The sequence below is a fragment of the Apium graveolens genome, chromosome 4 (genome assembly GCF_009905375.1).
Source record: "Apium graveolens cultivar Ventura chromosome 4, ASM990537v1, whole genome shotgun sequence".
Taxonomy (NCBI): Eukaryota; Viridiplantae; Streptophyta; class Magnoliopsida; order Apiales; family Apiaceae; genus Apium; species Apium graveolens.
The window spans coordinates 290,599,089-290,665,809 of record NC_133650.1 but is presented as its reverse complement, the minus strand read 5'-3'; the positions used below and the strand labels follow the sequence as shown (position 1 = coordinate 290,665,809).

Genomic DNA, 66,721 nt, shown 5'->3' with positions numbered 1-66,721 from the left:
CCCTGATATGGGAGAGGCAAGTCCATCACATTTATGTGACAGTGCTCTGCAAGGTGCACAAAGTTTTGAGGCTGGTGTACATGACAATAACCCAGTCAAATCCTCTCCAATTCCAATGGAGGTTCCTACCACATGTGGTGAACAACAAACTGTCAAAACCACAGATCTATCTGTGAGTCAAACTGTGACTTCAGTCACAGGTGGTACTGTGAACATTTCTCAACAGTCATCCACATCTCAACCCAACAAACCACATGTCATGGCACAATGGCTACAAGATATGGAAGCTCAACCTTCTACAGTTGAATACATGTTGGTAGATCAATTCTCAGGCTTGGCCAATCTTTCTCAGTAATTGCTCACTTCAGACATGGGGAACCAGGACTATCAAGCTATACTGTTATGCTTCAATGAAGAGGTTGAACAACAGAAGGAGAAGATAGTAGATGAGGCTGAAGAGGATGGAAATGTAGATGCCTGGTTGTCTGGTGATCATGTGGCAGAAATGGATGAAGTCTTGGCTAGATTCAGGAGAGAATACATAACTATCTTGGGCAGCAATGCTAAAACTCTCACTCCTCCTGAAGTCTATGATGCCATTATGGATGTGCATAAAGCTCAACTCAAGGCTTTCCATCTCTTTGGAAAGGCCCTTGAAGTAAAATTGACTGGACATGAATATAAAGTCAGGAGGTTGATCAAGGAAAAGATGGATGACATTGTGCCTTCTCAAAAGGACATCCAAAATCAATTCCAGTATTTCACTGAGCAAATGTCAAGGATGGATCTGGCCTCCATAGACAAGGAAGTGTCAAAAATGAGGAGCTCTTTCAAGGCCCTGTTTGATCAAGTTCAAGCTCATATCACAAATTCAAATGATACCAGGGTCAAGCTAGATCAAATTTATTCTGCTAGGTATGAGCCTTCATTTCTTCTCATGGAGGGTGTCAGAAAAGCTATTGATGAACACTTTGGGTCCTTTTCCACCAAAACCTCTACTTCTCAAATAAGAGAACTTCAAGATCAAATTTCCTCACTTCAAGCTTCCAACTCAGATTTATCTTCACAAGTCAGAGCTCTAACTACACTGGTTGAGAGTCAACAGCATCATATTCAGGCCCTAGTGGAGTCCCATAAGCATTTACAAATGCAGAATACAGTTGCTTTGGGAGCCATTATGGGAAAACTCAACATACCACTGCCAGCATTGCCTGAAGCTGTAAGACCTGAGATTCCTACTCCCCTACTCATGCTTGTCACCAAGACTAAGGGGGAGATAGATGCAAGGCTAGCACATTCAACACTCAAAAGTCAAGAACAAGGTCTAGAACAAGAGAGGCTCCTTATGGCTGCTCAAGGTCCAGGAATGACACAAGAGTTTGACAACTTGCTCACTGGGTTAAGGAACTCTCTCAACAACAATTTCTTCACTTACAGAAAGACCTTGGAAAAGACTATCAATTATATCAGGGTACTGCAAATCCCAGTCAAGGACCAGTTTTTGGAGAAAAGGATAGTGATCAATCTTAATGATTCTGGTGTAGACAGATGTATGCAAGTCAACTTCAATTATCTGATTTCTAGAAGAGCATCTGAAATAGACATTCTGATTAACAAAGTCAGAATACTCAACAATAAAGAGAAAATGCTACTCGCAGAGTTGAAGAAGGCTCAAGAAGTTGCATTCCCAGAAGCCTATCTACATCCAAGCAAAGGGGTGCACTATATCTGCTCTACAACCAAGCAACTGAAACATTTCCAAGTACCTAAAAACTGTATCATGGCCAACAGAAGACTGATAATGGTGCTTGAGTCCGGGCTGAAAAGTAAGAAATTGAAGGCTAGTGAAGATGAAGCTATGATCAAGATTCTGAGGAGGTACATTGATAACTCTGAAGCCAATTTGCCTAAAACTAAAATCAACACAGATGACTTGGGTGATGATGAGCAGAAGAAAGATGGTCAAAATCCTTATGGCTCAAAATCAAGTCAATCTAGTAAGGCAATTGGTGGAAAAAGTGATAGTGAGAAAGAGAAGGAGAAGAAAAGTGGATCTGAGACTCAAAGGAGGGATGGAAGGAGACAAAGACAAAAGAATGATACCTCACAATCTCTCAAAACCCTAAATATCCAAATACCAACTGCTAAAACTTCATATTCAATCTCAACAGAAACTGCTCAACCTCAAATCTCTAAACCCAAATACTTCTACAAGCTCAGTGCAAACTCTCTTCTCAAAACTCAAATCACTCACATCCATACTTCTCTGAAAAGACTCAAAACCTTACCTTCATTTCAGCCACCCCTTAAAACACACTTCAAATAGTTGGAATAGGTCCAAAAGAAGCCATGGTCAAAAGGAGATTAAGAAGACAAAGAAGAGAACAACTGATAGCTGAATCTCCCAATGATCATGGATTTGGTGAAAAGGCCATCTGGAACAGATATAATCAAGATGATTTCAAACCTCTAAATGTTGTTGATTCATATGAAGACTACTTCCAACAGCTAGCTGAAAGAATTGTCAGAATTTGGGTTGTTAACATTAGAGAAGTCAGAATCTACTACAGTGATGGGTCCTTTGAAAAGCTTGGAGATAGACTAAAGGATTCTCTCTCAATTATTGAACTGAAAAGGGTGATAAGCTTGATGAATGGTAAAGATTCAGCCACTAAGGCATGGAGAACAGTATTGGCAGTATTTGTGGTTAACAGAGAGGAGATAAGAGATAAGCATAAAGAGTTGCTAGCTGAAAGTAGGAGAAAGTGTGAGCATGATATTGATGAGTATATCAGAAGATCAGAAGAGTTGAAGGGAGCAGGCAAGAGCAGAATATCAAAGGATGGAAGATTTCCGAATATAAAAGCTGGCTCTTTGTCAAGTTATAGGATAGGGATGTTAGCTAGATATCCTAAGCCAGATTTGCTGAAACTAATAGAGGCTCTAACTGACACCCCTATCCTAGAAGAATTGGAAATACTTGTGCAAATTAAGAACATAATTGAGAAAGAATCAGACAGCTCAGTCTTTACTTAATTATTGTAAACTGTCAAATATTCATTGTACAAGTGTTGTATCAGCTTTTGTATTATTTTATTTTCATTCTTTAACTTGGGGTTAGTTTTGTTACCAGACATGAATTTGTGATAAGCAATCTTCTCACAAATTGGGGGAGATTGTTGTGCAAGACATGCCTGTATTATAACAAGACTAAGTCATACTGACAACCCTAAGATTAGTTGTATTGTAACCTTAATCTGTAATTCATACTTGTAACACTTAATGTCTGTAAAATGTAAATGGAGCAGACTGGAGCATTTTTCTCTAAACAGTGTCAAGCCTAAGAATTCTATCTGGAAGAAGATCAAGAAGATCATGCCTCAGAAGAATTATAAAGAAGCTTGGAGTTGAATAAATCTGTTTGGTGTAAAACATTCTAAGTCAAGATCTCTACAAGTCACAGAATTAATGTTATAGAGAAATCATGCGAGAACTCCAGAATGACTTATCGAGAAGTCATTTAAACTCCAGAGAGTACCGACGGATGAGAAATGTCTACCCGAAGGATGAGCAATATCTATTCGACGGATGAGCAATGTCTACCCGACGGATAAGCAATATCCACCGGGTGTAGAGAACTCATGAATTGTGTTAGGTCACACACACTGTAGAGGGGGGTGAATACAGTGTATAATACAATCAAATCGAACTTTAATATATTAAGTAACAGAAAACAAACTTTATTGAAACAATAAACTCTGTTACAGTATGGAACTGTTACCTCTCAGTGATGAACAAATATCACGAGAGCTGCTAGGGTTACAATGAATAATCTTCTCGAATATAATAACACTTTTTGTGTAAACCCTATGTCTGTGTTTATATACTACACAGTTACAAGATAATCGCTAATTGATATGGAATATAATTCTGCTTCCTAAAATATATCAATCAGATATCTTTTCTTCCAAGTATTCCATTCTTCACGGAACTCCTTCTTCATGCATATCTCTTCTTATGTTTATCTCGATCTTCTTTCCTTTAATCAGCTACTGTCCTTATCTGATCGTCCTTCAGCACTTAAGTTCTGATATCTAACTTCTGATGATTATCTCCTGATAATATAAGTACTGATATCCTTAAGTCCTGACTTCCAGTATAAGTACTGATCAACGGTTAAATACTGATTTGTCCTGTTAAGAAAGATCTGTAATATAAACATAAATCATATTAGCCATGACATTATCAAATATATCTAACAATCTCCCCCAACTTGTAAATTAGCATAATATACAAGTTTAACAGATATTTGATGATGTCAAAAATATTAAGTACAAATGCATGAGAATTAGACTAGATAACTACAACTTACAGTCCTTAAAGCTTTACCAATATTCAACTTCTGATAACAACTTCAGTCTGTACAAATATCAGAATTTAAGCAGTTGTAGATCTTCGACTTGGCTTCATCATCTGATCTCTCTGATGTCAGAAGTTGTTCTGAGATAGTTCTTCAACAAATATTTCTCAGCATATCTGAGTTCATCAATCATTCTCCTTTTGGCATCTTTAAGCTCTGCAGTGTCTTCACCAATTTGAAAGATTACAGCTCTGAGATCATTGATCTTTGCTTTTCTTATATCCTGATCCAGTCTGATCAAATAAGCTTTATCAGACTCAAGATTGAATTCAACAGCCCTGTACCCCAGAAAGGTAGTTATAATCTTAGCAGTGTTGGGCTTCATTTCAACTATATCACCATTGTGATCTCTGTACTTTGGAACGTATGTGCTGTCAGACTTAACATAATAAAGCCTTTTCTGTCTCTGAATCTGTTCTTTCAAATAGTTTGCAGCAGTTCCTGTTATTCTGTCATCCACTTGAAGTAAGAAAAGTACATGCTCCAATTCTTCAAAATACTTCAATGGAATGGCATTTTGTCTTATATGATAAACCCTACCATCTGTCATGAAATACAACATGATGTATTCTTTCAAGTAGGTATGGTAAACCATCTGTACAGATTCCAGTTGATTCAATCTTTCAGGAGTTGCTCCAATACCTGGTTCACTCAAGGAAGTTGGATCATTGGTAGTGTTATGTATTCTTCTTTCATCAGCACTTCCCAATCCAGTTTTATCTCTTGCTTCCTTTCCAGTAACTACTCTTGCTTCAAAACCACTTGCAGTAGTCTTCAAAGGTTGAGTCTGTTTTGCTTTAGTAAATCCTGGTAGGAGTGTCTTTGGTCTATCTTCTGATATCAAGTTAACTTGAGCTATGTCAGAGGTTACTTGCTTCTTCTGAATATCAGAACTTACAATTTCTTGACTCTGAACAACTTGAGCTATGTCAGAGGTTGTTTTAAGAACTTTTCTTGAAGTCAGAGCAAGATCATCTTTTTCATCAGTAATTTTTTCATCCTCAGGAGGCACATAAACCTTGATAGGTTCACCAATCTTTTCTTTACCCTTGGATCTTGGATCTATCTGCGGTTGTGATCTATCCAATGTTGCTTCAGTATGTGTCCTTTCTTTGATCATAATGCCTTTGAGTTTTGGAAGTGGTTTTTTACCAGAAGCTTCAGATTTAGATGTGACTTTCTTTGATTTAAGCCTAGCTTCTTCTTTCATTAAACTCTCCAAGTCCATTCCTGGATTTTCCTGAAGAAATAACTGTCTTGACATTTCCTCATCAAGATCTAAAAGTTCATCAGAACTTATCCTTTTACCAGTAGCAGAACTTATTCTTTTCCCAGTATCAGAACTTGTCCTGTGACTAGCTTGTCTTGATGTGAATCCTCTACCTTGACTATGACCTCTACCAATTCCAGGGTTTCCTTGATCATCTTTTTCATCATCCTTTCCTGTCAGTGTCTTGTCAGTCTTGCATTTGGACTTAATTACTTTCTCCCCCTTTTTGGCATCAGCAGGTAGTAGAAGAGAGATAAGCAATTCCATTGAGGATTGGATTTCAGTCAGTTGTGATTGCTGAGAAGCTTGATTTTTCAGAATATCATCAATCTGAGCTTGTTGATGATCTTGAGTCTTCTCAATATAAGCAATCCTGTCAATGGTAGGTTGGAAGAACTTTTTCTTATGAATTTTCCAAACTTGTTCCTGTTTGATAAAGTTTTCCTGAATCTTGTGTAGCTCTGCATGAGTAGTTGAGTGAAGACCTTGTAGATGTTTAGTACTCAATGCAGTGACTCTAAGCTGGGTTTTGAAATCATCAGAATTTAACATTTCATCAGCTTTAGTCAAGTGCTCAGCAAGATGCTTTTCAGTTGGAACACATGAAACTGAGTTCCATTCCTTAGTCCACTCCTGTCCTGCAGGAGTTTCACTCCAAGGTACTGGTGCTTCTCCGGTAACAAACTTCTTAACCAATTCAGACTTTAGAATAGTTTGTTGAGGAGCATGTCCTGAAGGACCTGATGCATCAGCATCTGCAGTTGGAGCAGCATCACCAGTATCTCCAGCATTTGCAGCATCAGAACTTAAAAAATCAGTATCTTCTGATAAGACAACAGTGTGAGTAGCAATGGAGGTTTCAGCATCCTCTAATTGCTGATCTGGTTCTAAGTTCTGATCAACAGCCAAATCCTGATGCTCACCTAAAGTCTGATCATCAGCATCATGATGCAGAGAAGATGTTGTTGATAACTCTGGAGTTTGAACAGCATCAGTAACAGGTGTTGTAGAAGGATTAGTTGTTGTTGGAGCTAAGAGAATTACTTCAGGCACAACCAAATTTTGAACATCAATATCAGCACTTGTGCCTGGATGAACAGGAGACACAGAAGGTGTGTTAGCCTTTTCAGAAACAGCTTCCTTAGATGGAGTTGATGGAGAAGAAGTGACTGGAGCAAATTCCTTGTCTTGTGAGATCAGAGATTCCTGATCCCCTTCCTTAGCTGCTTCCTCTTCATCATCTGAAACTAGCCTTTTTGCCCTCTGTTTCTTGTATCTCTGTGTTGATTTGGATTCCTTGGGAGTTTCAGGAACTGTCATTCTTCTAAGCCTTTTGAGAAGCCTAGATCCCCCAATTCCAGAATCCTTCTGAGAAGTCTTTTTCTCAGCTTCACCTATAACAGGTTCTGAAGAAGGAACCTGTTCCTCAGTATCAGATTCATCTCTCAAGGCAATCCTCCTTCTCTTTTGAGGTGTTTGAGGAACAGTCTTTGTCCTCTTTGGCTTGGAGGATGAAGGCTTCATAGTAGGTGCTGAGGATGAGGGTTGAACAGTCTATGAAGTGGAGAGATAGGATTTGAGATATGTCCTGAGGGTAGGTTGAGTAGAATGAGTGGTAGGTGCTGAGGATGAAGGTTTTTGGGTGTTTGTTGTTGGTTGGACATTAGAGTAAACAGATCTATAAGTATCAGGATCAGCATTTATTAGGATCTGTTTTACAGACTGAGGAATCTGTAATGGTCTAACCACTGATTTCATAGTGTCAGCATTTACCAGGTCATTAAAGTAGCGTTTTGCAACTTTAAAAGGTGGGGTTGAGGAACTGACTAATTGAGGTTCATCAGTACAAAAAGTATAAATAAGTTGACAGAATCTAGCAAAATAGACAACATTCCTATCCTCTGTCATCCTATCCCCAATAAAACCAATTATACCAGTTGCAAAATCAAAATGAGTTTGATTGATAATAGCATACCCGATATGCTGACTCAGAATTGGTATAGCATCAAAATTCGAACATTTGTTCCCAAAAGCTTTGGTGATGCAGTCGAAGAAGAAGCTCCATTCTCTTCTGATATGAGCCCGTTTCAACTGCCCAAGTTTTTCCAAACTCTGTTCATACCCCAAATTTGTCATTAACTCCTGAAGAGCTGATTCTTCTGGAATTGAAAAGGTACAATCTTCTGGGAGATGTAGAGCTTTGTGTATTGTACCATGAGTGACTGCATAAGAAGAATCACCCACTTCGAAAACGATACTGGGAGTGCCATGTTTAACACCATCATCATAGTGCCCAGTCCGCCAAAACGTCAGAACTTGTTGGCTCGAAAAGACTGAAGGTTGGGTCAGTGCATACCCAATCTCACTGTGTGCAAGAAGATCTTGCACAAAGTGCAATTCAGATGGAGCTTCAGCATGATCAAGAATTGCAGCATAGTTGTTTGGAACAAACTTAGCTCCATCAATGATTAAATCCTTAGGTGCCATGTGAAAAATTGAGATTCAAAAGTGCCTGTTAGGTGTTTGATAAGATGTCTGTATGAAAAACCAACGTGAGAGAAAGAGAGAGTAAAAGCAAGTAGAGAGAAAAAGTATGAAGGAAATAAAAGATTAAGGAAATCTTTTCTCTGTCGTACTTATACTCTGAAAAAAAATGTTACCGTTGGACACCTGTCAGACATGCAGTAATAACGGATAGTTACTGGGAGCGAGAAAACAGTAATTATTACTTGCCCAATTGCCTGTTTTCAAGGAAAAACTGTTCCATTTACCCAGATATTCCATTAATCAAGGTGAAACAGTTTTAATTCAAAATTGAAACCGTTCCCACTGATTTAATTATTTTTCACTGCATCATTAATATTCTGAAAAGAAATCAAGTGAAAATGACCAAGATAAATCATATGAGTAAGTACTGATAAAGGAAAGTCAGAACTTAAATTAAAACAAAATTTATATGTCATCAGAATATCAATCAGGATTTATCAATGCATTACAAAATAACTTAGAGACAAAATCTTGAAACAAAAACAAATTTCATTAATATATCAAGAGAATACATTCATGAAATGGAAATTACATCGGTACTTATACAAGATTTCCCTAAGCTACTAAACCTAACATCAACAGCCTTAGTCCTAGCTAAGAAGCCTGACAAAGCTGATGATGAAGAAAAATAGGAAGAATATGAGATTAAATCATTTCTTCTTCCAACTCTCGACAAACAGAATGGCGAGTCGGATGATTCGCTCTTGCTGGCAGAGAGCTTCCAGCCTTTCCTCCTCCAATCGCTCCAGATGGCGATGGTAGTCCATATAGAAGAACAGGAGGTGGGTCAGTACCTCCTGTGGGACAGAGTCCCATATCTCCTCAGGAACGGCCGTGACGTGCCATTCCTGCTGCCAGTCGGCACAGCTTAGCTCCATATTGAAGTTTTGGTAGTTCAAAAACATGTTGTATTTGACCATTGTGTTTTTGAAAGAAAAAGTATGAAGGTAAGTTTGTGAGAAAGAATTTGATGGGAAGGCTGATGTGAAGAGGTTGTTTATATAGGCAAGAGAATGCCAGGAGACGTAAAGGTTTTTAATGCTGATAGGTAGAATTAATTCTACCTCGTCTCCCCAGACTTGGAAAAAGAATAACATTCATTGGAAAGAGAAAACATGGTTGAATGCGCACAAGACACAAGTAAAAGTTGACTGTTCAAGTACGAGTACCATTAATCCTAACCATAATGACTATTAATCTTCCACTTCACATGTTCTAGTTTGTACCGAGACTGTTATCAAATTTTAACCACAGATAAGTCAAGTAAAGAATTTAGACTGTAATATCAGAACTTAGACTTCAGAACTTAACAGTCATCAGAACATAATTTCTTAACTCGAAAAAAAAATGCTTATCTGAGTAAATCCTCATACAAGTTCTGAGTTATACTCTTCAGAACTTACTCTTCAGAATATGCAACCAGAACTTGTCCTCAGAATTAGTGCAAGGTGACACAATGACTGTTTATCTAAAACAACATAGACCACCACAGTAATTTTTATCATTCAGATGGAGTGATTAGTGTGTGCATCAAGCTAAATAGCAGACAAAGAGTAAAGTCTGATTCACTTCAGTACATCTTAGAAATAAGGCATAACTAAAATTTTGCTAAAGAGCTGTCATTATCCTGAAACTTACTGATGAATGAGTTCATGCTTGAGTCCACCTCAACTAATTTGTGCTAATTTTATGCATCTTTTTAAATTCTATTTTACAGTGGCTCCTCAGTGTAAGTGAGTCACGACTGCTTATCAGAATTTATGCTATTATCAGAGTATTTCTCCAGTAATCATAGAGTGTGAAAAGTCACCAAGAAAATATTTTGCTTTTCTAATGCATATTTACTTAATACCAGCAATGCACTTGGGTCTTCCCTTCCACATTTTTACTCTAGATCTCAAAGGAGTACCTGATTTTATTCTTTGATCTTTTTGATTTTTCTTTTTATAAGTGAGGTTTATCAGCACTTAGTACATTCAGCAGTTTTACTAGTATCAGAACTTAACAAATGAGTAGCATTATTCTAATTTGTGACTTAGTAATAAGATAAACAAAGTAAACTCAACTAAGCTCAATTATCAGAATTTGCTTGTGTCATAAAAGTTCCACAGAAATAATTACTTCTTACATGGGATCATTTGTTTATTGAAGACTACTAGGTCAGTATCTAACACAATTATCCTCATAGGATTGAATGGTTACTTAGACAGACATATCACTTATCAGAGTTTAGAAACATGTATCAGACAACAGTCAGTACTTAAAAACATTTATCAATTAATCACGGAATATACAAAGAGATTAAATTCTATAAATACTGATCATAAAGTCTGATAATACAGAACAAGACTAAGCAGATTTAGAGAAAGAACCTGAAATCATTCCAAGTTCATTTATCAATCTTGTAAAAGTGGCTTCACATAGTGGTTTTGTGAAGATATCTGCTAGTTGTTGATCTGTTGGAACAAAGTGCAATTCCACTGTACCTTCATCCACATGTTCCCTTATGAAGTGGTACCTGATGCTGATGTGCTTTATCATAGAGTGTTGAACTGGATTACCTGTCATAGCAATAGCACTTTGATTATCACAGTAAATAGGGATTTTGAAATATGTTAACCCATAATCCAGTAACTGATTCTTCATCCAAAGAATCTGTGCACAACAGCTTCCTGCAGCAATATACTCTGCTTCTGCAGTTGATGTGGAAATTGACTTTTGTTTCTTGCTGAACCAAGAAACCAATATGCCTCCAAGGAATTGGCAGCTTCCACTTGTGCTTTTCCTATCAATTTTGCAACCTGCAAAATCTGCATCTGAGTAACCTATTAGTTTAAAATCTGATTCTCTAGGATACCACAATCCCAGATCGGCTGTTCCTTTAAGATACTTAAAAATTCTTTTCACAGCTGTTAAGTGAGGTTCTCTTGGATCTGCTTGAAATCTTGCACAAAGACATGTAGCATACATGATATCAGGTCTACTAGCAGTTAGATAGAGTAGAGAGCCAATCATACCTCTGTAATCAGTAATATCTACTGATTTACCAGTATCCTTATCCAGTTTTGTTGCAGTGGCCATGGGAGTGGATGCACTTGAACAATCTTGCATTCCAAATTTCTTCAGCAAGTTTCTGGTGTACTTAGTTTGACAAATAAAAGTGCCTTCTTCATTCTGCTTGACTTGAAGGCCCAGAAAATAGCTAAGTTTCCTCATCATACTCATCTGATATTTTGACTGCATTAGTTTGGCAAACTTCTTGCAAAGTCTGTCATTTGTAGACCCAAAAATGATATCATCAACATAAATCTGGACCAGAAGTAAGTCATTTCCATGGTTGAGGTAGAACAGTGTTTTGTCTATTGTTCCTCTGTTGAATTCACTTTCCAGAAGAAACTGAGCTAAAGTTTCATACCATGCCCTAGGAGCTTGCTTAAGTCCATAAAGTGCTTTATCAAGCTTGTAGACATAATCTGGATGTTTGGAATCTACAAAGCCTGGAGGTTGTTCAACATATACCTCCTCCTCCAATTCTCCATTGAGAAAAGCACTTTTCACATCCATTTGAAAGACAGTAAACTTTTTGTGAGCAGCATAAGCCAAAAATATCCTTATGGCTTCTAACCTAGCAACTGGTGCAAATATTTCATCATAATCAATTCCCTCTTTTTGAGAATATCCTTTTGCAACCAGCCTTGCCTTATTCCTTGTAATTATGCCATCACTGTCAGTTTTGTTTCTGAATACCCACTTTGTACCAACAACAGATCTATTCTTTGGTCTTGGCACTAGGATCTAGACTTTGTTTCTTTCAAATTCATTCAACTCTTCCTGCATTGCTTGCACCCAATCAGCATCTTGAAGAGCTTCTTCCACTTTCTTTGGCTCAGTCTGAGAGAGAAAAGAATTGTAAAGACATTCATTTGAAGTACCTGTTCTAGTTCTGACACCTGCATCAGGATTTCCAATTATCAAATCAGGTGTATGTGATTTTGTCCACTTCCTTGCAGATGGAAGGTTTTCTCTAGAACTGGATGCTCCCCCATGATCCATGCTGTCTTCATTTTCATTTTCTGATGCTCCCCCTGAAACTATGCTCTCTGAGTTGGATTCTTCAGAATTTAGATTTTCAGCACTATCAGAATTTGGCTTATCAGAACTTGACGAATCAGAACTTGAAGAGCCAGATGTATGTTCTGATGTTTCTTGAGATGTGGTAGGATCTTGAGTATGCTCCCCCTGCATAGGTGCATCTTCCTTTGACGTAGTCACCACAGTTTCAATAACATCAGAGTCTAATCCATCAGAGTTTACAATATCAGGTCTTAGACTGTCAGGATTTTCAGTATCAGAATTTGAGTCTTCATTTTCAAATCTCAGCTGATCATGGTCAATGAAATCTTCAAGACCAGTAATCTTCTTGTCATCAAAAGAGACATTGATAGATTCCATGACCACTTTTGTTCTCAAATTATAGACTCTGAAGGCTTTTGTGGAAAGTGGATATCCAACAAAGATTCCTTCATCAGCTTTTAGATCAAACTTGGATAGCTGTTCAAGATGAGTCTTGAGAACAAAACACTTGCATCCAAATACATGAAAGTATTTCAGATTTGGCTTCTTTTTCTTCACCATCTCATATGCTGTTTTTCCATGCTTGTTAATGAGTGTTGCATTTTGAGTAAAACAAGCAGTCTGCACAGCTTCAGCCCAGAAATAGGTTGAAAGCTTTGCTTCTTCAAGCATTGTACGTGCAGCTTCAATGAGAGTTCTATTCTTCCTTTCAACAACTCCATTTTGCTGTGGAGTTCCAGGAGCAGAAAATTCCTGCTTTATTCCATGGTTTTTGCAGAACTCTTCCATTATCAAATTCTTGAACTCAGTGCCATTATCACTCCTTAAAATTTTCACAGAATCTTTGACCAATTTATCCAGATGTTTGACATGATCAATCAAGATAGATGCAGTTTCACTTTTTGTGTGCAAAAAATACACCCATGTGTATCTGGTGAACTCATCCACTATGACCAACGCATACTTCTTCTTTGCAATAGACATGACATTCACCGGACCAAATAGATTAACATGTAGTAGAAGATAAGGATCAAGAATTGATGATTCAGTCTTGCTCTTAAAAGAAGATTTTCTTTGTTTGGCTTTCTGACAGGAATCACAAAGGCCATCAGGAGCAAATACTGACTTTGGCAGTCCTCTCACAAGATTTTTCTTGACCAGTTCATTTATATTGTTGAAATTTAAATGAGAGAGTTTCTTGTGCCAATTCCAGCTTTCTTCAATTGATGCTCTACTCATCAGACAGATTGCAGAACCATCAGTACTTGTTGAAAGCTTAGCTTCATAAATGTTACCATACCTGTATCCTTTCAGAACAACTTTGCCTTTAGATTTACTCACAATTTCACAGTGTTCTTCAAAGAAATCAACATGATAACCTCTGTCACAGATTTGACTTATACTCAGCAGATTGTGTTTAAGTCCAGAGACCAGAGCTACTTCTTTAATTATGACATTTCCAAGATTGATATTGCCATATCCCAATGTTTTTCCAATGTTGCCATCTCCATAAGAAACACTTGGGCCAGCTTTCTCCACAAAGTCTGATAGCAGGGCCTTATTTCCAGTCATATGTCCTGAACATCCACTGTCCAGAACTAGAATATTTTTCCTGTTGCCCTTTGTTTCAGCAGCTTCAGAACTGCTCTCAGCACTTTCTTTATCAGCATTTGCCATCAATGCATAGTTCTCCTCACTTTCATAGTCTGAGGTGTCTGTCCAGCTTTTCTGCTTTGTGACAAGAGCCTTGCCTTTGTCACCCTTTGCCTTCTTGCAATCAGGAGATATGTGGCCTTTCTCACCACAGTTATAGCATTTAACATTGGTATAATCTCCTCTGTCAGACTTTCCTCCTCTGCCTTCAGATCTTCTGAAATTCTTCTTATCAGAACTTATGCCTTTCCTGGAAAACTTCTTTCTCTTCCTGAACTTCCTGTATGCAATCTTTGTGATTCCTTTCACCATAAGAGCACACAGCTTCATCATCTCCTCATTAGCATCAGTCTCAGGCAAGCTTTCAGAATCTGAGTCATCATCACTTTCAGAACTTGATGACTCAGTATCAAACTTTATAACAAGAGCTTTACCCTTGTCTTTCCTTGAGGAAGCTGATTTGGGGGATTCTTCTTCAGCCTTAAGAGCAACTGTCCTTGACTTTCCTCCTTTCCTCTTGCTTCTTTGTTCCATCTCAAGTTCATGAGTCTTGAGCATTCCATAGATTTCATCAAGAGTTGTTTCATCAAGATTGTAGTTGTCTCTTATTGTTGTTGCCTTCAAATCCCAGCATTCAGGAAGAGCTAACAGGAATTTAAGGTTTGAATCTTCAAGATCATACTCTTTATCAACCAATGATAAATCATTCAAAAGTTTGACAAATCTATCATATAAATCATTCAATGACTCATTAGTCTTTGAGTCAAAGTGTTCATACTCTTGAGTGAGTATTGTCTTCCTGTTCTTCTTAATTGTGTCAGTTCCCTGACACCTTGTTTCTAGAGCATCCCATATCTCCTTAGCAGTCTTGCAGTTGATTACCCTGTTTGACATTACATTATCAATGGCACTATGCAGTAAGTGTCGTACCTTAGCATCCTTAGCAATTGATGCTATATCTTCAGCAGTATAATCACTCCTTTCCTTTGGTACAGTCTTTGCTGCTTCACCTGCAACTGCAACAGCAAGTTTGGTTGGTTTGTGAGGCCCTTCCTTGATTCTATCAAGGTATTCTGGATCTGTTGCTTCCAGGAACATGGTCATCCTTACCTTCCATATGGGATATTCAGATGGTCTCAGTATGGGAACTCTGATGGTCTCATACCGACTCTGAATTTGTGTCTTTGGTGGTTCCTCAGTTTTGGTAGGCTTAGTTGGAGTTTCTGTGTCAGACATGATTGTGTTTGGATCTTTAACTGTATGTGTGTTGAAAGATTAGCTCTGATACCACTTGTTAGGTCACACAAACTGTAGAGGGGGTGAATACAGTGTATAATACAATCAAATCGAACTTTAATATATTAAGTAACAGAAAACAAACTTTATTGAAACAATAAACTCTGTTACAGTATGGAACTGTTACCTCTCAGTGATGAACAAATATCACGAGAGCTGCTAGGGTTACAATGAATAATCTTCTCGAATATAATAACACTTTTTGTGTAAACCCTATGTCTGTGTTTATATACTACACAGTTACAAGATAATCGCTAATTGATATGGAATATAATTCTGCTTCCTAAAATATATCAATCAGATATCTTTTCTTCCAAGTATTCCATTCTTCACGGAACTCCTTCTTCATGCATATCTCTTCTTATGTTTATCTCGATCTTCTTTCCTTTAATCAACTACTGTCCTTATCTGATCGTCCTTCAGCACTTAAGTTCTGATATCTAACTTCTGATGATTATCTCCTGATAATATAAGTACTGATATCCTTAAGTCCTGACTTCCAGTATAAGTACCGATCAACGGTTAAGTACTGATTTGTCCTGTTAAGAAAGATCTGTAATCTAAACATAAATCATATTAGCCATGACATTATCAAATATATCTAACAAATTGCTATTGGAGATATCGATAAGTCAGATACCCATTCGAGAACTCAGAGATATCGACAAGTATACATTCATTAGAGAACTCTGAGTTATCGATAAGCCAAAGTCCATTAGAGAACTCTGAGTTATCGATAAACCAAAATTCACTAGAGAACTCAGAGTTGTCGATAAGTCAAGTTAACAATGAAGTTTCAGAGATATCGACAAGCCAACATGCCTATCGAGATGTCGAGTTCTCTACAGCTTAATTGGAGATCTCGAAGTGAAGAAATTTCTCTAAGTACAGAATTGCAGAACAGTTCAATATCCAAGGTTGCAAATCAACAAACAATTCACACAGCTGGATTGACAAGTCTACAAAAAGCAGCTTGAGAGATGTGCAAGATCAATGACAAAGATTAACTGACAGAGGAGATTAAAGTAATCACGGGATGCTAAAGATATGCTAAGCCAGAAATGGAAGATTTGTTTTTCTATAAATAGAAATGACAAGTGACAGTTTAGAAAAGCTAATAGCATGTTTATTATCCACTGTGTAAATCAGCAGTTAACTGAGTTATAAAGTTAACACTGGTCCTCTAGTTAAGTAGAACAATCAGAATAGAAAATTGTGTGTTCTCTCTCAGGAAAGAAGCTAAGTTCTAAAACAAGAACTTAGAGATTTTGTAGCAAAACACTGCTTGATTTTTAATATAAAATTAAGTGAGTTTTGAAGATCTTTGTTTTACATATTTGCACAGCTATTTATGTTTAACATCCATTCTACTTAATCATTAACAACTACCAACTGCTAAAGCCTAAGTCGATCGAAAGTCAAACATTTAAGCCAAAACACATTCACCCCCTCTGTGTTGTTTGAATATAGCAGCATCAGAATTAATCTCAACTCCATCATTCCGAGGTGGGCGTCAGTGCTCAGAATTAATCTTAACTCCATCATTCCGAGGTGGGCGTCAGTGCTCGGACATATACCCCAGAAAATTGTTAGAAGATTTATCTTGCACATTTCTTCATTGATTAAGGATCGAGTTAGATGATTCTACTATTTCTGTCACTCCATTGCTTCGTTGATTCCATACTAAGTCGTTGCGGCTTTTCCAAATCATCCAACAAATCATAATAACTAAGTTAACGTCCCCATGTTTACACTGCTGAAAAATCAGTTGTAGCCATTCACTGAAAGTTTGAAAACTGCCAGAAACACTTTGTACTACAGAAATTCGCCAGCATTCGACAACATAAGGACATGTTACCAGAATATGCAATGTCGTTTCCTCTGCCATTTAACAAACTGAACGTGTGACATTAACATCTACATGCTTCTTTCTGAGATTTTCCTTTGTTGGTAAGCTTCCTTTTAGAGCTCTCCAAGCAAAATGTTTCACCTTATATGGAATTTTTAAGTTTCCTAATTGCCTCCAAAACCCTGAGTTATATGCACCATGTCTTTGATCTTTTTCATCCCGAATGCTTTCATAAGCACTTTTGACTTGGTAGTTACCCATTTTTTCAGACTTTCAGTACCATGAATCTGTTTCTGCTTTGTTTACTGGAATCGACAGGATCAGGTTAGCATCCCTTACTTTAAAAATGTCGACTACAATTTCATAATCCCATTGATTCTCTGACATACTCATTAATGCAGAAAACTTTGCATTTAATAGAGCTTCACTTAAAGTGCGAATAAAAAGATCTGAAATATGTGGGAGCCAGGGAGCATCAAGAACCATAACATTCTCACCATTACCAATTCTACAAATGGCTCTTTGCTTAGTTAAATCTTGCCCTTCCAAAATACTATGCCAAACGTAGCTTGGATTACTTCCCATATTAGCATTTAAAAATGATCCTTCAACAAAGTATCTGGCTTTGTACACTCTGCTAACTAGCAGTTCAGGATGATTAATCAACCTCCATCCTTGTTTGTCGAGTAAAGCCACATTAAAGTCCCTGATGTTTTTAAACCTGATACCACCTGCACTTTTCTTTTTGTACATGTTCTCCCAACTATTCCAGTGAAGAGACTTATCCTTGTTTTTACTTGACCTCAACCAAAACTTACACATTATGCGCTCAATGTCTTGACATAATTCAATCGGCAAAATGAACACACGCATGGCATAATTTGGGAGGGTCTGAGCCACTATTTTGAGCAAAATTTCTTTTCCACCCTTTGACATAGGTCGCTTATCCCACCCTTCAATCTTCTCTTGTAACTTATTCTTTAGAAAGCCAAAAATCGCTGACTTTTTCGTATGCATCATACTTGGCAGGCCTAAATACATACTCTGATCTCCTGCTTCCTGGAACTGTAACTGACGAAGGAGGCTGTGTTTTATCTCCTCATTTGTGTTTCTATCGACATTAATTCTTTGACCACAAGTTTTTTCAAAGATCTTTAACATCTGAATCACGTGATCTGCGTCCTGAGATGTAGCTTTACAAAAGATGAAAGAGTCATCTACAAACAACATGTGTGAGATACTGGGAGCACCACGAGCAACTCGAATTCTTTGAATTAACTCTCTTCTCTTGTAATCATGAAGCAACGCAGTCAGCCCCTCAATGCAAATCAAGAATAAATAAGACGACAAAGGGTCGCCCTGCCTGATGCCTCTTTGGGGAATTATCAAGCCGAATTCACGATCTGCATACGTGATCTGATAGTTGGCTGTAGTAACACAGTTCATAACTAAAACAATAAATTTCTGATCAAAACCCATTTTTTTAGAACTGCTTCCGGGAAACGCCATTACACGGTTGTACGCTTTGTTTATGTCTAACTTTAAACGCCATCCACCCGTCTTTTCCCCTTGTTTATCTCTTCATAAAATGCATAACCTCATGAGCAACTAAAATGTTGTCTGTACTTAATCATCCTGGGATAAAAGCACTCTGAGTATCTGATATCACTGAGTCTAGAATTTGCTTCATCCTATTTTCCATAACTTTTGAGATGACTTTATAAACAACGTTACAAAGGGATATAGGACGCAAATCAGCCATTTTTAAGGAGTCTTTTCTTCGGAACTAACACAATATTAGTCTTTGTTAGCTGATTAGACAACACTTCATCCTCAAAGAATTGTTGAACTACCTGAACAATATCATTACCAACAATATTCCAGAATTTTTGACAAAAACCCGGACTCATTCCATCCGGACCGGGAGATTTGTCCGGGTGCATATGGAATAAAGCAGTCTTCACTTCTTCACCTTCCAACGGGGCCATCAACATCTCATTTTGCTCTTGGGATATACTACGTGAAATGCAACCTGTTACTTCACTCCACTCTGAATCAGATATCCTGAACAAATCAGAAAAATAATCCACCATCGTCTCCTCCAAACCTGCTCCCCACTGAACTTCATTCCCCATACTGTTCTTCAAAATGGATATATTATTTATTCTTCTTATGATTTTTGTGGCATTATGAAAAAACTTACTGTTTTGATCCCCTTCACGTAGCCATAATTTCTTAGATCTTTGCCGCCAAAACACCTCATGTTGAGCATAAATCTCTGCTAATTTAATTCTTTCCTCACGAACCAGTTCAATAGAAGTAAGGCATGTACGTCCCTTCAGAGTCTTCAAGATATGCTTACTCTTATTAATTCTCTTTTTAAAATTGCTAGTAATCTCCTCGCCCCAAAACGATAAAATTTCTGCACATCGAGAGATTTTGTCATACAAGAAGAACTTAGGTTACAATGCCGGGCCTCCTCAACTAGATGCTTGCACATTGGCTTCCTTAGCCAATCGTTTTCAAATCTGAATCTTTTCACTTTTTAAACGTGGTTCTATTGACAAGGCTCTAATAAAATTGGATAGTGATCAGAAGTTGTTACCTCCAAAGGATATGGTACAGATGGATGGGTGAAAGTCAGATTAGACAGAGTGCTGGTCACAGATGCTTTCTTGAATCTCTTCAAGGAAGTTTAGAAGATTAGAATAGTTGGAAATTGCTAATTAAACTACGAGATTTGTAAAGTTGCATACGAGATGCATATAGGTTGCACCATTGCGCTATTCTGTAGTTTTGGCAAAAAAAAAATTATAATTTGGGTATTTCTTAAAAAAAGCCCTAAACTATTAAGAAATAAAGCGAATCAAAAAGTACCTGTAAATTTTATATGATAATATGAATGAAATAATTCAATCTATTATATATATAATAGAGCAATTAGGGGGTTTGTGAGATATTTTATTCATATTAAAATTACTATTTTATCCTCACATTATTATATATTATTAATATTGTATTTATTGCACATGTATTAATTGTATATAATTTATATGCATGTATTAATTAGTCATTATTACATATAATCATTACAATTTCATTACTATTTCTATTAACAATTTAGTATTTTTTATTAATTGTACATTTATTATTTTGAGGGGATATATTCATTATACCGATTATATTCAAGAAAAACAACGCTATTAGAGTTAGTAAACTTGAGGATGAAAAATGTAAAATAATTTTAATGATAGAGGTAATGGAGATTATTATAGAAATATCGTTCTACCAAAACTAAATATAAACAGAGACGGACTGAAATTTTTGTAAATGACAAATTAATTATGACAATGATTGTTAATCGTAGGGTGAAAGAATTTGTCAATGAATTTAGAACGAATACACATATGAATCATTTATAAAATAATCTATGAGATTTGTCGGACATTTTATTTATGTTAGAAATTAATATATTGTCCCATATTATTATATATTAATGATATTTTATTTAATGCTTATGTATTAAACTATTATTTGTATTTTATTTTTTATAGGAATTGAATGAATTTAATATAAATGTATTAGTATTATATATAAGCATTACAATTTAATTATGGGAATTGTTATTAATTATATTTATCAGATTATATAACATAATATAATCTGAATTTATCATTTTGTGAGGATATATTCATTATACCGATTATAGTCCAGGAAAAATCGTCCTTATTGTTAGTACATTTGAGCACGAAAAATATAAAATATTTTTAATGATAACTTTACCGTAAAATATTATAAGAACATCCTTCGATCAAAACTAAACATAAACATAGTCAAAATAGAGTTTTTGTCAATGTTAGATTTACCATGATAGTGATTGTTAATCATATGTGAAGGAATTTGTTAATGAATTTATAATTACATTCTCAGAATAAACATGCAAATTAATATGAAGAGTCATTTATAAAATAGGGAATTTACCAAAAATACCATTTTTATGAAAATATTTGCAAAAAAAAAGGGACTCGGGTTGCATATGAGGTTGAAATGGTTGCATATGTGATTGTATATGAGGTTGATCCGTATTTTTACAAATATTTTTTGGAACTTAGGTATTTATACAAAAATCCCTATAAAATAATCATAATTTGCGTATCCTTTATAAGGTTTACGTTGGCTCTAAAATATAAATAGGATTCGAGACAATAAAAAAGCAGTAAATTATGAAACTGACAATATATATACATTTAATTTGTTTTTCATCTTTCATATTAAATTATTATATTTAGACCGTAAACAAAAATAAACTCATGTCAATATAATTAAAAGGATCATTAATATTACAAAACATTATTATCTCAAGAACTTATTTAACACTAACTCATTTATCTCAAATATGTAAATATATTTCATATTTTAGAAAAATTAATAATTATTAAATAACTTACCAGTGCCTTAAACAGCTAGTTACTACACTAAAAGATTGAAAAGGTTAAGGTCTGTCAAAAATACTGACAAGGGATTCCTTGAACTAAACAGACGAATGAATTTAAGTACTCCGGTCTATTTGGAGAAATAAAATAACAAACACGTGAAGGAATAAGGATTGTTTTGAGAAAAAAGCATGACTTGTAGAAACTCCAAGAATTATATTAGATATTTACATGACGCATACAAGATTACAGGTTTCATCCTATTCCTGACGGAGAGAAACTATTTTACCTATAACCTAGACTATCTAATACAATTACTCGAAACATCATAAATACCACAAATGTTTACAAAAAAAAATTTAAATTTAAATGTCCCCCAGCTCCCAACTTTTCAGTCCAACGATCAATGTGCCAACATCATTTGAAGGTTGCAACAACCTTCTTCATCTGTCAAAAAATTACCATGGAGTTTCTGTCTTTAAAAGCTAGATATTCACTTGCTTCCTCCATCTAGCCAAGGACCATTACCTGGGCCAAAAATAGGATTCTATAAGCACAACGTTAGTAATTATGCTATAAAGACTACACTGGGTGGGTTTAAATGCACAGGTCTTTAAAAAAAAAAATCTCTGCGCCCGTGTAGGGTAAGCCAACACAACTAAATTGACAATTAAAGGACAAAAAAAGTAATGTTTCTGTTACGGCAGATTTTCTAAACATGGAACTATAGAATAAAAAAGACAAGTTAAACTTGGGTGATTCAACGGAGAAGATTTACAACCCCAAGGGTTTCCCATTCGTGAAAGGAAGAAAATCTATTAATCGCAACCCATGAGGACCCCCAAGCGTTTCCTAACAGCAAAGGGACAAAAACTATGATTCGCAACACATGAAGAGAAGACTCAAAGTTATCGCCTACATCACGGGCTTCAAACTTGAAAACAGCCTTTTAAGAGGAGAAAGAGGACAAGACTGCTAACTTCATGGGCATTCAAAACCTGCTGATGCGCATAATTACAACTATACAACCAATTCTTTCAAACATACTTCATTGATGATTCACATAACGTGTGCTCAAATCATTTAATGATCTAATAGATAAGGATATTGACATAATCAGATCAGTAATAAGCACAGTGCGAATTGATTGTTCATAAGCATGTCTACTCTCTAATTATTACTTTAATAGCTGGAATCATGCCGGCCTGATCTTACTGGCCAGTGACAACAAAATTACATAAACAGTGGCAGATACTGAGAGGGATCCATACTTGCAAGTTGATTTAACAAATACACAAGATAATATTATAATTAGGGAAAAGACCTCGCATTTTCTTCAGTTTCGACCATAAAAACTAATAGGTCCCATTTTTATCCAAAAACATCCTATATGATGAATTCTTGAATGGGCTTAGAGAAGTAGGATCAATGGACCCCATTTTCCAAGTAAATTCGTCTCTATTTAGAGGTGATGAAATCTGACATGACCCGACAACCCGACATGAATTAAATCCGAGATATATGGATTTGGCTAGGGTTTAATTTGGCCCTGCTCAAAATGACAAAATCGACCCAAAAAATTCGTGTTCCTTACAAGTTGGTTTCAGATTGCCAGAAATTTACCCAAAATACCCGAAATAATTTATTTTAATAATTTGCTAATATTATTTAAATTTGATATTCATATATAATTTATATATATATATATTTAGTTAGCAAAAAACATATACATAATATATAAATTAATTATTAATATATTATTAACTAATGTTGTATGTTTCATGTCATGTTGGGTTACCCATGCCCCATGGCTATTGGATCGCGCTCGGGTTGAGTAATTTGACCTATTTAACATTTTAGGTGGGTCGAATCTACGACCCAATATAAAAACTTCCACACTTATCTCTATCTGATTCTGAATAGTTTAACTAGAAATTGATCCAGAATAATCAAATTGTTATAACTTCCAGCTTGATAAAGTACAGGAAGCATCTACCACTCTACCCACACATGTCAATATCTGTGCTTGTTACCATTCAATTCGATACAATGTAAATTAATGAAATGTTGGATAATGCACAAATATAATTACCGGCTAACATTATCCGGTTAAGTATCAAAACCTTTGGTGATGCATGTATTTTTAGTACCTACAAGTTCTAATAATAGAAAATATCCCTATAACTCTATAAGCAACAGATTTATGATTCAAAGATCGCTAAAGAAACTTTCATACCAATTGTGAGACTCTCATTGATTGCATGAACCCAAGTCCTGTGTGATTGCACAAGCAAATCTACTGAAAGTATAATGAATGTGCAATCCATCCATCTGACAATCCTTCCCTGAATAAACCTGTGAAAAAATGTAAAAGCAGTATAAAATGATAGCACTGTCCTTTAGAACAATGGACGTTGAAATTATAACATAAATTTAGTCAGTGCATGAGCTGCAACTAATGTTGAACTGATAACAGGGGGCAAAGCGTATAAAGCAAAAAAGAAACCCTTGCTTTTGTCACCAAATCCTGTCCTGACTTCAAATGAAAGCAACACTAGACCTAAAGTTGTAAGAAATTGGCCGATCTTGTGTAATTGTTTGGTTTTGTGCGGGCGTGTGTGTGAGGGAGAGAGAGAGGGAGGGGGGAAGGGAGAGGGGGGGAGGGGTTTATTCAACTCCAAACATCACCCTGAACTAGCTCGTGGCAGGGGGGGGGAATTTATTCAAATCCCTCCATTGCAGTGTATATTATACATAATCATATCTGGTATTTTATAACTACACAGGCCAAATCTGATTATGAATAATCATGTTGCCAAAATCTTATTGAGTTCTCATATGTCAATAGAAAACATAAATCATGTTTCTAGAGGGCCTCATATTGGTACTACTTACCAGAAAAAAATATATTCAAAGAGCAGTGATTATAATAATTACATATCATTAAATTGTGTTTGTAGACCAGAATAAATTCAAGAACAGGACAAGCTGTGGGCCCCATTCTCTAAATTAAATGGGATAAAACCAAAAGAAAAATATTAAATAAGTTTTTTGAGCTAAAGAAATGGGATCACTATTAAACACTCTACGATGAATTTACTGATGTTATATTCACATTTTGATGATAATAGTTTGACTGCAAAATGATCATCAATAATCCTATTGTTATTACTTACAGTTTGATTAATTAGAGCTACCATCTAACCATGTCTAAATGCACTGTATCTGCTATGTACTTTCAACTTTCATATCAAATGGAACAAGATCTAAATGTGATGTTGGACTATATTCCATTACTCAAAACCAGATCAATATCCAGGTACACCTTTCAGATCATGCATTGCACGGAGAAAAAAGAAAGAAAGAGGAACTCATCAATATGCATTTAGAGTACTACTTCGGGTTAAAATAAAGATCTCAATATGTAAGCAATTTGCAACCCAGAGATTGAGACTTCCATACCAAATGAACGATCATTGATTGCATAGACTTGAGTCCTGCATGTGTAACAAGGCACATCAATCCCTCCGTTTGACAGTTTCATGCCTGAAAAAATTGTGAAGAGTGTCAAAGGAACACGAGCAGAAACGGAAGTAGGAAGCAAAAATTTAGTGGCCATTAAATTCACAACTTATTAATAATGAAGACAAAACATGCTAATGCTTCAGTTTGCACATAGTGAGACTTAGCTGAAGAATAAAAAGAGGGGGGGGGAGTAAACCCTTTTGTCACCATATGAGGTAAAAAAAAATTATGAAGGTTACATCAAACTCAGGAATAAAGATATGCTATACAAACAGATCCTGAACTCTGCCTTGTATTCGGGATAAGGCTGAAAATTAATTTTACATCTCTTATTTCCAGGATCAATGGTAAAAAGGCCACCTATAACAATCTAAAATGAGAAACAAAGAGGGAAGAACATATATTCTATATTGACAAGAAACATATGGACACGTAAATTAAAAAATGCACAGAGAATTCATACATACAAACATATACACAGACTCCAAATAAAAAGTATAAGACGATATGAGATTAAAAGACAGAAGGAAAAAAGAAAACAAAAATCGAGAACACCCTAGACAGCCAGTGATATACGGTACATATTATGGTCAAGATAATAAAGGATCATACTTTAAGCAGGAACATTTTAAGAAAAATATGATGGCAAAAGTTAAATTCTTCTGTTTATAGATTATAAGAAAACAAATCTTCACTAGTATAATAAAGTAACAGAAATAACGAAAATTTTGTTTACATGCTATAAGTAAACAATCTTAACTTGTCCTTTAATATAACAAACATAAGGAAACGCGATGCCTCATATATGGAAGCCATGTTAGAGAAACATATTGATATTTTCCTTTGCACCATGAAAATACAGTTTAGATAACGATACTCCTTAGGATAACTCACGTTCTTTAATCAAGTGTGCTCATCATCGGAGGAGCATATCGATAGCAGTACCAAGTACGCACTTTTTAATATGCTGAAGGCATTTAGCCATTCTGAAAAATGTTACTTTAAACATAATCCAACACAATGTATTTGATATTGCACTAAGGCACAAAATGTCAGGAGTTTGTAACAATTCCACTAGATTCTTACAAAAGCCACCGTCATTCATTTCTGCAACATCTAGTCATAACTGCAAAGCAACTTTCGACGCCACCGTCTGGTGTTCAGCAACTTCAGTAAGCATGTATGCTGGGTATCAACTACTAAGATCAGGCTTCCTTTCACATAAATAGGATCGAAATAAGATTTACATCCGACTCAAAGGCATCACGATTTAGCACCTGATCTACTCGTCATGTGTCTTCCAACCAACATGTCTACAAAAGCTCGAATCTGCATATCATTAAACCCAAAAACACACGTAATCAGTAAATAACATTGCTAAAACCTAAATATATCAGATATCACAAAAACACATCTAAAGTAGTTAGTTTCTGATTCTTTGGCTTCAGCTCCCACTATGGCTAATTACATAAACAATTTTCTTTTCTTAAAGTAGTCACTTGCATCAGTTCGGGGCACGTGCAGATTTCGTACAGAACTTACATACCAGAATGACAAGGGAATAAAAACCCTCATATTTACAACATGATTTTGTATGTAATACCATGATGAATCAAAATTATTTATTTGAACCATTTCGATAAGAAAAATTAAAATCTACTCCCTCCATCCCATCCAATTGTCAACATTCGGGTGGGGCTCGGAGACTAATAAAGGTAAAGAAAAGAGAAGAAAAAGTAGGGAAGTTAGTGGGACCTACTGATATTAGTGAAGAAAAATATGTTATTTTAGGAAATGTTAACAATTGGATGGGACATCCCAAAAGGGAACGTGTTAACAATCTGTTGGGACAGAGGGAGTAGAATTATGTAATTTCACTGAAGTGTTGATTGATTGATGGCAAGGTATTAAAACTTTCAAGCATATACCAAAACTGGTAGCTACAAAGCATATACCACAGCCCAGAAATTTTATATTTGTGGCAAGTACGCTTATAGACGGACCTACAAGTATACACTACAACTGGTAGCGCCTACAAGCATATACCAGGACCCAGATTTATAATTGCATGGTAACTTCAAGTATGCCTTTTACACAAAGATAATTTCTGGATCAAATAGAGAGTCATAAGTCATGTGAAAAGTGACATATCTCGAAACTGATCATGTCAAGTTATCATCTATGTATAAAATTTTAGTCGTATTGTCAAGATCTCTTGGATATACTTTAGCAGCCTTGAGTCCTAATGATTGCACCACCATTTATGAGGCAGATTAAGTATTATGAATACTTCCATAAAAAAAAGTATTACGGATACTGTCATCATAGTTTTAGCAATACCAAAATGCATTTAGACTTAATGAAATATAACATAAAGCACAAGAAACCATTTAACAGCTCAGACACTAATCAAAACATATCTTGCTTAACGAAAGCTGAAGTCAACATCATATATTAAAATAAAAACTTAACCATATAAAGAGACATGCAAGACTGGTGACACATATTTTGAACTTGTTACCTTCTTTCTGCGCTTATGATCAAGAAATTCGACAACAGTCATTGATTTCTCTGCATAAGTGGCCTGCTCCATGACCTGAAATGTTTTTTGGAGTAGACAATTAGGTAAAGCCACAAAGTCGAAACAACAGATAAGGCAGTAGAGTTGAGAAATTCGTGCTATTGCCTTGTCAGTTTTTTAAATAGAAATGTGTAACCATCTTATTATAGCCTGTTAGGTGTTTGTTCTATCAAACTTATGCCATGCCATTTTGTTAGCAATTTAACGAAAAAAATGAAATGGAACAAGGATCAACCTTGGTTGCAGCTTTCTTCATTATTGACTTGTAACCATCCTTGTCAATCTTTTTGTCTTTGTAAACAGGCATGAGCAAAGACGCAACAAAGTCCACGACAGCTTGTTTAATTTTTTCTGGTCCTCTAGGTTGATTCTCGACCAACTCCTTACTCATGGTAACTTGGGACGCAGAGCTTTCATTGGCATGACCATCAAGATTCTTTATAGGTGGCTTCAAGTTCACATTAGAATCTCCCTCGTCCATTATTCTCATAGTGCGACTATAAAACTCAGCATCAGCGGCCGCAGCTTGTGACTGCCATCTGTCAATGGCACTTACATCCTTGATACCTTCACAGCCAGCACTGTCAACCCATGCTTTAGTGAATATACTGCTGTCCACGGCCGTGTTATCAGCAGAGTGCTCCCATAAGTTCAACTGACACGCAATTTCATTTGAGTAGCTACGCTGCGAGAGATTATCAACTGATCTTTTCGAACTTTCTATGTCAATATGAGCAGCTGAGAAATCAGCAGTCCAATCCCTAACCTTGGAATTCCTAGAATCAATTTCCATCATACGATTATCGTATTCATCCACTTGTGTATATTGCTCACGTCTAGCATATTTGTTAAATGAAGGTATCTTAGGAAGCTGCAGAGGAGTATTGCACCTGGTGCCTGATGACGCATATGCCTGCAGGTAAAGATGTAAATTATAAATACAACATGCAAAAGAGCAAGCTGTGGAGCACAAACTGAGTTGTGTGTTTTATGGAAGTAGACATGTAATTGCATTTACATGAAAATATTACGCAAGCACAAAGGAGGTGGCCTCTACAACTTCACCCAGATGATAAGCATCAATAACACTCTGGGTTGCAAATACACATTACTCAGCACCAATAACTATCAGCTTTCTAACAAATTGACTAATATAAGCCCCATTTGACTAGAATATACATATTCCGCAGACAATGCTGTACTGAGTCAATATGACAATAACCTCTCACACCTACAACCTAATGTTACATTCAGAAAATAAGTGAATATGATGGTCAAACTATATTCAAAAGTTTCAAGAATGTCCGATGGAAACAAATGTTTATAGAGCATTTAAGTTCAAGCATTCATAATTCATGAATTTCCTACTGGGCAAAGATAGTAATGCAGAATCAGCTATTCGAAAAATAAATATATATATATATAAATTAAAAAACCTTAATATCTAATCACGTATGAGATTTAACCACTATCAAAGCAAAATATCTTTAACGTGTTGCTTTTTACAGTATATAACCACTTCGACAGCTACGGATCTTGAAGTTGATAAAAACCAAACAAGTTAACATTGGTGATAGAAGAGGCCAATCTTCTCACATAAATTTTCATCAGCCTCGTGCATGTTCCACAAAATAAGCAAAGCCAAAAAAGGTAATTTCATTTTTTTTTTCTAGAGTAATAAATTAGAAAAACTATAAAGATATTATATGAATGCTTCAATCATGAGAAACCAACCTTGGCAGCTGCAATTTCTGCAGCACGTGCTGCTTCTTCAGCAGCAAAGATAGCTTGTTCTTCTTCTGACATGGCATATTCTTTTCCCTCCATATCAGAATCATGTATTCCTGTTGAGCCTGCAGACAAACCTTTTACCTTTGATTTGGTATCGGTCCTATTCTCCATTTTGTCCTGGTTGATGTTCACCTTTTTATTGTTTGGAGGTGGTGCGCCATGTGTTGTACGAAGGGGGGGTTTTCCTAAACCCGGACGAAATTTGCTTTTGGAAGGCTCAATGGCACTTGATTGTCTCAATAACTTCAGTCCTCCAATGGATGCCTTTTGCTTGCGAAACACTTCAATCCACACATTTACCAGTTGGCTCGCTACAGCACGTATATCACGGCTTGTATGTAGACATACTTTTTCTTTAACAGTTTTCCCAATTCCTACATATTGTAAAAAAATCAACTCAATTCACTAGTGACTAGTGAGCCAATTAGGTAATATTAAAAAACTATATTTTAATTCGGTACACAGTACTAGCCAAGTAGGGATCTTGCAGGCAATAGCGTCATCAGAAACACTCAGATACATGGATGCTGTCAGATGCAGTGTTTCAAGAACACAAACTATTATTTACCTCCGCAATCAGAATTGATTAACTCTTCTATATTTATTATGAAGTTATAATGTAGACAGTTATTTTTGCAATTTTCCCCTAAATAAAGAGAGATAAAAATAGACATTTTCTTGTGAAGATTTGCTTAATCTTGGAAATCAGTTTTAAGGATGACCCCAAGGCTTAACTGTTAAGGATCCCGATTAACACATTTACATCCTGCCTGTAATATAGAGCCACAATTATGCATCAACATTCTCAAAAAACAACTAATACATTGGCAATAGAAGATATACCAGAAACACGAACTGCCAGTAGATCAGTTGAAACAAGTGTAAGAAGACGAACACAATGCCGCAAGAGTTGAGTCCCGTCCTTCCCCAGGGAATCCTGTCATGATACAAGTAAAACAAAGATAAGGACTACTTCAGAGGGCATCAAAAAGTCATTTTTCATGATCCATTCAGAACAAGATGGAATAGTGAGACATCAGATAACATACCAGAATCCATGAGTTGAGAATAGTGAGCCCTTCTTTGGTCCCAGCAAAAGACTTCAAGACTCTAACAGGAAAATTTAACAGCTCTTTGACTAGATGCAATCTACCAGATGTGGTTTTTGCTTTAGAGAACATATCCTGCAATAAATCTTTCTTTGTAACAACATGGCCATCCAGAGATTTCTCGTACAGTGCATTTGACATCTGTACAGCTTGAAGTCTCTTAACCATGTCCTCAACTTCACTTCTTTCACTGTCCATACATCTTTGAGCAGCCTCCATTGCATTCACCTCTTCTGTATAATCAATTCCTGTAGTCAATATGTTCATTATGCGAACAGCCTCCCGCAGCCCACTCATCATTGCACCACCAACCGTGTCTGGATGCTCCTTACATGTAGCTTCACCAGCAAAAAACAAACGATTCTCTACAGGGCTACCTAATATGTCATAATCTTCACCAGATGCACCAATAGCAACGTAAGAGTAAGCACCATAACTATATGGATCCCTGCCCCAATCAGTTACAACTGATGCGACTGGATCAGGTACGACAGACACACCAAAAAGTTTTCTGAGAACTACCAAAGCATGGTTTACATGATCAGAAGAGCTCCTATCTTGCCCATCTAATGCCGCCCTACCAACAAGTAAAGCTATAAGAACAGGTGCCCCAACTGTTTTCCTAACATTCCAAAACATAAAGCAATGACCCCTCTTGTCTGTTTCCTCCGAAGTTGCACCAAAGTAATCAACAGAATCATCCCAAAATACTTCAGGAAATTCCAAAATAACTTTATTAAGCACACCAAAACCAAGCCTTTGGATGGACAACTGTTTCCAATGTGGTAATGGTGGTGCAAACTTTATCGATTCCCTTTTTAGGCACCCAAGTGGAACAGTAATCAAAACCGCATCACCAAAGAAGTCTCTGCCATTTGATGTGGAAACTTTGACTTTGTCAAGCTTATCATTTCTCATTACATCCTCTGTGCGATATGTAATACTAGTGACCACATGATTTAGATGAATGCAAAGACCTTGTCCCAATGCTTCAACTACAGTGCTGTAACCCCCTTTAATCATACAATGAGCTCCTCCAAATCCACCATATATGTCATCCTGATTCCAGTAAGGAAGTGACACATCATTGAGCGGAGCAGCACAACCATACTCCAAGTGAGCAAAATGCCAATCCATGACCCTCCTTTCAAGAGGACTTAAGATCTCTCCTTTGGAATTGTTATCCTTAAGAACCTCATTGCCAATAACACAAGTTTTTTTATTCTGTACTAAGCGACGCCTCTTAAGAATATATTCCAAACCATCTTCAAGGGACATTTTCAATGCATGCTCCCCCTTAAGGGCAAGCAAAAGCTTTATGTCATCAAGTAGACTATTGTATTCGGATTCTAGATCTTCATCCAAATCGGCAGGAACTTTGTCACCTGTAACCGTATCATAAAGAGGGCATTCACCATCCAGTACTGTTAATTCAAGACCCAACTGAGAGCAAATTAAGGTAGAAGGATCTGGTCTTCTTCCAGAAGCAACATCTGCTTCAACACCTGTAATAATGCTAGCCCCGAGATCCACTGGAACTGAAAGAGATTCCCGATCTGTAAAGACACGACCCCCTATTCTACCTCTAGCCTCTAAAATAGTAACTCGAAAACCCTGCCTCTGCAAATGGCGAGCAGCAGCTAAGCCAGCAGGACCAGCTCCTATTACAATGATCTTCTTTGAAACTTCTGAACCATTCTGCATATGAGGATCTACACTTTGATGACCAGCTGTATCAGATAGGATGTGACAAATATTTGTTTTGGGCTCTGTGCGTAGAACAGTTACTGATCCACCATCCGCCACTTTACTGGGGGATACTGAATTAGAAATATCCAACCTGTCGATCCTAATTGAATCTCTATCTTCTACTTCTCCCTGTCCGCGGCTAGCATCACATTTCTCAGGTTCTGTTGGTGTTGATGATTTTATAGCTTGCAAATCAAGATGTGGCATGTCTCGTTTGTCTATTGCTACCTCATGTTCACTATCATGTACAGCCGTATTCTTTCCTTCCAATAAAGTATCAGGATTACTACCAACAATAAACGAAACTCCATCATCTAAATCGCTAATGGCCCCGCGTTTCACACCCAAATCCTTCTCAGCTGATACTTGTAGATCAGATTTTGGATGAGATTCCGACATACTCTTCTCAGAGGCAATTCCAACATTGATATAAGCCTGTCAAAGAAAGTGTCAAATTTAAGCAATCAAACGCAAAGGTCAAGGATAATCTAGTATGTAACTATAAACGAGGAACAGTTAGAAAAACACAGTAATTAGAATGACACCATCCCCTAAAGAATGGTTGTACAATTATAGTTAGGAAAGAGTATTAATTCTAACTAAAATGAGAATATAGATAGATATTGGTGCCGCCAATATAAAAACATAATTAAAGAGTAACACATCCTTTTATTGATTTCTTTAACTTATGCACATAAACAATTCAGCAAAGAAAATAGCTTCATAATTTGTGTCATTATCTGCTGAAAATATGTAATAACAAAGTATATTCTACAAGACTTACAAAGTGATTAAGAAATGCATAAATCTCCCTGACGAGAGAACATTCTGGTGATTCATCAACCACAGGAGTAGCAGAAACCCCACAGCCTGAGAGAGGCAAAATGCAACTAACATCTTTGTTCCAACGCCCTAATATATGATTCCTGCAACACACGAAATGTAAATGTTTTTACTAGGGAAAAAACAATTATGCAGAGTAACAAATGAAGTTGGTATTTAGCAATGGGGAAGTGAATTGTGCTAAAAAATAATGGACCTGCAAATTTCATATAGAAAAAATATTTCATGTCACATTATAAAGCTTGATGCTATAGTACTTGGGGGTGTTTTACTTCAAAGTTCAGAACAATACCCGTAGAAGTCAAGAAAAGTAGTTTTAGTACCTAAAAAACGTATTAGTAATTCATAAGCTTTTACGTACACATAGAAGCTTATATCGACTAAAAAGAAACAAGAAAGTCATTCACTTCAGGGACCTTGTAAAATTCCGTAAAGTTCACTATTATCTTAAAAAGTAAGCATTCTCAAGACAAATATATCCATGTGGTGAAGGACAAATTAGACAAGCAAATATTTGTTGATACTTGACAAAACAAGGTATGAGTTGGTGTATAACAGCTAACAAGATACCAGAAAACATGCAATTGCAAAGGAACAAGTTAGTACTTGGCGCAAAAAAAAGGAACAAGTTGGTAAATCTAAATGCAGCATAGGACTTAAAACTAATAACAAACCTGCACTCTAAATACATTTGCAAGCCACCTTTGCGCTTCAATACCTCCTTAAACCTAATCTTCTCAAGTGGACTGGCTGCTTGAGCTTTGAGGCCATAAGATGCAGCTGCAGAGCGCCCAATTTCAGCATCTGAAAACATAGTTGACAGTTTTAATTTTTCCCTTCTTATAACCAGGTTATTATCTTCATCCTGATTATCAGATATAATATTTTCATTATGCACCAGAAAATCCCAATCAGCATCTCCTTCATACGCCATGTCCAGTTGCCTAGGCTTTCTGGTGTTACGAGTAGCACGCTCGGATTGAAGCTTATTGGCTATAACATTGGGCTGAGGCACCGGTTCCATATCATCAGCACAGTTTCTAGTACAATCTGGAGCAGTGGATGGAGAAGAGGATCTATCGGCCACTTCATCCCCAATAATATCACAACTAAATGCAGACAAGTCTTTAGTTCGATGAAAACTGTAATTGCCCATTGGAGTCGAGTTCTCATACTTGTCCATAAGCGCGTGGTCCATAAGGCTATCAGATTCATCACCGCTTTGCTTGCAGTCCTTAGACTGACTTTCTGGGAAAGTGATATCCTGTTTATGGACTCTGCTTACTGATTCTGGAGATAACGCATGATGAGATGTTAAAGCTTCCTCCTTCTGTAAAGAAACGGAAGCAAGGATCAGATTTTCAGGCTCAGGCACAAAAAAATTCTCGTTGAAGGTTACTGTATTTTCAGATAGAAAAGCAGTTGACCCTTTAAGTTCTCCAGAAATCAGCTTCATGGTCTCATCAGTTGTACCTTCACATGACTTGTTCAATAAACCATTATCAAGGTAACACCCCTTAGGGTCATTTTGGCAAACATTCTGGTCTGAACTAGGAACTTCACTATTTGAAACAGCCTTGGATCCTTCTCGAGCCAGACTATGACAGAACCCTCCTGTTTCCGCTTTAACATCGGAGAGATTACTAATATTCACCTGCTCTATAGCATGTGCAGACAAAGGAGTTAAAATAACACCATGCCCCAGATCACATGATCTTTTTATTGAAGAGATTTTGACATCATCCTCAGAACTTCCATTTCCCGAGGTAGGCTCCTGATTAGATTGTTCTTCCTTCACTTCCATACAGACAGACCCCTTGGCATTGTCATCAATAAGATGGTCTAAACCAAGGGTTTCTGGCTTGGTTCCCCTTTCAAACTCGCATAACTGCCCCCTTACTTTATCTTGGTATGGTAATATAGCATCAGGACATGACTTTATATAGGAATCCGATTGTTGAGAAAAGGAGATGGTAGCTGAATCCTCAAGCTTATCTTGGATTCCGCTGAGTCTGTTAAAATTGCATCTCAATACGCTATCAGCAATCAGTTGAACAGATGATAATTTTGAATTTTGAGAGAACATACAACAAGTGTCTTCAGCTTTTCTAATATTATTCTTGATATCACACTTCATATCCATTGAACTTCCAGATATCATGTTCAACCCGTTGTCAAATCCCTCAACATCTGGTATTGGTTCTAAAGGAGATTGAGACGTCATTTTTTCTGGCAATTGGTCCTCCAAAACATGATCGGAACCTGGACTAAATTCATCATTCAAACATTCAGATTTTCTCAACTGTCTCAACCCCATGGAATTGCGAGACTTCCTCTTTGAACCAGATTGTGCTTTGAGCATTAAGGCAGACAATGAATCTTCAACATTTTTATCCAAGCACTCATTTGAGGTAACAATAGTCTCACGAAATCCTTCACCGCTAACCTCCTTACTTTTTTCCACAGCCAAAACCTCATCTTTCACCTCCCCAGCACAAGACTTCTCCCCAGATGGTTCCGCCCCGATCGTATTCAAAACCCCTCCATCTATCAGCCCAGATGCAGATTTCTTATTAGGTTTCTTCAACTTCTTCTTAAAACTAGCCAACGTATCCGTATCCCCCATACCCCCTAAATCCTCACTCCGATTCCCCACCTTCCCCACTTCAATATCTTTCCCCTCATTCCCCTCACCCGCCTTCCGCTTCTTCGGGTTTCTTTTACCTTTCATCTTAACCATATCTCTAATCGGCTCATCAACATCGGAATCAACCCCAAACACAACCCTAGTTTCTTTCCTCCTCCTCCTCAAACCCATCTTTTTTCCCTTATCATCCATATTCTCAACCCTATCTCTATTATCAACATCAAACCCTAACCCCAGATTTGTTCACAAACCCATCTCACAATCCATTCATCAACCCTAAATCAAATTCACCACATTATATCACATTCAATTAAAAGATCTCAAACATAAATCATTTAAATATTATAAATTGATAATCAAATTCAAACCCTAGAATTCAAATTTAATAGCAACAAATCAATTCTACCTCATATAATTGTGCATCAATTGTCAATACTTGCACCTACAACACCCTACAAAATGCAATTAAAATAACAAAACATTTAATATTAAACATTTCTAACAAATTATTAAAAGGCATTAGCTACATGTAATAAAAGAAACATAAAAGAAACATAAACATGTGTATGTAAGTATGCAGATATGTACCTTAATCGAAGCTTTGAAACAGTGGTGAAGTTGGTCTGATTAGAACAAGCTGCTTTACCTCGGTCTTATAAAACTACTGCGTTTAGTGTGTGTTTGCGTGCGTGTTAAAAGCAGCGGCGTCATTTATATATGGGGACGGGGGCTTACGCATTTATAAATACGTGGACTGCATATTTGCCCACGCGGACATACAATCGCTGTGGTTGTGTGTGTGCACAAAATTTTATAATTTCCCAAAACTTTGTAAATGTTTTTGTTACTTTTGATAATGTGTGGTGTTTTTTGAAAAATATATTGAGAAAGTTAAGAAGAAATTTTAATGTTTATTTGAAAAATCTATCTTTATCAAAAAGATATTATGTATATTTTGAAATATAAATATATTTAGATAGATAATTTAAAATATGTATTCATTTGAAAATATATTTTAAGAGTATTGTTTTATTGTCGTTGTGTAATGTTCTTTATTTAGATTCAGTAAAATATTTAGATTAATTTTTTTAAAATATGTGGTCATATTTAATACATCAATTGTATTATGCGTAAGATAAGTTACAAAATTATTAGCATCGATATCATAATTTTTATTGAGATACTTCTTTTTTCAAATTTGCATATAAGGTATTTACTTTCGTAATTTAACCCATTTTATGACAATTTATATAACACATGTTTAACGCAAAAATTGATAATTATTATATTTATAAATATGAGCTTTGAATTTATGTTCTGAATTTTGTTAGTAATTGATGCAGTTTACTTATGATTCATGAAATTAAACTAATGAAAATTTTTAGATAAATATTTGGAAAATGTAAGTATATGATAATAACAGCAACAAAAACGAGTAATAATTTATCACAACTAAACTTGTAACAATTGAATATTCTTTAAATATGAAAGTATATGATCCGATTAATGTTTAGAAATTATTAGGTTGTCATTTATATTTTGACTTAACTGTAACTTTAAATCTTTGTTTCCTTAAAGTTCGCCGATTAATGAAGTCAAAGCACATTGATTTTTGAATTGTAGGATAACATCGGTTATGAATGTAACAAATCTAAAACTGTTAAAAAATAAATCAGATAAAATGAATTGTATATGATCTTTGGCATTAAGATTAAATGCTAAATTTAATGTTTGTTATAGTTAAACACTCATGTGAATTTTTCAAAAGTAGATCTAGAAGATTTTGACGTGAGAGTCTAAATTATTATTGGCTACTTTTATACAACTTTGTTTCTTGATATATAATTAATTAATTCATAGTATATTATACGACATCTTTAAATACAATCAGTATTTAACAAGACGTATAAGAATATCAAACCGATGTTTTTTTAGTTAAAATACAATTGTTAATCATCTATTTATTGTGGTACATCTCTTCGCTATATAGATGAAAAATTTAAATTTTTAATAGACAGTCTAACAATTTGTTGTAGTTGTGAAAAATATATATCTAATTTATCATTCGAATAACTGAATTTAACTACTATTATATAAAATCCAAATTAACGAATCAATATAATACAATCATTCATATCTACGATTCCAGGTAATAAAACAAAAAAAAACTAACATCTTTCTTAAGGTAATCGTTTTAAAGTCTTATAATAGAGCACATATTTAAGTCTTTTCAAACATCCTGAGGATAAGAATAAAAAATAAGGAGAAAATATATTAGAATAAGAGAAAATTATATTTGATAAAATGTATAATTCATTAAAAAAATCTAACCAAAAAAGATCTTTAGTTAGATACAAATAAGGCAACAAATTAAGTTAAGTTAAGTTAATTACTTTTGGAAAACATTTAACTTTTTATTACGAACTATTTTTAAACTAATTAAAATGTTAGAGCATTAAAAATACTATGTATAACATAATTAGAGTTAAACCAGATTCGACAAATTTTATCAAGAATGTTATATGAATGCGTAATGCATTAAGAAAAATATTATGGTATAGTTAGTTTAATTAAATCATCCTCCCAAAAGGGTGGAAATTATTAATTTATAAATGTGTGCATATGTATGTATGTATGTATGTACGTACGTACGTATGTATGTATGTGTGTATGTATGTATGTATGTATGTAAATAATTATTTACATTAATTTTTCAGGCTGTAATAATTATTTGATATCTGTACTCTTAAAACCAAACCAAACTAAATATATCCATTATATATCGCTTAAAGCGGAGTGTTAGATATATTTGTGATGCCATGTCTAATCTAATTTCTTTAGTTTCAGAACTTATTATCAGAATATCAGAACTTAATTGGAAATCAGAACTTACTGAAGATAGGTGGTTATCAGAACTTAAGGCGACAGAACTTATATCAGGACTTAAGTGCGGATATACTTCAGGGATGAAAAGCGGCTGATTTACAGGAGATGATTTGGATTAAACAAGTAAAGATATGCATGAAGAATTGGACAGCTATAGGACTGCAATAGATAATCTCTGATTGATATATTCTAGGAAACAGAATCATTATCATGTCAATTGGTAGTTATCTTGTAACTGTGTAATATATAAACACAGATTAGGGTTTACACTATAAGTGTTATCATTCACGAGAATATTATTCATTGTAACCCTATCAGCTCTTAGTGATATCATACATCACTGAGAGAGTAGATTAAACCTACTGTAACATAGTTTGATATATTGAATAAACTTATTTTCTGTTACATACTTGTGTTTATAATCGAATTGATTGTAGATACTATATTCAACCCCCTTTTATAGTATCATTGAGACCTAACAAGTGGTATCCGAGCCAATCTGTTAAGCTTACAAACAGTTAAGATCCAAACAAACAATCAATTATGTCAGGTCAAGCAAAAATACCAGACCCTCAAAACACCAGTAGATATGAAACCATCAGGGTTCCTTTGCTCAGGGTGTCTGAGTACCCTGTATGGAGTGTGAAGATGGCCATGTTTCTGGAAGTTACAGATCCAAAATATTTAGACAGAATTTATGATGGTCCACACAAGCCCACAAAGCTTTCTGTTGCAGTTGGGAATGAGCCACAGAGGATGATTCCCAAAGAAAAGAGAGAATACACCGCTGAAGACATCTCTTCACTAGGCAAGGATGCAAAAGTAAGACACTTGATTCATAGTGCACTTGACAATGTCATGTCAAACAGGGTGATTGGATGCAAGACTGCAAAAGAAATCTGGTATGCATTGGAAGTGAGATGTCAAGGAACCAATGCCATAAAAAAAACAGGAAGACAATACTCACACAAGAGTATGAGCACTTTGACTCAAAATCTGATGAGTCACTAACTGATACATATGATAGATTCACAAAGCTGTTGAATGATCTGTCACTAGTGGATAAGGAATATGATCAAGAAGATTCAAATCTGAAATTCCTGCTAGCTCTTCCTGAAAAGTGAGATTTGAAAGCTACTACAATAAGAGACGACTATGAACTTGCTGACATGTCTCTTGATGAAATATATGGGATGTTCAAGACTCATGAACTTGAGATGGAACAAATAAAAAAGAGGCATGGAGGGAAGACTAAGACAGTTGCTTTAAAGGCTGAAGAAAAGCCAATTGTCTCTAGAAAGGCAAAAGGAAAGGCTCTCATCATACAGTCTGATTCAGAATCATCAGATTCTGATGATGATGATTTAGAACCTAAAAATTTATCTGAAGTGGATGTTGATGCAGAGATGATGCAACTGTGTACTCTTATGGCGAAGGGTATCATAAAGATAGCCTACAAGAAATTCAGAAAGGGTAAGAAGTTTTCCAGGAAAGGCGGAAGTTCTGACAAAAAAGGGTTCAGAAAGACTGAAGGCAAAGGAGGAAAGTCTGACAAAGGAGACAACTCAAATGTCAAATGCTACAATTGTGGTGAAAGAGGCCACATCTCTCCTTATTGCAAGAAAGGAAAAGGTGATAAAGGCCAGACACTTATCACAAAGAAAAACTGGGCAAACACTTCAGAATCTGAAGAAGAGGTGAACTATGCCTTAATGGCAAATGCTGATAGCAGTTCTGATGCTGCTAAACTAGAGGTTCCTCTATCAACTCTTGCTTTTAATATAGAAGATATTACTGAGTTGAGATTATTTCTGAAAAACATTTATATTAGCTATAGAGATCAGACTTTAGAGAATGAAAGATTAAAATCTCAAAATCTAAAGTACAAAAACAGAAATAGCTATCTTGAAGAAGAGTTAGTCAAGATGAACACTATTCAGACAGAAAGAGATAATGCTGTGTATGTTAAGGATGAATTGCTCATACAAAATGATTATCTAAAAACTGAATTAGAAAAAGAAAGAGAAATCATCAGAATTTGGACTAACTCAGGCAAAACAACTCAGAATATACTAAGTAGTGGAAACTGGAAATAGGGGTTAGGTTATAAAGATGGTAAAAGTGAGAAAGAGACTTTGCCAATTAAGCCAACTTCTATCAAACAGACTGTAAAGCCAAAAGTAAATCCTGTTAAATTTGTTGCAAAAACTATTGTGTCTGATCCTGAAGAGAAGAAAGACTCTAAAACAGAAGTCAAAGAAAAGTCAACTTCTGACAAATTAAAACAGGATAAACCAGCTTTGGTAAACATTGGCTTAATGACAAAGAAGCAGCTTAAGTATAAGCTGAAAGAGATTAAAAATGTGAACAAGGTAAAGGAAGCTAGGAAAATAGGAATGAAAAGAGAGATGTGAATAAAAGTAATAATTATATGCCTGTTCCTAATGCTCCTAGAAAAAAATGCTATAATTGTGGAAACTCTAACCATCTTGCTTCTTTTTGCAAGAAAAATAAAGATATAAACTCTTTACCTCCTAGATCAGGATTTAAGAGTCAGTCTGTTAGGTTTAAACCACAAAATCCTTGTTTTCTTTATGATAGTTTATGACATTCAATTTATACTTGTAAGGAATATCATAGTTTGTACTATGATTATTATGAAATAAAACCTTCTTTAAAGAAAGTTAGTGTAATTCCTTCTATTGTAAATTATGATGCAAAGTCTGATATAAAGTCTGATAAAAAACATGTTAGCATAAACTCTGAAACTAAATCCGCTGTAAATGCTAACAAACTTAACAAGGCCAAAGGATCCAAGCAAGTCTGGGTCCTTGAAACTAACCAATAGCGGTCTTTGTAATTGCAGGGCAATAGGAAAAACATCCTGGTTCTAGATAGTGGATGTTCAAGATATATGACTGGAAATAAAGCCCTGCTATCAGACTTTGTGGAGAAAGCTGGCCCAGGAGTTTCTTATGGAGATGGCAACATGGGAAAGACTCTGGGATATGGCAATATCAATCTTGGGAATGTCATAATTGAAATAGTAGCTCTTCTCTCAGGACTTAAACACAATCTGTTAAGTGTGAGTCAAATCTGTGACAAAGGTTATCATGTGGATTTCTTTGAAGAATACTGTGAAGTTGTAAGTAATTCTATAGGCAAAATGGTTCTGAAAGGTTACAGACATGGTAACATATATGAAGCTAGACTTTCAACAAATTCTGATGGTTCTGCAATTTGTTTGTTAAGCAGAACATCAATTGAAGAAAGCTGGAATTGGCACAAGAGACTCTCTTATTTAAATTTCAAGAACATAAATGAGCTAGTAAAGAAAGATCTTGTGAGAGGACTACCAAAATCAATATTTTCTCCTGATTGTCTTTGTGACTCATGTTAAAAGGCAAAACAAAGAAAATCTTCATTCAAGAGCAAAACTGAATCCTCAATTCTTGAGCCTTATCACTTATTGCATGATGATCTATTTGGTCCCGTAAATGTCATGTCCATTGCAAAGAAGAAATATGTTATGGTTATAGTGGATGAGTTCACAAGATACACTTGGGTGTATTTCTTGCACAAGAAGAATGAAACTGCATCTACTCTAACTGATCATGTCAGACAGCTGGATAAGTTAGTCAAAGATTCTGTTAAAATAATAAGAAGTGATAATAACACTGAGTTCAAGAATTCAATCATGGAAGAGTTCTGCAAAGAGCAAGAAATAAAGCACGAATTTTCTGCACCTGGAACTCCACAGCAGAATGGAGTTGTAGAAAGAAAGAACATGACTCTTATTGAAGCTGCATGAACTATGCTTGATGAAGCAAAGCTACCAACCTATTTTTGGGCTAAAGCTGTGCAAACTACTTGTTTTACACAGAATACTACACTCATAAACAAGCATGGAAAAACACCATATGAGATAGTGAAGAAAAAAAAGCCAAATCTAAAATACTTTCATGTATTTGGATGCAAGTGTTTTGTTCTTAAGACTCATCCTGAACAGCTGTCAAAATTTGATCTAAAAGCTGATGAAGGAATTTTTGTTGGATATCCACTTTCCACAAAATCCTTCAGAGTCTACAATTTAAGAACAAGGGTTGTCATATAATCTATCAATGTATCTTTTGATGATAAAAAGATTACTGGACTTGAAGATTTCAATGATCATGATCAGCTGAGATTTGAAAATGAAGATGTAAATTCTAATTTTGTAAATTTTGATGACCTAAATCCTGATCATGTAAGTTCTGATGGGTTAAATTTTGATGTCATTGAAACTGTGGTAACTGCTCCAAAAAAAAATGCACCTGTTCAGGGGGAGCAAGCTGATAATCATACCACATCTCAAGACTCTCAAGAAGCATCAGAACCAGTCACTGGCTCTTCAAGTTCTGATTCATCAAGTTCTGATAAGACAAATTCTGATAATTCTGGAAACTGTGATTCTTCAATTCATGAAGGATCCAACTTAAATTCTGAAATCTCAGAGAGCATAACTTCAGGGGGAGCATCAGAAAATGCTGATGGAGACAGCATGGATCATGGGGGAGGATCCAGTTCTAGAGATCAACTTTCATCTGCAAGGAAGTGGACTAAATCACACACACCTGACTTAATAATTGGAGATCCTGAAGCAGGTGTCAAAACTAGAACATCAACAACAAATGAATGTCTCTATCATTCCTTTATATCTCAGACTGAACCAAAGAAAGTGGAAGAAGCTCTTCAAGATGCTGATTGGGTGCAAGCATTGCAGGAAGAGTTAAATGAATTTGAAAGAAATAAAGTCTAGACCCTAGTGCCAAGACCAAAGAACATATCCATTGTTGGCACAAAATAGGTGTTCAAAAACAGAACTGACAGTGATGGCATAATTACAAGAAACAAAGCAATGCTGGTTGCTAAAGGTTACTCTCAACAGGAGGGTATTGATTATGATGAAACATATGCTCCAGTTGCTAGATTGGAAGCCATAAGAATCTTTCTGGCTTATGCTGCTCATGTAAAGAGTGCATTTCTTAATGGAGAATTAGAGGAAGAGCTATATGTTGAACAACCTCCAGGATTTGTAGATTCAAAATTTCCTAATCATGTCTACAGACTTGATAAAGCACTCTATGGCCTAAAGCAAGCTCCAAGAGCATGGTATGAAACTCTGGCACAATTTTTTCTAGAAAGTGGATTTACCAGAGGCACAATTGATAAAACTCTGTTCAATATCAATCATGGCAAGGACTTACTTTTAGTCCAAATTTATGTTGATGATATCATTTTTGGTTCTACAAATGCCAAACTCTGTGAAAAGTTTTCAAAGCTAATGCAGTCAAGATATCAAATGAGTATGATGGGAGAACTTAGCTGTTTTCTAGGACTTCAAGTCAAGCAAACTGAAGAAGGTACTTTCATAAATCAATCCAAGTACACCAGCAATTTACTCAAGAAATTTAGAATGCAAGACAGTTCTACTGCATCAACTCCCATGGCCACTGCCAGCAAGTTAGATAAAGATACTGGAGCATCAGTAAATATTACTAACTACAGAGGTATAATTGGATCTTTACTCTATTTAACTGCAAGTAGACCGGATATCATGTACGCTATCTGTCTTTATGCAAGATTTCAGGTTGATCCAAGAGAACCTCATCTAATAGCTGTGAAAAGAATTTTCAAGTACCTCAAGGGTACAGCTGATCTAGGATTGTGGTATCCTAGGGAATCAGATTTTAAGCTAATAGGTTACTCATATGCAGATTTTGCAGGATGCAAGATAGACTGGAAAAGCACTAGTGGAAGTTGCCAATTTCTTGGAGGCAGATTGGTTTCTTGGTTTAGCAAGAAACATAAATCAATTTCCACATCAACTGCAGAAGCAGAATATATTGCTGTAGGAAGCTGTTGTGCACAGATTCTTTGAATGAAGAATTAGTTACTGGACTATGGGTTAGAATTTTTTAAAATACCTATTTACTGTGATAATCAAAGTGCTATTGCTATGACAGGAAATCCAGTTCAACACTCAATGACAAAGCACATCAACATTAGGTACCATTTCATAAGGGAACATGTGATGGAAGGTACAATGGAATTGCATTTTGTTCCAATAGATCAACAACTAACAAATATCTTCACAAAACCACTATGTGAAACTACTTTTATAGGACTAGTAAATGAACTTGGAATGGTTTCAGGTTCTTTCTCAAAATCTATTTAGTTTTTATTTTCATACATCAGACTTTATGATCAGTGTTTACAGATTTTCTTATCTCAATGTAATATGTGCCTAAATTATAACATATTAAATACTGCTTATTATCTGATGTGATTCTATAAACTCTGAAAGTGTTTTGAATGTTCTGTGACTATTTAATCCAATGAGGATTATCTTGTTAGATGCTGACTTAGTAGTCTTTAACAAACTATGTATCCCATGTTTGAATTAGTTATTTATGTGGAAATCAATAACACAAGCAAATTTCTGATTTTGATCTTAGTCAAATTTACTTCCTGTATCTTATTACTAAGTCACAAACTAGATTATTGCTTCTTATCTATCAAATTCTGATGTCAGTAAATCTTAAGGATGAACTACATGCTTGATAAGCCTCACTTATCTGAAGAAAATAAAAGAGAAAAAAATTGAAATCAGGTACTCCTTTGAGATCTAGAGTAAATATGTGAAAGGGAAGATTCAAGTGCATTGCTTGTATAAAGTTATATGCATTAGAAAAGCAAATTAATTTTTCTTGGTGACTTTTCACATTCTCTGATTACTGGAGAAATATTCTGATAACAACATAAATTCTGATGACAGTTGTAACTCATTTAAACTGAGAAGCCATTGTCAAAAGAATTTCAAAAGATGCATAAAATAAGCACAAACAGTTGAGGTGGATTCTTGCATAACTTTATTCTATAGTATACTTCACAATTCAAGACATATTTTAAGCTTTTTTCTTAGTTAGGCCTTAAATATAAGATATACTGAAGTTTATCAGACTTTAATCTTTATCTGATCATTTGCACATACACGCACTATCACTGCATATGAATGATGAAAATTACTGTGGTGATTAAGTTGTTTCTGATAAAAAGTTAAACATTATTTGCATAAATCTTGAAGAAACCAGTCAGTATTTATGTGAAGAATCACAGAAACAGTCATTCACTTTTTGAGTACAGAAGCCATGTTCTAATGACCGTTAAATTTTGATAATAGTCAAGTTCTAATACAAACTCTGATGCTTGTGTGTCACATTTTAATTGGTTGATTCATTATTAGTTTTTACTGTAACAGTCATTTTATCAGAAAATAATTAAGTGAGATAAAAACAGTGATAATCATTTGGTTAATGGGTTGTGTGCTTGTTTTGGTAACCGCATGTGAGCAATAATTACTGCACGTTTACCGTACCCACTAATAATGTTTTCACTGTTTACATGCTTCCAGGTGTCAAATGTCGGTTCTGCTTCAGAAATTAGCCGTTATAATTAGTGGAGAGAATATATATACGAGAGATAAAAGATTTTACAATCTTTTACCTACTTTCTTACTCTTTTCTAATCTCTCTTATTTTCTCTCACTCTCTATTATTCTCTGATGCTATTTTCTCACAGGCATTTTATCTAACACTCTATACACACACAACTTTTCACTTAATTTTCACATAAATGGCACCTAAGGATCTTATTTATGATGGAGCCAAGTTTGTCCTCAACAACTATATGGCTATTCTCAACAAGGACGAGGCTCCTTCAGAACTTCACTTCATTCAAGATTTTCTCGCTCGAAGTGAAATTGGGTATGCTCTGACCTAACCACAGACTCTCTCAGGCAAGCAAATTCTGGAGTTTTGGAGGTCTGGAGTCTATGATAATGGTGGTGAAAGTGGGTCCCCAAGCATCATTTTTACAATAGGGGAAAATGAGCACTTGGTAACCTTGTCCACTGTTTGACAAGCATTGCATATGCCAGAAAACTATACTTACAATTCACAAGTTGAGGAGTCAGTTCTTCAAAACATGATGGCAACTCTTGGCTATGAAAAGTCTTTGTCCAAGCTGGGACAACTGAAGAGGCCCTACATCAAGAGGGAGTGGAGCTTCTTTTTTATTGTATTACCAAAGCCTTTGCCAACAAATGCTCAAATTTTGATGCTATTCCAATCACGAGTCAGCAAATAGGGTATGCACTTCTTAATCAAACTCATTTTGATTATGCTACTGCTATTTTGGGTTTTATAGGTGATAGGATGAAAGAAGATAGCAACATAGTATATTTTGCTAGATTCCGTCAGCTTATATATAGTTTATGTTGTTCTGATGCACCTCAAAACTTTAATGAGTTAATTGAACCCTTTAAACTTCACAAAAGGGCTTTCACAGACTTATTATATGTTGACAATAAGAAGGATATATTAAGACCCCTCCAAATTCCCCAATCTGTCAAACAATTCTTAGTAAATTTTGATCCTCACACATACACAATCTTATATCCTGATGTTGCACCTACACACCCTACTACTTCTCAACCTCAACCAACCCAGCCTTCCAATACTCAAACACATCCTACTATCAGAATCTACTATCAACCAGCACAATCCTCTCAACCACAACCATCAACACCTACTATCAGAACCTCACCTCTCAAATCCAAAACCAAACCAAACTCTGGTACTTCTCAAAAGGTGCCACTTGTAAAATCTAACACATCCTCTAGGCCCAAAACCAAAAGAACTATCCCTGTGCCTATATCTCCACCAAGGAGAAGAAAAAGGATGATTCTGAGAGATTAATCTAATGAGAAAGAAAAAGTCCAGGTTCCTGCATCAGAACCTGTGACATTAGAAGCTGAAGAGGTAACTCCTCATAAACAGAATGAAGTTGAGGGTTCTGGGATTTTTAAAAGGAAAAGACCTTCAATTTCTGATACGGATCATATCACTCCACCATCTAGAAGATCAAGGAAGACTAGAGCAGGTGTGCATATTACACAAATTCAATTTGAGGATGCTGAAGATGCTGAGGAAGGGGATCAGGAATCTCTGATCTCATCAGAACCTACAGTCATTGAAGCTTTGACAGCTCCACCTCAACCTGAAGACACTGTTCAAGACACAGTGATCACACCTCCTATCTCTCCATTTAAAGAAACTACCTCAGTTAGAGATTCAGGGTTAAGTCCTGAAATTGATATTCACAAGTTGAATATTCCAACTGTTTTGTATCTGGAATCACCACCAGCAAAAGAGGCAACTCCACATATTTCTCCAATACTAAATGCTGAATTTCCTACTACACCAATTCTGGATTTAGAACCTGAAGATCAGAATTTGGAAACAGAAGCTCCAGAATCTCCTTCAATTACACACACTCTGGTGTTATCAGAAGATGATGAGACTTTATCAAATTCTGGAGACAGTGCTCCAGCAAGTGCTCCAGTAAATGCTCCAATTCTTGGCAAAGAGGCACTGCTTAAATTTGTTGAAGAAGATGCTCCTGTTCCTTGGGAGGACACTCACAGAGGAGTTGAATTGACAAAGAAGTGGAATGAACCTGACTTCATTCCCAGCCCAACTATTCTGACAGATTATGTTGCAAAAGCTGATGAGTTGCTGAAAAATTCTGACTTTAAAACACAACTTAACGTCAATGCTCTCAGCACTGAAACTCTTCAAGGTCTACACTCTAAGACTCATGCAAAGGTTGATAAACTTCAGGAAACAGCTGATAAGCAAGACATGGTGATCAAACTAGACAAGAAGAGGTTTATCATACCACTTCAAGAAAAAGTGGATGATATTGAGCAAGTTCAAATCAAGCAGCAAGCCCAACTGGATGAGGTATTATAGAATCAAGCCTCTCAACAAACACAGCTCAATGAAATCCAATCTTCAGTGAAACTCCTTCTTTCTCTACTCCTGACAGATGATGCCAAAAGGGGGAGAAGGTAGTTAAGTCCAAATGCTCACCAAGCCAAACACTGAAGAAAAAGGATGATTCTGAAGATGACCAGGGAAACCCTAGCAAGGGCAAAGGTCAAAGTCAAGGAAAGCAAGTTAGCAGAATTCCTATTCAGAAAGTACCTGATAGTAAGATTTCTGATAAATCTACTATTCAAAGGAGTGATAAGGAAGGAAAGAAGACTTCAGCTACAGATCAACATCTGTTGCTCACAAGTTCTGAAATTAAAGATCAAGTTCTGACAACAAGTTCTGATAATCAATTCCGATGAAAAAGCCTGATGTTCTCATTCAAGGTGGAAGTCAAGACTCGAAGAAATTCATGCAAACCTTAAAGTTCAAGGGAAAGAAGGCAACCTTCTTTTACAAGGATCCGAAAATTCAAGCCTTAGATGAGGAACTTGCGAAAAGACTGTTCTTTAAGGTTAATCCATGAGTGGATTTAGAGGAACTTAGAGAAGAAGAAGTAAGATTTAATATTGAAAAGTCAAAACTATAGTCTAAAGCTTCTGATGCTAAAAAGCCATCAAGGCCAAAGGAGAAAGGTATAGTAATAAGAGAAAGATCTACCACAAAGATTTCTAGATCAAGTACTAGATCTCAAACTACTACTAATCCCAAAGACAAGGGAAAAGGAAAAGTTGGGGAGACAGTCAAGAAACAGAAGATGAAGATTCCTCAAATTCTGATGGGTCCTGTATGCAAGATGGTTCAAGTCTTTGATGATACTGCTGCTGAAGATGAAACAGTTGAAACTCTGAAGAGAAAGAGGATGACAGAAGAATCTAAGACAACCTCTGACATAGCTCAAGTTGTTCAGAGTGAAGATATTTCAGAACAGCAAGCTACAGATGAAACTGCAAATCATGACAAATTCATCAAGACATCAACCTCTGACACTGCTCAAGTTGACATAGACAGCTTAACACTTGATCAGAAAAAGAAGCTGCTATGGAACAAAGCTACTCCAGTGGAACCTAAGACCAATCTAATGTTGAATCAACTTGCAACATTTGGGTTAAAATCCAAGCAAGCTAGAGACAAGTCTAGATTAGGTTCTGATAAAGAAAAGATACAAACAGGAGTATAAGTTACTCTCAGAGATCCTTTCACTTTGACAGACCAACCATATGAAGAAATCAAACAAAAGCACCTTGACAAAGTGTTATCTGCTCAAATTATCATGGATACTCATGATAAATCAGAAGTTAAAGAAAAATTGATTATGTTTCTCAATGATGGCAGAACTTACAGACTAGCAGATTCTGATGTGCTAAAGAAGTCTGTCAAAGAGCTTCAACATATTCACTACCTTCTGGAAGTAAAATCTGATGTTACAAGAAGATGGTCAGATTATATTTTGAAGGCTATAAGAGATCTTCTCAGAATCTTTGGTGTAAAAGCTTCTGAATACATTCCAAAAATCACTGAGGATGATGGAAGAGAAATTCCTATGAGGAAGAATTCTGCTAAGGTAGAAGTAATTCTGAAAGGAAGATGCTTATGCTACAATGAAGACTCTTTACATCCCAAAGTTATCAGACTTGAAGATGGGCTTGAAAGAACATCAATTCCTGCACTCAGAGCAACCATTTATCATATTGGTGATAATGAAGATAAAGAACTGATGCAAGTCAAAGCACAGTTAGTTGAAGTTCTGAGAAATGCTGAGGACAAGCTGGTAATAGACTTTACTAGAATCACTATGGATTCAGATTGATCCAGTGATATTGGTAAAGCTACATGTACTGTAAGTTGTATTTAGCTGTTTAAAATAATAGATCATTGCATTTGTATTTAAATGTTTTTGACATCATCAAATCTATTAACTTGTATATTTTTCATAATTTACAAGTTGGGGGAGATTGTTAGATATATTTGTGATGTCATGTCTAATCTGATTTGTTTAGTTTCAGAACTTATTATCAGAATATCAGAACTTAACTGGAAATTAGAACTTACTGAAGACAGGAAGTTATCAGAACTTAAGGCGTCATAACTTATATCTGGACTTAAGTGCGGATACATTTCAGGGATGAAAAGCGGCTGATTTACAGGAGATGATCTGGATTAAACAAGTAAAGATATGCATGAAGACTTGGACAACTATAGGACTGCAGTAGATAATCTCTGATTGATATATTCTAGGAAACAGTATCATTATCGTATCAATTGGTAGTTATCTTGTAACTGTGTAGTATATAAACACATATTAGGGTTTACACTATAAGTGTTATCATTCACGAGAATATTATTCATTGTAACCCTAGCGCTCTTAGTGATATCATACATAACTGAGAGAGTAGATTAAACCTACTGTAACAGATTTTGATATATTGAATAAACTTGTTTTCTGTTACATACTTGTGTTTATAATCGAATTGATTGTAGATACTATATTCAACCCCCTTCTATAGTATCATTGAGACCTAACACGGAGTCTCAAGTATGTGAGGGTTAGATGTACGAAGAGCATGCCGCTACCTTGAGAACGATGACACTGTTTTCGTGAAGACCCCTGCTTAGTGCAAAATATAAAAAAAAATTGTAATATTTCAAACAATACCTAACCTCGTGGCATTATTCACACCAGACTTATCTCAATTAAATGTTTTTTAACGAATAATGCAATCTCAATAATCAAAATACACGAACCCATTCGATGAAATAAATAATCATTTATGCCTTTGTTCTTGCATGGTCGATGAAACTCTAACTGAAATTGAAGCCAAGAAGATAATCGCAGTGGAAGCCAAGAAGAATTGAAGTGAATCCAGTCAGGAGTTAATTAAATCCGCTCAGATATAAATAATGAATTCTTTGTTTCAGTTGGCCGACCGGTTTTGTATGCCTCATGTTTGCTTCCATTAATTCTTCTCACACATGATAAAAATGCCTCCATTATATATAAGGTCTTCATTTTTTATTTTCTTGTCAAAAGAACCAGCATTAACATTTTTATCTTTGTACACCAATGAAGATAATCAATAGCATCTCTCTGATCCGTTCATCTGAGATCGAGAATGGTTTTCTTCTAATTCTATACCATATTAGATTTCCTCTAAAATCTTTTTTATTAGATAGATATATGTTTTCAAATTCAAATATGGTTGAGACTTCAACCATAAACTTTAATACATACCTCAGATATATTTCATGTATATATAGTTTAAACCATTTCAATTTTTTTACATACATCACTATATATCTGAACAACAAATAAAATGCAAACAACTACAATACATTTTTTCTGTATAATATTTTTCAAAACATCTATACATATCCGCAATTTTCATATGTAAAATTATTATTAATTGTAATGTTAGATATAATTGATGATATCGGTATTTAGACTATCAAAGTTTGCCATAAGTACTTTTAATCTTAGAGTTTGACAAAGGATGACGTCATCAACATTTGTCATCAGTATTTACTTCTCAGTACTTGTCATCAACATTTGTTCATGTCAGTATTTGTCAAGCTAAAAATCACGAGATATCACATGAGGATATATTTGCAGAGATATGTCGGTGTAGGGCTTTACTTATTTTTAGCAATCAATAATTTGGTATGTATTAGGATTCCTTATTCATGTATATCATATGAACTAGACTGATTGTGTTAATGTGCAACATGTTATCATAGATTATGTTAACACTAGAATTGTCAATTATTGTTTTATCATTCAGTATAACCTAACAGCTCTCAAGGATATTTGTTCATTATTTGAGAAAGTTTTGTAAACACTTTTTATTCATTAATATAAAGATTGTTCTTCATATTTGAGTTCTTATTTTCGATTTGATTGTTAATACTATATTCACCCCCTTTATAGTATACTTAAAGGCCTAACAATTGATATCAGAGTTTGTTGTTGATACACAGACCGTTTAAGATTCAGAAAATAATCAATAATGGCAGGCAAAAAAACTCAAACACAACAACCACCACCAGCCACAAATCAAATCAATAATAACATGAGCTGACATGCAATCATCAGAGTTCCAATTCTGAAAGTCAATGAGTACCCAATCTGGAAAGTAAAGATGGCTCTATGTCTAGAGGATACAGATTATGAATATCTGAACATAATTTATGATGGACCTCACATGCCTAAGAAAATGATTGTTGATGTTCTTGATGAGAATGAAAAGATGGTCAACAAGGAAAAGAAGGATTATACTCCTCAAGATTTAACATCAATTCTGAAAGATGCTAATGTGAGACATTTGCTTTATAGCAGTTTAAATAGTGTTATGTCCAATAGGGTGATTGTATGTAAGACAACAAAGGAGATATGGGACACTCTGGAGGTTAAGTATCAAAGCACCACTGCTATAAAAAAGAACAGGAAAACAATACTCACACATAAGTATGAGCACTTTAATTCAAAAGTCGATGAGTCACTGACTGAAATTTATGACAGATTTCAGAAATTGTTGAATAATTTGTCACTTGTTTACAAAGAATATGATCCAGAAGACTCAACCCTGAAGTTTCTTCTTGCACTACCTGATAAGTGGGATCTGAAGGTCACATCCATAAGAGATAATTATGACCTTGATGATACATTTCTAGATGAGATCTATGAAATGCTTATGACTCATGAACTGGAGATGAAGCAAAGAAGCAAACGGAAAGGGTCAAAGACTAGACAAGCTGCACTCGGGGTTGAAAAGATACCAAGAGAAAGAACTGTGAGAAAGGGTCATTCAAATGGAAAGGCCATGACTGTAAAGTCTAATATTGAGTAATCAAATACTGATGATGACTCAAACTCTGATATCTCTATAGACTCTGAAAGTGATCACGGTGATAATGGGAAGATCTTGTAGATGGATGCTTTGATGGTGAAAAACTTATAGAAAATGGCTTACAAGGACTTCGGGAAAGGGAATAGATTTTTCAGGAGGGGCTCAAGTTCTTTAAACTCTGATAAGAAGAACTAAAAAGAGTATGATGAAAAGGAGTCCAAGTCTGGAAAGATTGACAAGTCCAAGATCAAGTGTTACAACTGTGATGGAGTTGGACATTTTACAGTTGATTGCAGGAAGCTAAAAGCTAAAAAGAAGCAAGCATTGATTACTTAGAAGAAGAAAAACTGGGATGATACATCAAAAATGGATGAGGGTGTCAACTATGCTCTCATGGAAAATGCTTATAGTGAATCTGAGGCTCTTGAGACTAAGTTACCTCAAACAACTCTAGCTTTTGATACTGATGATATCTGTAAGTTGAGTCTATTTCTTAAAACATTACATATTAGCTATAAGGATTTTTTAGAGTGGTGAGGACCAAATAGTTACTGAGTCAAACCTGGTCAGAAAGCCAAAAAAGTCTAGGAAGGTTGAGTTGACCACTCAAATGGCCACCTTTGCATCTTCTCAAAAAAATGTAGTTGTAACAAAGGGGCATGAACAGACTCTAGGGGCACTTTCTCAATAAGGTGTCACTATTGAACAAAGCAGTCTCTCTACTGCATCTTGTAAAGAGTCTGCACCACCTCTTGAGCACTCAATTGGAGAGGAGTTTACTAGGTTATTCTCATGTAGTATAGCCTCAAACCCTTGTTTCTCTTACAAGGAACTGACACTTGAATGTGTTATTCTTGCCTCCTCAATGACTAGATCATTGACAATTGTACTCCCAGCTTCAATTAACAAAGCAATTTGTTAGGTACCGAATTATCGTAGAAGGGGGGGGGGTGAATACGATAATTACTAAATTAAAAATTCTTTCGAATTTTTAGCGGATAAAATATTTAGTGCTCGGTTAGTGGTTTCGTGTTCTTGAGAGGAATAGTGTTTGGAACGATAAAAACAAGGAACACAAGATATTCGGGGAAATATATATTTGTATATAAATCCTCGAGGGGTGTTGCTACACTCCGGTAAATAAATTAACCGGCTAAAATCTAAGAACAATAAAGTTCCTAGCTTCTACAAAGATTTATAAATCAAATCCTATACAATGATCTAGCTTTTGTTTTCTAAGGATTTAATTACCGGGTAACGATTATAATGCCCCTATAAATATACAAGAGTTAAATCGGGCATTATAACGTTACTCGGGTGAGAAGTTAAATGGATAAGCAAAAAGCTTGAGCTTCTCTGTAAATCAATGCTGCCATTTTCACTTCTCTTTTGGGAGAGAAGATGAACAGAAAAAATGAATGGCTCTTTTCTTCTGCTGCAAAGTGTAGACTTTTATCCAATAAAATGTGTGACTGATGATAGAGGAGAGCTCTGTGGCGACAACCTTTCTCTGGCGACAAAGTAGTTCTGTGGCGACAGGGGGTGGGGGGAAACTCCCGTGGCGACAAACCACCTGTACATGTTTATGTACTTAATATAAACTAAAAACAACATGTACAATCATGTACAAGTTTTTGGTTATTCTTTTATTTACTTTGATTTCTTTTTTTTCTTTTTCTTTTTCTTTTGCTTTTTTTCTTTTTCTTTTTCTTTTTTTTTGTTTTCCTTTTTCTTTTTCCTTTTTGATTTTCTTTTCTCCTTTTTTTTCTTTTTTTCTTTTTCTTTTTTAAGTTTAAATTGTAATTAAATTAATTTATAAAATAAACTTAAATATAACTTATATAAATAAACTAATTTAGATTTATAAAATAAAATTATTTAAAGTTTATAAAATAAATCATTTTAAGTTTATCAAATAAATTATTTTAAAGTTTACTAAATAAATTTATTTAATTTACCAATTAAACTTTGAGTTTCGCCAATCCCTTGAGCCACTTAGCTGTATACTCTGCGCACCTCTTCTCGTACTTTAACAGATAAACATTCAATCCAAGTACGTGTCTCAACTTAATAATCCTTCTATAAATAATACCCAGATTCTTTTCACGAGCTGTTGATACCTAGTACAACTGGTCTGGTTCACAGACGACTAACCCAGATTCATGTCTTTGTATTATGGTCTTGATTAAATTGTTAAGTTTGCCTCAACTTTATCGCTTCAGACACTGACTGTCAATAAATAACTATACTTTCACTGGAATCCTTTCTAGTATTTTAAACAACGTCTTCATTAACCTCTGTCTATACCCTTTCTTCAGTTCTTCAGATTCCTATGCTTCGAACACTGTCTATCTTCAATCAATGCTAATACACTAAAATCTTCCAATAGCACTTGTATACCGAATCTTCAACAATTCTGAGACCCTGAAAGTCTTTAACCTTTAATCTTCACTGAGGCATGATCATATTAATGAACATCTTTCAGTGACCTATAGACAGACTTCAGGCCTTCTTCTAATCTTCTGATTCTTTATATTTGCCTTATCTTCATTCTTCCTGATTTCTTGTGTAGACGTAGTATTATTAACCTGTCATGTTCTATTGTTGTTATCGTGTTGAGTTATCACGTAACTGTTCATACAACTACGCAGTCTCACCAACAATCTCCCCCTATTTGATTGTTAAACTTAACAAACAAATTAAATAGAGAGGATAACTCAACTAACAACTAGAAAAAGTAATGTACCAGGACTTGTAAATAATGCTACTGGTTTTCTTGATCAAATACTGCATTTCCAGATTTCTTGAGTAACTAAAATGAAAGATGCTTGTTCCTCTAGCACTGAACTTATCTTCAAGTAGTTTCATCTTCATTTCCTTGGTTCTTCAAATTTCTGCTAGATAATACTTCTCAGTCTTGAAGTAATCATCAGCAGCTTCTTTTGTACAACCACATTTCCTGTTGAGAAGCGCATATCTCTCTTGCTTCTCCCCCTATGAGAATCAACTGCTTAAAGGAGATCACCTTCGTCTACCACCTCTCTCGTACAATAGGATCCGCAGATAAGAACAAATGGTACTCCCCTTTTGGAAAACAACTTCTCCTCTTATAAAGAATAGTGATGAACTAAACCACTTCTTCTGATTACTAGGAAATCACCTTGTGTTTTACCACCTCTCCCGTATAATAGAATCCTTAGTTACAAACAACAATGGTATGGTGTAGTGTACATATGCTTTACCTTTTCCTTCCTCCCTGCTATTTCTCCCCCTTAGTTTAGGAATCCTCCAAACTATTATATAAGCTTTTATCTCCCCCTTGGAGAAGGAATCTATGTTGTTGTCTGAAGGAGTTCTCATATGTTACTTGGTTGGAAAAGAAATAACAAGTCATAGTCTGATCAACCATGTCCCTTTAAATGCTGCAAGAATAACTTCACTGTTGATCATCATGTTTACTGTTATTCCCTTAACAATATAGCAAGAATTACAGAAGGGGGGTTGAATGGAATTCTTGAACCTTTTTCTCGAAATAAAAATGTTCAACTCGAATATAGATATAATGTTTTGATTAGCACAATGCGGAATAGAAACTTAATTGAATCAAAACATAAGTAATTAAAAACAAGAGTCTTTAAAAACTTTCTGGTGGATTTAAACAATTCCACCAGAGATATATATAATATATCGAGAGGACTCTATGTGCAGGAATGCTCACAGCTGCTTACAAATGGAACTACTAAGAATACAGGAAATGCTAATGATTCTGCTTACAAAGATTTCTCTGTTTTTGTGTTTCTCAGCTATCTTAGTTATTTTTCTATTTGCTACACTCTTAGTTTATATAATACCAAGATTACAAAGTCAAAAAGACTGAACAAATATAAAAACTATCAGTCTTAAGCTTTGCTGCTTTTCGTCCTCTATTACCCAGTTAATGGGCTTCCACAGTGTGTTTGTATACATCTCGACGGCTGTGTGTCAGCTTTCACTATTCAACTGCTGTTTGAATTCTTCATATGATCATCCGTCGACTTTCAGAACATCCGTTGATGGTTTAATTGATCATCCGTCGACTGCTATATTAAACATCCGTTGATAGTCATTTGATCATCCGTCGATGGCTTTGTTAATCATCCGTCGATATCTATTTTGGCACTTGACTCTACTTCACTTATGCAGAATTACAAGACATCATTTATGTACAATTAATCAACCTATTCTGCATATCTAGTTAAAGTTAACATGACTTATATGCTACTACAGATTCTATACAAAGGTGCATACATAACTGTGCTACAAACTTATTATTACATAAGCTACTCACTCGATGGATAATAAGTTAATCATCCGTCGGGACTATAATGAGTTATCCGTCGGGACTATATTTCTTATCCGTCGCGTGCTACATAATTTCACTAAGTAAAATCTACTTAGATGTTTTGTTTATGAAATCATCAAGTACACAACATATGCACAACAATCTCCCCCAATTTATGTCTACTGGAATTATAGCCATAAATTAAGAGATACTTGATGATAACAAAACATCCTGAACATACATCTTTAAAGATAAGTAGATAAACTGAAAGTGCTTCAATTAAACAAAATGTACAAGGTTTGGCTCACAGTCAATTCAAGATGCTCCTCTAGCCTGAGCAGATTTTTCTAGTTCATTGAAGGTCTGGATCTTCTTCCAAGCTTTCTGTTATTTTCTTCAATTTGATTCTGGAGCTGCCTGTGGAATTCCAGTTCATCAGATTCTTAGAGATCTAGCTTTTCTTGCATTTCCAAGAGAGTCTCATTGCTAGAGATACTCAGTTGGTCTTCTAATCTGAAGAATCTTCTCACACCCTTGTCATCCATGAATCCATCAGCCAGTATGGCCTTAGATGCACTCTTCTCCCTGTGTATGGGATGATTAGAGCCTTTGGGAGTGCATCTTTAGCTCTAACACTCCTTAGTTCTTCAATCTTCTTTAATACTAGTCTTCTTGCAGTTACATTGAACCCAAAGTTTTTCTTGAAGGATGAATAAACTTTAATCAGCACAGCTTGGCTCTCTTGAAGAATCCTGTGAAGTGGCCACTGAATCTCCCTTCCTCCTTTGTACTTGAACACTAACCTTTCAGGAAGGTTCCTGTATGCATCAATTCCCCTCACTTCATCCAGTTCATCCAGATAAAGATTTAGATCTAAAAATTCTTTGATGCCATACAAGTACAAGTAGTCTCCCCTATTGACCTTGGGTTGAGCTTTAACTACTGACTTGGATTTGAGAGGTGACAGCTTCACTTTCTTGACTGCCCTTGACTTTGTCCTTTTTGGCTTGCTAAGGATTGGTAAGCTGAAGTCAGGAATTGGTATGTTATCCCACTCTATTGGCTCATCCTTTGGCACAATAGGTTCACCATGTATGTTCCTGTAGGGATCCACCACCCTTATGTCTTCAAATACCACAAAGGGCTTTGATGCTTGAGTTGTAGCTGGTGTGGATTCCTTAGAAAATTGATCTTCCAATTCCTTGTCAACAACATCCAGTTTCCTTTTGTTCTTCTACCCAATTCTTTCTTCCCTGGGGATTTCTTCTGTTCTTCAATTTTCTTCTTTGATTCAGCAGCTTCAGAGGGAATTTGTTGAGAAGAGTTTACAGCCTGTAGCTTGGCCAAGATATCAATCTGTTCTTTCTTTTGTTTAGACTTCTTTGCATCTAGAGCAGCTTGCCTCTTTTCCTGCTTTAATCTGGCTTTTTCTTCTTTCTTTGCTTGAGCAAATTGTGGATGTCCAGCTACCACACAAATTTCCTTTCCATTTCTGAATATCTTAGCAATTCTCCTTTTTGAAGCTGAATCAGCTGGATCTTTGTAGAAGATAATAGATCTTGACAGAAGCTTCTTTTCATCAGGCTTGGGTGTCTCATACACAGTGTCCATAGGGTTCTTCCAAGATGATTTTGGATAATTTGCCCTTGGTTTAAGAATTGTTTCAGCCTTTGGAGACTTGATGCAGGAAGATTGTCCTCTTTCCAGATAGTTCATGCTCATCTCATTCACACTGATTGGCTTGACATGAGAGTGATGGATGGCTGACTTAACTGGCTCCTTGACTAGTTCAAACTTTTTCTGTATCTCCTCATCAATCTTATCCCAGTTGATCAAACTCAACTTTCCTTTTTCAGCAACTTTCAAATTTGCTGCTGCTGCTTTAATTAGATCTATACCATCTGCAACTGTTGGCTTGGAGACAGTAATTGAAGGTACAATTACTTTGCTGATTTGTACTTGAAGTTTCTCCCCCCCAGTTGGTCCTTTTTCCCCCTTACTTGATTCTCTCTCCCCCTTTTTGTTATCATCAAGTTGAAGAGTTAGGCCTTGTGCTTTAGCTAGTTGCATGAGAAGATTTGTCTGCGTCTGTTGATTTTGAAGAAGGATAGCCATTGAATTCTCAATAACTTGAACTCTGTCTTCCAGCTTGGCCAGCTTCTTTTCAGAATCTGATTCTCTCCTCAATCTTAGTAATAGATCGTGCATGGTACCATATGGCATTACTGAATCCAGCTTCTCAGAATTGTAGGTCTTCAAGTTAGCTATATCTCTTTTTAGTTCATCCACACTCAGATTCTGTCTTAATTAATGGATCTTCATGAGATGTAGAGAGTCTAGGTGAGCTTGAAGAATAGCCTTGGTACCAGCATCTGAAGTTTCCTGAAGGGCCTTTTGAATAGCCATCACTTGCTTGACCAAAGATACACCAAATTGTCCTGGTGTAGATTCCTTTGTCCATGCCCATCCAGGTAAATTTGAAACAGAACTCGGGCCTTCATCTCCCCCTAAGTTCATGCTTCCATCCAAAGAAACAGAGTCATCATCATTAGAATTTACTCCAAATTCTTCAGATGGCTCACCAGCTTGAGAAGGCATCCTATTGACAACAGCTTTATCTCTTTGAAGAGATTCTGAGGTGTGTACTAAATTCAAAGTCTGTTCTGCCTCCACATTGCCCTGAGCAGCCAACAATTGATAGGCTGACACAGGATGAGTAAAAGTGTCAGCATCCAAGGAAATGTTATCAATTTCAGCTTTGTAATGTTGCTGAAATTGTCTTCCCTTTTCAGCATCATCCACAATCATTGACTCACTAACAATGGCTGGATTCACCCTTATTTCTCCTGTACCTGCCTTTCTCTCATAATCTCTCTTTTGTTGCATCAAGGTCTCACCCTGGCTTCCCACCCTCACACCCTCACCTTCACCTACTAAGGTGGGACTCCTCTCACTCACTTTTGCCAATCCTGAATAAATGGATTGCTGAGTTTCACTCTTTTCCTCTCCTTTTGCCTGGGAGCAACCCAGCCTCTCACTCAATGCACTCTCCTCTCTCAGTCCTAAGAGTGACTGTATTACCACTAAATCTTCTGCACTAGAAATAATTGATGTTTGAAGTTGTGAAGAGACACTCGACGGATAAGTGATATCCATCGGGTGAGTGGTAAAGCTATCCGACGGAATACTGCTGTTAAGCTTATCCGTCGGGATACAATCACTACTCGATGGATGAGCAATATCCATCGAGAGAGTAAAAATGAATGAGGTGGGAAGAGAAACTATTGTTGACTCTGTGTTGATTGAAGTTATTTGAGGCACAGATGTCACAATAGTATCTGAAAGAATTGGCAAGTGAGCCAACAAAACATCTAAAAGATGATGCTCACTTGCACTAAATTTTGGCTTCCCCAACAGAGTTAAAGAAGGGGAATCAGGAATTGAAGTGTTTATCATATCCACTTCCAGAGAGTTTGTTGGTGAGTATGGTGTTTCAGATGTAATATCCGGGATATATCGTGTAATTATTTTTGCTATTATATAATTATTATGTGTGTTCAGTATCTATTATGTGAGTTAATTGTTAAGTGTTATCTGTACTTGAATATTCAAAAATAATATTAATTGAGTATTTTAATTTTTATATGTCCAAAATAAAAAATAGATAATTGTCATATCTTCCTAATTATTTTTATGTTGGTTTATGGATTTATAAGAATCATCTGAAATTTCTAAAATCTTTTTCCGGGTAACTAAAATCTATTTTATAAAAACGGGAACCAATCGACGTCAACAGTTGTTACGTTTTTGGAACCCGAAACTCTTTCGAGAACTCCTTCCTAACCTAATTATAATATTCCGAGCATTTTCCATGTTTCGACTTTTTTGATCCGGCGTACGGTTTGTCCTGCGCGGGTCCCGGCGCAACATTTTCGATACAATATTCGTTTCGGTAAATCAATAAAACCCGTATTTTCGATAAACGGGAGCTTTTTATTAAACTATCACAATTATCACTTCGTAATACGTGTAACCAGGCGCTGAGACCAAGACCGCAGTACAAATTGTACTGATTTGGATAATTATCCCGAAAACCGATACCGTTTGGATCAGTTTTTACAAATAAACGTACCGTTTTATATCCGGAATGATCCAACGGGATACTAATTTTCCGTAATTATAAATAGCCTTTTACCGTAATTTATTTCGTATCTAAATCATTTGCAGACAGATAATTATATAATTTTCAGAGAAAAACCCTAATTTCCTAAAACTGTTCTAAGAATCAAACAAGCATTTGGAGGTGTTATTGAATTCGGTTTGGAAAGCTCGAGTAACCAATCTGAAGGTCTTGAAGAGCTCTACCAGTTTCTGTAATCCATACACCTGCAGAAATCAAGGTTATTTTTCTAAAAATTTATTTATTTTCGAATTTATTTTATTAAAAATATGAATTTTTGTTCGGATGATTGTTTGTATGATTTGATGATTGCATGTTGTAGAGCTTGTTTTCCTGATGATTTTTATATGTCATACGTCTGATTTGGAGTTCAATAACATGTTCAAATTTGAGTTTGATTTTCGAATTTTAAAATTAGGGGTTATAACCCGTATGAATGTTCTTAATTGAAATTTGGGGGTTTCTTATTCTGTGATAGATTGATGTTGTGTTATAGTGGGTTGTGTTCTCTGTGAATTTTGCAATCTAGTCGTATAAGTTTCATGAACCAACGAGGTCTGTAGAGAAGGGAGTTGTGTTTTGAAGTTTTCCGATGTTCGCCGGAAACTGGAAAATTTCACGGCCAAATTCCGGCCAACTCAGGGATTGTTAGGTTGTTTTGATTGCATGGTTGTGTTCCTGGTAACCAGTAGATGTGATCTGGAGGTGTTGGTGGGGTGAGGACGCCGGGAACGTGTTCTCCGGCCATCCCCGACTTTTTCCGGCGACTGGACTGCAAAATTGCAGTTTGGTCCCTGCAGTTTTGAAAACGATGCAGTTTGGTCCCTGTAGTTTCCAGACTTTGCAAAAATTGGATTTCTGTTTTAAAAATGTTTAAAAATCATATTTCCTATTTATTTTTATTATAAAATTTCGTTTTTAATTTCTGAAAATTCTAAAAATTATTATTTTAATTCTGAAAATTATTTTTAATTCACAAATAAATCTAAATTATTTAGTTAATTAATTTCAGTTAATTTCTAATTGATTAATTGTTCAATTAATTTGAAAATTAATTGATTAATTGATTTAATTAATTATTAATTGATTTTAATTAATTATTTAATTATATTTAATTATTTAGAAATGATTTAAAAATTCTGAAAAATAGTTTCGAGCTTTAAAATATTATTCCAAATTATTTCCAAGGCTCGATAACTATTCTAAAATTATTTCGGAGCCAGAATTGGCCAACCGAACCCTGTTTATTAACCCGAAATTGATCCAACGACCCGTTTGAATTCTGAAAAATGTTTTAAAAATCATTTTAAATACCAGAAAGCCTATTTATGACCCGAAACTTCTTTATAAATAATATATCATTGATTACGTGATGTATTATATGCTATATGTGACTTGTTAATTGACTATCGGTCTATATATTCTGTGTTTACTTGATTATTGCATAACTTTCAATCCGTTAATCGGATTTGGGTAAAACGAAGGGTAGATAGAAGTATGTGTTGAATAGAATTCCATGAGTAAATTATTGATAGATGCTTATGTAAAACGAAGGGTAGATAGAAGTATGTGTTGAATAAAATTCCATGAGTAAATTATTGATAGATGCTTATGATATGTGAGCAGAAGAGGCAAGACGTAGGAAAGGGAAACAGATAGTTGAGGAGTAAGACGCTTGTGATTGGAAGCGAGTGTAGTATAGTAAGCTAATATCAGGCAAGTATTCCGAACTTTCTCGAAATATTGTAATACGTGATAGTCTTGTTGATATTGCAAGTGCTTTGAAACACTGAAACCTAAACCCTGATTCCAGTTATTGTTCTTGAGCCATAAACCTTATTCTTTCTAGACCATTGATTGTTGTATACCTAAACACAAATCTCAAGTATACGAGACTATACTCCACAAATACATGCAAACCAAATCCCAAACACTAAACTGAATTACTTGTACATTCAATCATTGTATCATATGCTTTGAAAGCCCAAATCTTTGAAATCCTGAAATGTTGATTCCTTTGTTATCCAATTCTTTCATTACCCAACATCCAAGCTTTTAAATTGCCTTATTGATCCTTACAGGGATTGAAACCCTTTCATTGTTAAACATTTATTATTGTTAATGATTTCGGTTATTGTTTATTATTGCATATTCTGTTATTATGTTAGAATTGGATTGTTTTTATAAAATTGTGGACCAGATTCGTGGTCAGACCATATAATGGTCAAGTTAGGCCAATGTGTGCCTTGGATCCAGTAGTTAGAGCAATGCTGTGTGCCTTGCTCGGGGTTAGTGCGTGACTGATCAGCAGCCTAACCTTGGTTTTTAAATTAAAAGTATAATATCCAATTCTAAATCATAATCCAATGTTCACTTGATATCATAATCATATTCACCTGATGATCATTATTCTCAGTTTTGTCATTGTGACTTGCTGAGCTAGTTAGCTCATTTGTGCGATGTTGTTTATATTCTTTCCAGTTAAAAAGGAACCAGTTGGTAGCAAGGATCCCCAGTCCAGCGCGAGAGCTAGGGGTTCAGGTTGAGAAAGCTGAGCCAGTAGGCTTCTTTTGGGATAATTTAAGTTTGTAAAAATTTGTAATAATGTTTAATACTCGGTTTGAGTTTGAAATAGTTGGGATTTGAACGGTTTGTAATATATTAGTGTGTTTGGCTTGTGTGCATACTTTAACCTGTTGCGGTCCGTGGTGGTTGGTAAGTAGGGTCGCTGCATATATTATTATTATCTTTATTATTGTTATAAGCAGGTTATAATTAAGGTGTGTGTGTGGACCCCAAACTTCTGACCCGGGTTTGGAGGGCGCCACAGGTTTGGTATCAGAGCTACATGTTATAAGTCACTGACACAAGCCTAGGTTGACGGAAATGGGTAGAGGGATAGGATTAGAAATAAGGTATAGGATGATAGAACGTCGAGAGGTTGAGTGTTATGGTATAACCGGTATTAGTATAGGTTACGTCGTGGTACGAGATTCTTATATTACGATATGATTTCAGATAGCAGAGATGGCCGACTCTTTTATTCCCGTATCAGCTGATCACTCAGAGCCTTCAGTTGGAGCACCAGCATCGGATCCACGTCCTGTTATTCCACCAGTATTGGCTATTCTACCTCCACCGGTATTGCAGCCCGTACCATTGCAGGCTATTCCACCTCCAGGCATGAGGCCACCTGTTAGAGGACCCCCACCTGCTGATTCAGGCTTTACTAGTCATTCAGTCACAGGAGTACCTTTCCAGTTCTCTTCCTATCATGTCCCATATCATCAGTTTGAGGCTTGCCTTATGGAGCAGCGATTCCTACAGGGTCAGATCCAGGAGTTATTGCATATCATGCGTACCAGAGAGATGGGGAGTGGTGAGAGGTGACTTAGGGAGAGGCTCCAAGCGTTTCGTAGAGCAGCTGCTGTGAGGATTGCTGAGGCTACACATGAGGACATCACCCCTGATTTCCTAGTGGAGTGGGCTAAGTGGGTTCTAGAGGAGCTTGAGGAGATAGGAGGTCCAGATTTGCCATGAGCTAGAGATTCAGAGATGGAGATGCTGAGTAGTGTTGTTATGATTATGTAGTATGTATAGTAGTGTGTAGTGTGTATCAGTAGACTTTTGAGTTGTATTTATAGACTAGCGATGCTGACTAGTGAGTAGGTTGTTGTACCCTTTTTACTTTTACTTTCGAAGCGTCTTTACGCTGGTACTACCTAAAACTTTTGATCTACTCGTAATGGTTAATTTATTAAAAATGGTGGAGCCGAGGGTACTCGTAATGGTTAATTTATTAAAAATGGTGGAGCCGAGGGTACTCGAGTGACTTAAGAGAATCAGTGAGCGCAAAACGAGCGTTAGAGTCTAAGTTGGTTAAAGTATAGATTTACAAGTGACTTTGGTTTAATTCCAACTTACTTGTTGTTTATAGGTTACCAGACTCGTCCCGAGCCTCTTATCACCCCCAGTCGCTCAGGCAAGTTTTCTACCCGTATAACTGTTGTTGTGATGTATATGTGTATATGCATGATCTTGCGATAAATGCATATTTGTTATTAGCAAATTCTTGCGATATATTGTAGCATGTGATATGGTATATATGCATGCCTGTTTCATATTCTTGATTTATATATCTGTTGGTTCAATGCTTATAGTTGCATAATACTTATGCTAGAGATAAGCGGTATTTGAGTTTACCCTTAGTATAGGGGATCAAAAGGTGAACATATTTCTAAACCGGGAGTCGATGTTCCCGAGTATATATATATATATATTTATATATATATATATATGAATAGTTTTTAAAAACTATTAATCGAATAAGGTTTATTCGATAACTTTATATTATTTAATGAATATTACTTGAATATTCATCCGAGGACTTATGACTCCTTTTATTTTATTATTTGAATATTACTTGAATATTCATCCGAGGACTTATGACTCCTTTTATTTTATTATTTGAATATTATTTGAATATTCATCCGAGGACTTATGACTCCTTTTATTTTATTATTTGAATATTATTTCGAATATTCATTCGAGGGCTTATGACTCAGTTTATTTTATTATTTGAATATTATTTGAATATTCATTTGAGGATTTATGACTCCGATTATTTGCTGAGATATATTCTTTATTTTATTAAAGAATAAGGTATCGATAATCACACTTATTTTTTATTATTCAAATAAAGATAGTACTTTTGTATAAGTATATCTTTGGTTATCTAATACTCATTTCAAGTATAAGTCTTACAACTTCTACTTCAATTATTCGTATAAAGATTATTCTTTATGGGAATATTATTTAAATAATAATA

At 35.6% G+C, this 66,721-nt stretch overlaps 1 protein-coding gene across 3 annotated transcripts; it reads right to left on the bottom strand.

The window, feature by feature from the left end:
- Nucleotides 1–21,738: 21,738 nt before the first annotated feature.
- LOC141721192 (lysine-specific histone demethylase 1 homolog 3-like) lies at nt 21,739–36,524 on the bottom strand. Of its 3 annotated transcripts, XM_074523971.1 has the most exons (15): nt 36,376–36,524; nt 36,194–36,239; nt 33,815–36,063; nt 33,082–33,223; nt 30,489–32,732; nt 30,283–30,376; nt 29,383–29,813; nt 27,884–28,561; nt 27,589–27,663; nt 26,345–26,396; nt 26,154–26,252; nt 25,962–26,053; nt 25,005–25,088; nt 23,779–23,897; nt 21,739–22,070 (listed from the first exon to the last, which is right to left on the bottom strand). In XM_074523971.1, the coding sequence occupies exons 3-11, from the start codon at nt 35,977–35,979 to the stop codon at nt 26,188–26,190; spliced, it is 5,946 nt and encodes a 1,981-aa protein (XP_074380072.1). In that variant the 5' UTR covers nt 35,980–36,063; nt 36,194–36,239; nt 36,376–36,524; the 3' UTR covers nt 21,739–22,070; nt 23,779–23,897; nt 25,005–25,088; nt 25,962–26,053; nt 26,154–26,187. The 3 variants fall into 3 exon arrangements, with proteins under 3 accessions (XP_074380072.1, XP_074380070.1, XP_074380071.1); XM_074523969.1 differs by having other exon boundaries at nt 25,962–26,252; XM_074523970.1 differs by lacking the exon at nt 25,962–26,053.
- Between the last annotated feature and the right edge of the window lie 30,197 nt (nt 36,525–66,721).

Coding starts and splice junctions, on each gene's coding strand:
- LOC141721192 (XM_074523969.1), bottom strand. CDS start 35,979: ATGGATGATAAGGGAAAAAAGATGGGTTTGAGGAGGAGGAGGAAAGAA. Junction 26,397..27,588: donor ATCATAAGCGCAGAAAGAAG/GTAACAAGTTCA, acceptor AATGATATGCAG/ATTCGAGCTTTTGTAGACAT. Junction 26,253..26,344: donor ACACATGACGAGTAGATCAG/GTGCTAAATCGT, acceptor GTTGATACCCAG/CATACATGCTTACTGAAGTT.